Source organism: Triticum aestivum, chromosome 2D (genome assembly GCF_018294505.1).
Source record: "Triticum aestivum cultivar Chinese Spring chromosome 2D, IWGSC CS RefSeq v2.1, whole genome shotgun sequence".
NCBI lineage: Eukaryota > Viridiplantae > Streptophyta > Magnoliopsida > Poales > Poaceae > Triticum > Triticum aestivum.
Window position 1 is genome coordinate 129,287,187 of NC_057799.1, and position 70,464 is coordinate 129,357,650.

Below are 70,464 nucleotides of genomic sequence, written 5' to 3' on the forward strand. Positions count from 1 at the left end.
CTCCTCCTCCGCCGCCCGCCTCGCCTCGCCTCGTCACGACGCGCGCGCGCCGCGGGTTGCCGGAATGAGCCGAGACGTTGGACCGTGGGCTGTTCGCTGACTCGGTCGTGGGCCTGGCCCAGGCCCATCTACCTGAAGGCCTATATAAGAAGGCACTAGGGAGAACGGCAATAAGGTTTTTGGGGAGCGTCTCGACGCGACTGCTCCCGATCCGTCCCCGTCTCCGTCCGCCTCTGCTTCCACTACTTCCCAAAAGGTTCTTGGCGGCGGCCAATACGGTATGCTCACGACGCCGACGCCAAGAAGAAGGCCTCGGCCAATGCCGAGGCTGCCGCTACCGCCGCCGCGTTGGCCTAGCCAACCGGAGGGTCACATGCTTAGGTATCGGTATGAGATGCATACCGTATTTGCCATGCTTACTGGCTACTCGTGGATTAGATTAGTCGGAAAAGTGCTAATATTTCCAACAATCCAAAAACCTTATTTTAGGCACTTTTCGACTCATGGCTTTGCCGCTACTCTGAAACCGGAAAAGTTTACTGGAACGCATTTTAAGCGTTGGCAGACGATGACTACCTTGTGGCTCACAGTAATGAACGTGTTCTAGGTTGGTGGTGTGTCTCCCACGGTAACGATTGCTCCTGAACAGGAGAATGCATTTAGGGAGGCAACCACCATCTTTGTGGGAGCCGTTCTTACTGTGATCGGAGACAAGCTAGTCGACGCATATCTCCATATGCGTGTTGCCAAGAATTTGTGGGATGCGCTCGAAGCTAAGTTCGGCGCAACCGATGCTGGAAGCGAGTTGTATGCTATGGAGCAGTTCCATGATTACAAAATGGTTGATAATCGTTCTGTATTGGACCAGGCCCATGAGATACAATGCATCGCTAAGGAGTTGGAGCTCCTGAAGTGTGAGTTATCTGACAAGTTTGTCGCGGGTTGCATTATTGCAAAACTCCTTCCTGGATGGAGGAACTTTGCTACTTCTCTCAAGCACTTGAGACGTGAATTCTCTATTGAGGATGTCATCGGTCATCTAAGTGTTGAGCAGAACTCGAGAGCAAAGGACTCACACGTGAAAGGGGCAGAGGGTTCTTCTAGCGCCAATGTGGTGCAGAAGAACTTCCACAAGTTCAAGGGAAAGAACTCTGTCCAGCAAAATACTACCTTTAAGAAGAAGGGTAAGAAGAAAGATAAGAAGAGAGATGGCTCCTTCACTTGTGGTTCAGAGGAACATTGGGCAAACAAGTGCCCAAACAAGTATAAGAAGCCAGGACAGGACGCAAAATTTGTCAATGTCACTTTGAGCAACCATGATGGGGCATCTGGGTATGGTAATCTGTTTACCGTACTTTCAGTTTGTCAGTCCACCGATTGGTGGGTTGACACTGGGGCCTATATTCATGTGTGTGCTGATGTGTCCTTGTTTTCTTCTTACCAGATCACAGGAGATTGTTCCGTCCTGATGGGGAACTGCTCGCATGCTTCTGTTCATAGTGTTGGCACGGTAGATCTGAAGTTTACTTCGGGAAAGATCGTGCAACTGAAGAACGTGCAGCATGTCCCCGCCATCAAGAAGAATCTCGTTAGTGGATCCCTTCTATGTAAAGAAGGGTTTAATTTAGTATTTGAGTCCAACAAAGTAGTCATATCTCGGTATGGACTATTCGTTGGAAAAGGATATGATTGTGGTGATTTGTTCCGCCTTTCCCTGGAGGATTTCTGTTATAAAGTTGTGAACCAAATTCATTCTAATGTGAACGAATGTGAGGTTTGGCATTCACGTCTTTGTCACATAAATTCGGTTGTATGACGCGGCTAGCTAAGATGAATCTAATCCCGAGTTTCACTTTAGCCAAAGGCTCTAAGTGCCATGCGTGTGTGCAAGCAATGCAACCTCGTAAGCCTCACAAGCCTGCGAAGGAGAGACACCTGGCACCATTAGAGCTTATACATTCAGATCTATGTGAGATGAATGGTGTGTTGATTAAAGGTGGAAAGAAATACTTCATGACTCTAATTGATGATTCCACTAGATTCTGTTATGTGTATTTGTTAAATACAAAGGATGAGGCTCTACACTACTTTAAAATCTATAAGGCTGAAGTTGAGAACCAACTTGAGAATAAAACGAGTCCGGTCTGATTGTGGTGGAGAGTACTTTTCTAGTGAGTTTGATTTATTCTGTGCGGAACATGGTATTATTCATGAGAGGACGCCTCCCTATTCACCCCAGTCAAACGGGGTTGCCGAACGGAAAAACCGTACTCTAACAGATTTGGCTAATGCCATGTTAGATACATCGGGTTTATCCAAGGCATGGTGGGGGGAGGCTGTATTGACATCATGTCATGTCCTGAATAAAGTTTCCGCGAAGGATAATGAGACTACTCCCTATGAGCAATGGGAAAAGAAAAGAACTACACTCTCTTACTTGCGCACTTGGGGTTGTTTGGCGAAAGTCAATGTGCCGATCCCAAAAAAGCGTAAGCTTGGACCAAAGACCGTGGACTGCGTTAATTTGGGTTACGCTAAGAATAGCGTTGGCTATAGATTTCTAATAGTGAAATCTGAGGTACCTGACCAGAAGGTCGGTACAATCATAGAGTCTAAGGATGCTACATTCTTTGAGGATATTTTTCCCATGAGAGATATGCAAAGCACTTCTAGACTGGAATCTGATGAGACTCCTGAACCTGCCATTCCGATGGAATACTATGAACACAAAAGTGATGAAAGTTCCACGGAGGATGACGAGGAAGCTCCTGTTAGGAGCAAGAGACAAAGGACTGCAAAGTGTTTTGGTGATGATTTCCTCGTGTACCTCGTGGATGATGACACTCCCAGTTCCATTTCAGAAGCTTATGCATCTCCAGATGCTGACTACTGGAAGGATGCTGTCCGTAGCGAGATGGATTCCATCATGGCTAACGGGACATGGGAGATCACTGATTGTCCTTATGGTTGCCAACCATTGGGATGTAAGTGGGTGTTCATGAGGAAGCTAAGGCACGATGGTACTATTGAGAAGTACAAGGCTAGGCTTGTGGCCAAGGGTTATACCCAAAAGGAAGAAGAGGATTTCTTCGACACTTACTCACCTGTGGCTAGGCTGACAACCATTCGAGTGTTACTCGCTTTGGCTGCCTCGCATGGTCTTCTCGTTCATCAGATGAACGTTAAGACGGCTTTCCTTAATGGAGAGCTAGACGAGGAAATTTACATGCAACAGCCGGATGGCTTTGTTGTAAATGGTCAGGAAAGAAAGGTGTGTAAGCTAGTGAAATCTTTGTATGGCCTGAAACAAGCGCCTAAGCAATGGCATGAGAAGTTTAATACAACTTTGGCATCTGCTGGCTTTGTTGTTAATGAAGCTGACAAATGTGTATACTATCGCTATGGTGGGGGCGAAGGAGTTATACTGTGTCTGTATGTCGATGACATACTGATATTTGGGACCCACCTCAAGGTCATTGAGGAGGTCAAGGCTTTTCTATCTCATAACTTTGAGATGAAAGATCTGGGTGTGGCTGATATTATCTTGAACATCAAGCTACTGAGAAATACTGAGGGTGGAATTAGACTTTTGCAATCCCACTATGTTGAGAAGATTTTGAGCCATTTTGGATATTCGGACTGCAAACCTTCTGCAACACCATATGATCCTAGCGTGCGGATTCGAAAGTTCGAAGGCACGGCTGTAGATCAATTGAGATATTCTCAAGTGGTTGGTTCACTCATGTACCTAGCTTGTGCTACTCGCCCTGACATCTCATTTGCTGTGTGCAAACTGAGCCGGGTTGTTTCCAATCCGGGAGATGTGCATTGGCATGCTGTTGAGCGAGTGATGCGCTATTTGCAAGGTACTGTGAACTACGAGATTCACTATTCTGGGTACCCGACGGTACTCGAGGGGTATAGTGATTCTAACTGGATATCTGATGCTGATGAGATGAAAGCCACAAGTGGATATGTCTTCACACTTGGTGGTGGTGCTGTTTCCTGGAAGTCTTGCAAGCAGACGATCTTAACCAGATCGACTATGGAAGCAGAACTCATAGCATTAGACACATCATGCGTCGAAGCAGAATGGCTTCGAGAGCTTTTGATGGATTTGCCGGTAGTTGATAAACCTGTCCCGACTGTCCTTATGAACTGTGACAATCAAACAGTGATTGCCAAGGCTAAGAGTTCAAAGGACAACTTGAAATCTACAAAGCACATAAGAAGAAGATTAAAATATGTCAGAAAATCAAGAAACACCGGAGTAATAGCGTTGGATTATATCCAGACGACTAAGAATCTGGCAGACCCTTTTACAAAAGGGCTATCACGGGTTGTGATAGAAAATGCATCAAGGGAGATGGGTATGAGACCCACGTAAGTTGCCATGGGGGTAACCCAACCTATGTGATCGGAGTTCCCGTGAATTAGGACCTGGGAAAACAATCCAGCGGTCAACTGAGGAGAGTATCCTTAATTATCCCACTCCGTTGGAGATGCAATAATACTCTTAATTCTGTAAGGCAGGCTGACTTTTGTCTTAATGTGTTCCAAAGCTTATGTAAGCAAGATGCTAACCTACAGAGCATTCTTTAAAGGAACGCACCTATGTGAGCCCGACTGCTGGTCACAGTCTATGAGATTGGGTGATCTCTAGGAAGCTCATGAGAAGGTACGGAGTATGACTAATAAGCTCCACCCGTGGGGTTTAGTCTTCGGCAGCCACGTATCAGCTGACAATAGGCGAAACTTCTACACGCCAAACTGACAATACAAGGCATAGTCCATTGTTCAGTTGTGAAGAAGTCTAATCCTATTGCTCTAGGTGGAAGTTCAATTTAACAGTCTCCACTGAAAATTCTGGTATATCAAACATTGTTTGGAACAGTTGACAAACTTATGTGCCTCGAGATCTGGTGGGGGATTGATGGATTATGGATGGGCTTAGGCCCATATAAGACAATAATCCCTAGTTAATCTCTAAGGCCCATGCATGTGTACGGCAAGTGGTGGGAAGTATTGGAAGTTTAGTCCCATACTGCTACAGTAAGAAGAGTGAGACCTCTTTATAAGGGCTGCTCTACCACTTGCTATTGGGAGCTTGGGAATAGGAGCTGTACACGCGCGCTCCTCCTCCTCCGCCGCCCGCCTCGCCTCGCCTCGTCATGACGCGCGCGCCGCGGGTTGCGAGAATGAGCCGAGCCGAAGCTTATTTTTGCCGCTCAGGAATGGTTAATTAATTGTTAATTAATTAACGAGTCGCTTACGGAAGCGCCACTGTCCGAGACGTTGGACCGTGGGCTGTTCGCTGACTCGGTCGTGGGCCTGGCCCAGGCCCATCTACCTGACGGCCTATATAAGAAGGCACTGGCCAGTGGAGTGAACCCTAACTCAGTTCACTCACTCCCTCTCGTACAACCCTAGCCGTCATCTACTGTTCCTCTCCTTGTGCTGCTTCCGGCGATCCCATCCCGACGACCGCGTGCACGGTTGGTCGGGAGAGCAGGTGCCTCCGGAACCCTGTCGTTCGAGATCCTGCCCGGGAGAACGGCAATAAGGTTTTTGGGGAGCGTCTCGACGCGACTGCTCTCGATCCGTCCCCGTCTCCGTTCGCCTCTGCTTCCACTACTTCCCCTGCATCGACCCCATGGCTGACGACGCCGCCGCCAAGAAGAAGGCCTCGGCCGATCCCGAGGCTGCCCCTGCCGCCGCCGCGTTGGCCTGGCCAACCGGAGTGTATGACTCGTTCATCCCTTATTTGCTCGTTCATGTGCTAGCCGTATATATGCTGTTCATGGATGTTTCGGTTCTACGTACTGTACGTGCTCACATGCTTAGGTATTGGCATGAGATGCATACCGTATTTGCCATGCTTACTGTTTACTCATGGATTAGATTAGTCAGAAAAGTGCTAATATTTCCAACATGATTTTGTTGCACGGCGAGCAGGTTCGTGCGGTTCTTGGTCTTGCACAGATTTAGCTTGGTTTTTCCATTCTTGCACTCTCGATGATACCTAGTTAAGTTTGTGACAGTTTGTGACTACTTTAGAATTCAACAATACACACCGATATGCCTCCTCGATCCCAGCTTCACAATTTTCACTAAAGTTTCTACTAATAGGCTTAGGCCTTTTTTGATTTAGAGGAATCTTGTAGGAATTTCATAGGATAGGATTTTTATAGAAAAAAGTCCTTTATAATCCTTTGGTTTGTAGTAATGAAATCCTATTCCTATGGAGGAGTTCTTCCTATCCTCCATATTTCATAGGAAAATAAACATTAGTCTAAACTCAATGAAAAAAATCCTATGATGTGAATCAAAGAGCATCTCCTTTCCTATTCCTACTCATAGGATTTGAGATACATGTCATCTCATTTCCTACAACTTTTCTATTCCTACGTTTTTCCTACCCTATAAACCAAAGGAGGCCTTAACGCGGTAGCCGATTATGTTGACTTTCATATAAGAAAGCAATATACTCGATTGAGTAGTTATCCTAGAACCGTTCGTAACATGCACTAGAAGAACGTGAGTGGGGTAGTATTCAAGACCGACTTTCAAAAAACTTGTGATAAAGTCGTTGTAACAGCAGACCCTCAGGATGAAAGGTTTCTTGAGTAATGACGCGAATGGATCCAAAATTTTGTCACTGGTGCATGTCATAGGTCATTACTTTCAAAAAAAAAAGACTATGCCAGCGTGACCCTCTGTCTCCAATATAATTTAACATTGTTGCTGACATGTTGGCCATCCTAGTTAAATGTGCTAAATAGAACACTCAAATCATAGGAGTAGTGCAACACCTTGTGGATGTGGGTCTCTTTATCTTGCAATATGTCGATCATACGATTCTTTTTATAGAACGTGACTTGGACAAGGCGAGGAATCTGAAACTCTTGTTTTTAGCTTTCAAACAAATGTTAGATCTTAAAATTAACTTCCATAAAAGACAATTCTTATAGTTTAGAGAAGCCAAAGAGGTGGCCCAAGTGGCATGGGATATGGTGTGTCGGTCCAAGGAATTAGGTGGACTAGGGACTCAGGAGAGTAACTTAGACTAGTGTCATGCATATGACACCGGTCTTTGTTACTACCTTCATAGTATAAAGTAACATACAAGTAGTATCATAGATGATAGCATTTATTACATTAGTACAAAACTACAAATGCCCGTGCGTTGCACCAGGCGAAAAAAGAAGCACAACCCGCTTCCGACCGAAGCTGCGAAGGGCCGCCGAAGTTGGGTTGAAGCACCGCGTGCCGGTGTTGGTGCTGCAATGGCGCATGGCCGGAGCTGCGACGGTCTGTCGACGCTGCGTTGGAGCACCACCGCCGGTGTTGGCGCTGCCATTGCTGCCGAACGCCCAGCTCCGCCGACGAGGGATGCGGGATGCGGCTCCTGCTTGTGAAGCCGCGCGGCGCTGCAGAAGCAGCGACTCATCACTCATGTTGCTTCTTCAGTGCGAATCCAACGGCTGCGGGGAAGAATCTGACGGCTGCGCAGCCTGCTGATCCGTAGCAGTGCCAAATGTGGATTTGGTGAAGTGAAACTGATTTTTGATGAAGCAGAGCAGTTCCAAACAGACCCTTAATGATATGACGCGCAATTCTCTTGGGCGTTCCAGAAAAGAGATACATCAGTCGTTGAATTAGAATCTAAGGGCTCTCATTAAATCGACCGAAACATGAATCGTTTTCGTAGAAACATTACGTGCTTGGGACGCAAATATACGGCATGGGCCACACACACACGTTTTGAGAATGCTCAGGTGTGTTCGGACGTTGCAGCGTCGTGATCGGAGACCAGCCGCAACGGCCGGCCGCCGCTACTACTAGTTTCTACAAAATTCCATTTCCCGCAAAAGAAAGAATCCACGAGACAGGAACCAAACTGTTCCTACTCCCACTCCGGGCGCGGCCAGACCACCCACCACGTTGCTTGGCCGGAGAGGAACCAAACCGCAAGCAAACCCCGATCCAGCCGGCCAGCCAAAGGCGCACGCCACGTACGTACGTCGCGCTCGCGCACCGACCCGAGCCACCATACCCAACTCCGCGCGCGTCCCGCGCACAGGGGCGACATGGTGCCGCTCTGTCGAGTCACCAATCGCCAAAGATCAGAGCCCATGTGATGTGACCATCAGTTCAGCAGCGCGCGCACACATGCGCAGCGCCAGACCGATCGAGGTTGGTGGCGCTTTGCCATCGAGATCGCGCGGGCGCCGCCGGTGGCTGGCATGCCTTGGCTTGCCGCCGAATGCACCTCCTGCAAAAAGCCACCCGCCGCGCGCTAGCTAGCCCTGCTCCGGTGCTCCCTTTCTTTGCCTTAAAGCCCCCGGCATCGCACGCGCACCACAATATCTGCGCCTTCTGGTGAGAGTACGTGTGTTGGTTGTTCTTGCAGGCACTTGCACGCGTGGTCACCATGGAGCTGCCCCACGCCGCGCTCGCGCTGATCGTCGCCGCGGCCGCCACGCTCTCCGTCGCAGGTTCCTCCTGTTCCCTACGCTTGTGTTTTGGCGAATTCGATCATGGTTTGTTTGCTTCGTGGTGGTGCTGAGCAGCGTGTTTTGATCTCGTGCATTGCAGTGGCCTACGACCCGCTGGATCCCAACGGGAACATCACCATCAAATGGGACGTTCTCTCGTGGACGCCAGACGGATACGTCGTGAGTATCCTCTCCGTCTTGAATTCTTGATCGACCGTATCAGGAACAATGCGAACGAACTAACCGATCGATTGCATGCGTGCGTGCATGGCAGGCGACGGTGACGATCAACAACTTCCAGACGTACCGGCAGATCATGGCGCCGGGGTGGACGGTGGGGTGGACGTGGGCGAAGCGGGAGGTGATCTGGTCCATGGTGGGCGCGCAGGCCACGGAGCAGGGCGACTGCTCCAAGTTCAAGGCCAACCTCCCGCACTCGTGCAAGCGCACCCCCGCCGTCGTCGACCTGCTCCCGGGCGTGCCCTACAACCAGCAGATCGCCAACTGCTGCCGCGGCGGCGTCGTCTCCGCCTACGGCCAGGACCCGTCCGGCGCCGTGTCCTCCTTCCAGGTCAGCGTCGGCCAGGCCGGCACCACCAACCGCACCGTCAAGGTCCCCAAGAACTTCACCCTCCTCGGCCCCGGCCCAGGCTACACCTGCGGCCCCGCCAAGGTCGTCCCCTCCACCGTCTTCCTCACCGCCGACCACCGCCGCAAGACCCAGGCCCTCAGTACGTCACTACGTCCTCACCTTCTCTCTCCTTTTCTGTCCATGCATGCATGCATGAAATAGTTTTGTAAGTAATTAACGAGCTACCATGGATGGATGAATATAATGGCGCATGCAGTGACGTGGAACGTGACGTGCACCTACTCGCAGCACCTGGCGTCCAAGTACCCGACCTGCTGCGTCTCCTTCTCCTCCTTCTACAACGACACCATCGTGCCCTGCGCCAAGTGCGCGTGCGGCTGCGAGCACAAGACCTGCGCCCGCAGCGAGCGGGACTCGAAGCGGCTCATGTCGGCGTCGGGGAAGAGCAGCGCGCACGCGGTCACCGCGGTGCGCGGGCACGTGAACCGGCAGAGCGCGGCGCCGCTGCTGCAGTGCACGACCCACATGTGCCCCGTGCGCGTCCACTGGCACGTCAAGCTCAACTACCACGACTACTGGCGCGCCAAGGTGACCGTCACCAACTTCAACTACCGCACCAACTACACCGGCTGGACGCTCGTCGCCCAGCACCCCAACCTCGACAACATCACCGAGGTCTTCAGCTTCGACTACAAGCCCGTCGTCTCCTACGGCTCCATCAGTAAGCAAATCTATCCCCATGGACCATCAATTCTCTTCGTTTCATCTCACTGAGTTTGATCTTAATCTGCTTGGTCGGGTGCAGATGATACGGCGCTGTTCTACGGGATGAAGTTCTTCAACGACCAGCTCATGGAGGCGGGGCCGTACGGGAACGTGCAGTCGGAGGTGCTGATGCGCAAGGACGCCAGCACATTCACGTTCAGGCAGGGGTGGGCGTTCCCGCGGAAGATCTACTTCAACGGCGACGAGTGCCGGATGCCGCCGCCGGACTCCTACCCTTACCTGCCCAACTCCGCGCCGGCGTCGCTCGTGAGCTCCGCCTCCGTCGTCGTCGCCTTCTTGGTTCTACTCATGGCATGAGCGTCGGAGGCGGCCATGATGTTTTGCCTGTAGATCATAGGAGAACGTTTTGGGCTTCAAGGTTGAGATCGGTGGTGTTTTAATCTGGATATAATTAAACGCAAGTTTTTCCCCATTTCAAGTAGAGCACGCAGGACATGAGCAAAAATTCGGCAGATTGCGATCTCCCGTTTCTGACCCATAGCACTTTCTTCTGTTCATTGCTGTTTTTTCTTTCTTTCGAGAAAAAGTTTAAAACCCTGGCCTTTGCATCAATGCGATTGCGATGCACATATCCATCTTTATTGAAGCTGATGTAAATTAGAGATTTCAAATGAGTCTAAGATAGCATCTAGATGTGCAATCAAACATAAAAAGAAAAAGGAAAAGGAAAAGAAATATTCCGCACAAATCTTCATGTAAATCAATGACATAGGAGTTGGATGTGCAATACTTAGGGTACATCTGATGTGCTTTAGCAAAACCGATTTCAAATAACCTCAATTTGCATGGGCATATGCTTTTTTTTCTTCTTTCCGAGAGCATACATGAAGCATGAGCTCTACGTGTATATATTAAGATAGAAAGCAATGATTATATGAAGAGAAAAGTATGTTTTTCGTCTCTCAAATTCCCCAAAAGTATAGACTTGGTCCCTCAAAAAATTTTGGTACATATTTGGTCCTTCAAGTCTCAAAACCAGATAGGTTTGGCCCGAAACCAGATTTTAAGCACGCTGAACGGGTTGGACCATGTTTGACCGGGTTTGACCGCTTGACTAGGTTTGAATGACGAACAGTAAATTGAAAAGCATGTTGGTTTTCACAAGCATGTTGGTTGTCACAAAATTTCATATTTTTTTGAATTTACTATTCATCGGTCAAACCTGGTCAATGCCGTCAAACCCTGGTCAACATGCTCAAAATCTGGTTTTGGACCAAACTTATCCGGTTTTGAGACTTAAAGGACCAAATATATACCAAAAACTATTGAGGGACCAAGTCTATACTTTTGGGGAACTTGAGGGACCAAAAAACATACTTTTCTCTTATCTGAATGTGCTTTTCATATCCACAATGGGAATAGATGTTCTATACTTCTCTGTTTAGTGCACATGAAATATTTTAAAAGTCATATTTCCCAAACTTTGACTACATTTATAGAGGAAAATATCAATATCTATAATAATAAATAAATATCATTAGATACATCATTAAACATATACTTATAGTAGGACTAGTATTTATTTGGTATTATTTCTGTTGATATGTTTCTCACTAAACTTGGTCAAACTAAACAATGTTTGACTTCCAAAAAAATATGCACACTGCACTTAGGAATAGAGGGAGTACAGTCAATATCTATCTTTATTGTGTTTTTTTCTTTATTAACAATTTAAAATGTTTTGCGTTGAATTAAGTATCTATTTTGCCTTAGTTAGAATGCACAACAAGTATCCCCGCAAAAAAGAAAAAAGAAAGCACATCCAGTAGTAATTGTACAACCATCAGTCAGAGCTTCAAGATAGTTGTCATCTAAACCTTTGTTCGGCAGCCAATGATAGGTTGTTCAATAATCATGTGAAAACCTCTGTGCAATTCCATCTAATGTATTCATTCCTCCTTGGACCGACCTTCACTACACATGAACCAGAAAGAATGCCAATGCTGCCCAAACGGTTATGAATGGAATGGTAAGTGATGCCGACAGTCGATGAGAATCGTTCGGCAGCCATGGGTACGCATCTGGAGGCGGCATCACGCAGTTCTCGCCGTTGAAGTACACTCGCCTCGGAAACGCCCATCCTTTCTGGAAGGTGAAGGTTGCCGGGTCCTTCCGGAACAAAAGCTCAGACTGAACATTTCCATTATGCTGGGCAGTCATGAGCAGGTCATTGTAGTACTTGATGCCCCACATCATCCCGGTGTCGTCTGCGACAAGAGAGCAATAACTTGTCAGTAGCTGGAACATGAACATTTTTTTTTTCTAACTCTGCATCATCAGAATGATGCATGGAGACAAATATACATTGCATAATGTATAAGTTTTCAGGGGAAGATGATTGAAGCAAAGCCCTCACTTATTGTTCCATAAGGGTTCAGATCTTTGTATCTGAAGCTGAAGATAGTGGTCAGGTTGTTGAAGTTCGGGTGCTGCGCGACGAGGTTCCACTGCGAGTAGTTCATCAGGTAGTTGAGGTTTGTCGCCGTGATCTTCACCCTCCAGTATTCCTTGTAGTTAGCCTTGACGTGCCAGTGCACCCTTATTGGGCACATATGAGGAGAGCATTGCACGAGAGGTACCGGGATGTTGGTGCTATCCCCGGGCACGACAGAAGCCAGATAAGGTGAGTTGGGCCTGCCAAAGAGGACACCCCAACAGTCACATATATAACTGAACACAAAAGTTGTGACTCCTGTTCTTGTATCAGATGCAACTCAACTTACTTGATACAACTCACTGGGTTTGTGCTGTTATCTTGGCAGCCACATGAGCACTTATTGCAGTCGACGATGGTGCTGTTGTAAAACGATGAGAGCACAACGCAGCACGTCGGGGATCGTCCCGCGCCGAACTGCGAATATGTGCACGTCACATTCCATGTCTCTGCACAAAAGAAACACAAACTATCACCAAAATGCTAGTAAATGTTCTTGCCACGGCAGGAAGATCATGAATACCACGTCGAACAGTTCAAAAGCTTCGCCGGGGGTTTATCCTCCTTTTCGAAAAAAAAAGCTTCTTCTGAAATATACTACTACTGCTATGCATCAAATGGTGGTAGGGTAGATGATGAAAAATGAAGATCTTACTGATGGCCTGGGTCGTCCTCCTCCCATCCCCATCCTTGTCAATGAACTTGGTAGGCTCTACCTCCTTTGCAGGCCCGCAGGTGTACCCTGGCCCAGGGGCCTTGAGGGTGAAATTCGTGGGCGCCTTGACAGAGCTGTTGGAAGTCCCTGCCTGACCAACAGTGACATCAAATGTGGCAATGGCGTTGGCGGGGTCCTGTCCCCATGAGCTGAGGACTCCTCCTTTGCAGCAGTTTGGGGTCTGCTTGCTGTAGGCTGCCCCCGGAAGGAAGTCCACCACCTCCGGGTCCGTCCGGCAGCAGTGCGGCGGCGGCTCCTCTCTGAACCTGGAGCAATCGCCCTGCTCCGTGGTTTGGGCGCCGGACATTTTCCAGATTATTTCTTTCCCCGCCCACACCCAGCCGAGCTTCCATCCCGGCGCTTGGATGTGGCGATACTGCTGGTAGTTGTAGAGTGAGACAGTAGCCTGGAGGAAAAAGGAGTTTACAGCTTATTTGTCATCAGTTTGGAAAAGATTAGTGGACAGGATAAAAGATTTTGTATGGACTGTGGAGGTTGCCAGCTTATAAGTTGTGCAGCTACATCTGAAGAAACCCTAAATGCTGCAACAAATCGGTAAATCATCGTGTCATATGACTTCTGATTGTTATAAGATCAGCCAAATAGACCAATTTTCCTGTTGGAAAAAAAATATCAGGGAAGCCAAATGTTTTGTGTCATTTTCATTTTAGCATCTCCTTGGCCTGCAGCTCCATACAGTGTTGCAATATCAGTGCACCATCTATTATATTTTCCTATGGAAGATTCTTTCTCATGGAATTTGCTGACTTGTGTAAGAATGGAGAAAGCTGTTGTGGACTTGTGTAGCGATAGGGGCATTCACCGAATTGGTCTTAGCTTGGAACAGACTGAACTGGCTTACTTACCACGTAGCCATCATGGCTCCACTTCTTCACATCCCACTTGATCGTAATGTTCCCAACCGGATCAAGCGAATCGTACGCATCTGCAAAATGCCAAGGAAATTTGCTTGGAGCATGGTTCCACAAAAATGAAAGGATATCATGGTAGCAGACATTTATCAAGTTCAAACTGGACTGAATGTTTTTGAAAACAAAATATCACATGTTACCATAAATTGGACTGGATTTTTTTGAACAAGGGCCATAATAAATTAAACTGAATGAACACTAACTGGAGCTGTCATTTACAGTATCAAGTTATCAAATCAGTGATTAAACTATACCCATTTTACTCCCACTAACTGTCGTCTACATACTAAGTGGAGGTCACAATTTTATCATGATGCCATCCATAAGGCGGGTTTTTCGCTGACTTGAAACAGAATAGTGTGCACCCACTCAGTCTTCCTGTTAAGTGCACTTGGTCATAATACAGACCAAACCTAGTACTACATGGCTTACATGGACTTGAAAAGGGATAAACCTAAATCAGTGAAACCAATTCGATTTCATAAAATAAAATAACGCGAAGAGTGAAGGGTGTGAGAAGCCTAGAAGTGTTGTAATCTCAAACTTTTTTGGGGAGACAGTGAAATGTGGGATGGGGAACAGGAGATCCCTCCGGTTACAGTCAGGCTCTCAGGCTACGTGAAGGAACACTGTAATTGACGTGAAAACAGATCATTCAATTCAATGGTTGCAAGAAATATTAAAGATCGGCGATATCATGTGATTAATTGAGGGGCATGCCCCCGATTTCATTTCATTTCATGAAAGGAAACCAATAAAACAAAGTCGTCCCAAAAATACATTCCCAGATGAAAATCGCGTCTTGATCATGACCATCACATTATGGCGGAAGGAGAAATCATCGCCGTTACCAAAATTAGCAGGGCGAACCAAATCCCACTGCCAGTTACCCAAATCCCCGTCCGTGGATCCCTAGAACTAGCCCACATCTCGCCCCCGAACGATCTTGCCCGAGCAGCGCATGAATCGACGAACAACTCGGAGAAATCAAGAGCCCTTACCCTTTTTTTGAGAGAGAGGAAATCAAGCGCCCTTACCCGACGACGGCACGAGCGCGGAGAGGGCGAGGGCGAGGAGGAGTAGCGCAATGGAGGCCCTGAGGGGCCGGAGCGGTGCCGCCGCCGCCATGGCTGATCGAGTACGAGGTCGCTCGAGTGAGTCTCAAGAACCAGCTGCACCCCCCTGATCACTCCACTCCCTCGAGTACGATGTGCTCTGCGCGGAAGGGGCTCGAGAAAAGCGGGCGGGGTCAGAGAGTGAGGGAGAGCGAGGTTTGTGCCTGTGGCCGTGTGGTGTGGCGTGGCGTGTGTGTGTGCGAGTCAGATTTGTTGTTGCGCGTAGCCGTGTCTGTCCGTGTCTATGAGCTATCATCGTGGGAAGCTTTCCTCTTTGCTGCCGTGGGACGACGGTGGGAGTGCAAGTGTGCAGCCAGCTACCGAAGGGCTTGTTTGTTTCTTGGAAGGAAATACCACTGGGTAATAGGACTGGTGGGAGTAGCTTGTTCCGGATGGATCACCATTACTGCCAGCCGTGTTTCTGGTTTCCTTCCCTCCATTTCCGTGGTTCCGGCGCTCTACCGATGACTGTCACGTTGCTTTTTCCCGGCCTTTGTTTGGTTCACTGATGATGAAAGTAGGATTTCTCGTCGCTTGGTTGACCGGGCAAGTAGTATCTGATGTTTGCTGAAGCCGGATGTCCTGATTAATGTGCGTGATGGATATCTTCATCAGTCCTCATGACTAGTGCTCGCTGATCCGAACCCAAGGTGCCTTTTCTTCTTCTAGACTGGTAATAAAGCTCAGCTTTTCGTGTCTTATGTGCGCAATCTTTCCCTGAATAAAGGCTAAAAGCAATTTCCCACTACTAGTAAGTAGTAGCGCCAACGGCCATCGGACGGCACGGCATATTAAACCAGAGTCTTGTGCTGCTGCAAACGTTTTCGTTTCCTTTGTTTTTTTTTGCGAATAAAACGTTTTCGTTTCCTTACGGGAGAAGAAGCTGCCTCGACGTCGACGTAGTATGTTGCCTATGTACAGACTTTGGAAATTAGTTGAGCCGCACCGTTTTTTGTTTTGCGACGAGCTCGGTTCAGTTTGAAATTTGTCACGGCGCGTCTAGAATTCCCACCTGCGGACGTCCTCGGAAGGTTGCGGACGAAACGCGCGTGCGTCGGCGTCGCGTATCCATCCATGCAGGTCTCATGAACGTACTCCCTCCGTCCGGAAATATTTGTCATCAAAATAGATAAAAAGAGATGCACCTAGAACTAAAATATGTCTAGATACACCCCCTTTTATCCATTTTGATGACAAGTATTTCCGGACGGAGGGAGTACTAGCTAGGTACGACAACCAACATCCAGCTGGACAGCGAGCACCGACGCATGCAATGCAGGCGCTCAGCCGCCGCATGCTCCTCTTCCGATCACAGATGGAATCCCGTTCAAAGCGGAAGATGAGAATGACCCGGAGCACCTGCGCGGCGCAACCCATGCGCCCGTCCGCCTTGGCTGAGCCGCCGGTCTCGTTCGTGTCGTGTGGGCACGCTCCTCTCCCATTGTCCCGTCGAAAGCGTTCTAGGGCGTGGCTGGCGGAGGCAGAACTAAAGTCCAGGAGGGAAAAATTATGACCCCGCCTCAAGTCAATCAGGATTCTAATCTTGGGTACCAAAAGGTCTATAGCTGACCAAGCCACTCGGCCAGTCTGTCTGTCAAAACAAAAGTTAGTCGGTCATGCACTCAGGCTACTTCCACTTCTATGTGCTCGTGTTAGGATCTCACTCAGTTGACTAGGATTCAGAGATTACAACTCAACTCGACGAATATTTCAAGCACCTTGCTGTCAAAATATTGTCCATCTGCGAGGATGTAGTGCATTTATTTTAAAAGGCAGTGAGCTACTACGGAGTATGATATAAGCATTAACAATAGATTCATTATTCCCCGGACTACACAAAGTGAAGATGCATGCTCCATGTGTATTATTTCAAAACAATAATGATCATGCTCATTACCAATTCAACCATGCATGTTCATCAATCAATTTCCAGCACAATCATGTTCGTGTACGACCAGCACTCACATTTCACAAACAGTTAAGTCTTAAAGAACCATTCACAGGCATGCCATCGTCAACTTTACAAAGCTTGAAAACAAGCACTGGTTATCAAGAGGACCATTCAAAGGTCTGCACACAACACAAATTCTACCATACTTGGTGCAAAGAAACATCACTTTAGCTAGATTTCAGTCAGTTGACTTTTAGTTTTGTGGTCAGTCGATTTTCTGACCGTTGGATTGTCCTTTAAGATTTGTGTAGTTTTTCTTCTTTTTTCTGCCACGTTTTGCTGGTGTACTAGGCTGGGCTGTTTGGATTCGACTGACTCCTATTTTGGGTCAGTCAATTTCGTTCTTGGGCTGGATTTTGCTGTGTGCATGCTTTTCCTCATGATTTGCTTTTGTTTTCTGCACATGTACGCTTTTATTTTTCTATTTTTCAGTTGATTTTTGTTTTTTTTCTTTATGTGCATTTCTAGATGTTGAGTGTGTGTAAACGTATACATGTACAAATTATGTTAAAGTACAGAAACTTCACTCTTATATATTAATTCTACATATTATAAAATGTGCTAATTATGTGCAAAATTTTATTTTATTTTAATTTTCTTTATTCTTCAGGGTAATAAAAATGTTAATTGTTTTGTGCTAATTCAATAATTTTTTATATTATTATGTGTATGAATGCATGAAAGTACTATACAATATTTGTGTAAATTATACTCGACAGCTGAAGTTTTATTATTATATGTGTATTCACTGCATATTATAAAAAGTGCAATTTCACTGCAAAGTTGTGTGCAAGTTTTTTTTTTTATTTTCTTTCTTCTTAAGAGTAATACCAATGTTACTAATTTATTCTCTCTTACAAAATGTTATTTGTTTTATTATGTATAGTTTATAATTCATTTCCTGTTTTTAAGGATGATACCAATGCCACTAATTTGTTCCTTGTTTAAAAACTTTGTTTTTATGTAAAATTCACTATTATATGTTTATTCTTACATAACTTAAAAGGCGCAATTTATGTGTAAATTATGTGCAAATTGTATCATTATTATTTTTACTTTCTTTCCACTTAAAGGGTGGTACCAATGCCACTACACTTGATTTCTTCTTAGAGATTTTTTTTGTGTTCGTAAGTAAGTATGCACGCAAGTATGATATACCATGTGTGTAAATTATAGTAGAGAGCAAAAATTGCAATGTATATGCTTATTTTTTGCATACTAAAAAAGTGCAATTTCAGAGCATACTTGTGTGCAAGTTATTTTTTAATTATCTTTCTTCTTTAAGGGTTTCATTTTCCCCTAGAAAACTTCATTATTTTTATTACTTTTATTTTATATTTTCTTTCGTCTTAAAGGGTTCCATTCTTACATAGAAAACTTCATTATTTTGTTTTAGTTTTAGTTTTTGTATTTTTCTTTTTTAAAGGGTTTCATCATTCCATAAAAAACGTCATTATTTTGTTTTTTTTGTTTTTTTTATTTTCTCTCTTCTTAAAGGGCTTCATTCTTCCTTAGAAAACTTCATTATTTTGTTTTAATTTTAGTTTTTTATTTTCGTTCTACTTAAAGGGTTCCATTCTTCCCTAGAAAACTTCATTATTTTGTTTTTCTTTTTGTTTCTTATACACTTTCTTCTTACAGGGTTTCATTCTTCCCTAGAAAATTTCATTATTTTTTTAGTTCTAGTATTTGTATTTTCTTTCTTCTTAAAGGGTTTCATTATTGCATAGAAAACTTCATTATTTTGTTTTAGTTTTAGTTTTTTATTTTCTTTCTTCTTAAAGGGTTTCATTCTTCCCTAGAAAACTTCATTATTTGGGGTTTTTTTGTTTTTCTATTTTCTATCTTCTTAGAGGGTTTCAATCTCCCCTAGAAAATTTTATTATTTTGTTTTTTATTTTTATTTTCTTTCTTCTTAAAGGGTTTTATTCCTCCCTAGAAAAATTCATAATTTTATTTTCATTTTAATTTTCATTTTATTTCATTTTCTTTCTTTAACGGTAATTTCAATTTCGTTCCTCTATTATATGGTTATCCTTTCGTATTATAAAAAGCACAATTTCTATGGAAAATGTGTGCAATTTTTTTCCGAAACACTTCTGTGTAAATTGTGTGTAAGTTTTGTCAATATTTGATTTATTTTTTATTTTTTCATTTCTTTTTAATGATAAGACCGATTCCACTAATTATTCCTTATTAGGATACTTATTTTTTGCAAAACTTTCATGATTATATACTTATTCTTGCATATTATTAAAAAAATGCAATTTTTGGATAAATTATATGCAAATTCTGCCATTATTTTATTTTTATATTATGTATATATTCATTTTTTTTCTCTAGAAAACTTCATTGTTTATATTTTGTTGCGATTTTTATTTCATTACGTTTTTTCCTTAAGGGAATACTGATGCCACTAATTCATTTCTTACTAGGAATCTTTTTTTTTGCGAAAAATCCATTATTACATGCTTATTCTTGCGTATTATAAAAGCATAATTTGTGTATAAATTGTTTGCAATTTTTCAATTTTTTCCTTCTCTTTTAAGGGCAATACCAATGACACTAATTCATTTCATCTTACAAATCTTTTTTGCGAAAGTTGCACTTTTACATGCCTATTTTTGCATATTATAAAAAGACACAAATTCTATGTAAATTATGTGCAAATTTGGTTATTATTTCTTTGAGTTTCCTTTTCATTTTCTTCTTCTTGGAGGGTAATACCAATGCCACTAATTCATCCTTACTTAGGAATCTTCATTATTTTGATTTTGTTTGAGTTTTTATTTCATTTGCTTTCTTCACTATGGGTAATACCAATGCTAGTAATTCTTTACTTGTCTGGAGTATATGCTTATTCTTCTGTATTATAAAAGAGTGTAGTTTTCTGTCCAAATTGTGTGTAAAATCTGTCATTATTTTTTTGATTGATTTCATTTCCTTTTTTCTTTAAGGATGATACCAATGATACCTTCCAAAAAACCGTTCCAAAAAATGTAGTACCAATGGCACTTATTCATTTCATTTTAAAAACTTTTATTTGCAAAAAATCCACTATTATATACTTATTTTTGCATTTATAAAAATGCAAAATTTCGGTGTAAATAGTGTGCAATTTTTTGTCATTATTTGTTTTAGTTTTCTCTTTTTTCATCTTTATTAAGGTTAGTACCAATGCCGTTAATTCATTCTTAGAAAAGCCTTTTTTCCCAAAATTCCACTAGTACATAATTTTTCCTGCATATTTTTTTAAAGTGCATTTTCTGAGTAAATTGTTTGCAAAGCTTGTCATTATTATTTTTGTCTTCTTAAAGTGTAATACTGAAGACATGAATGTATTCTTTTATAAATACTTCTTTATGGGTAATACTAATGGAACCAATGTTGGGGAACGTAGTAATTTTAAAAAAATTCCTACGCACACGCAAGATCATGGTGATGCATAGCAACGAGAGGGGAGAGTGTTGTCCACGTACCCTCGTAGATCGACAGCGGAAGCGTTATCACAACGCGGTTGATGTAGTCATATGTCTTCACGATCCGACCGATCAAGTACCGAATGTACGACACCTCCGAGTTCTACACACGTTCAGCTCGATGACGTCCCTCGAACTCCGATCCAGCCGAGTGTTGAGGGAGAGTTTCGTCAGCACGACGGCGTGGTGACGATGATGATGTTCCACCGATGCAGGGCTTCGCCTAAGCTCCGCAACGGTATTATCGAGGTGTAATATGGTGGAGGGGGGCACCGCACACGGCTAAGAGATCTCAAGGATCAATTGTTGTGTCCCTGGGGTGCCCCCCTGCCCCCGTATATGAAGGAGCAAGGGGGAGGCAGCCGGCCAAGGGGAGAGACGCGCCATAGGGGGGAGTCCTACTCCTTTCCTTGTGGGAGTAGGAGAAGGGAAGGGGGAAGGAGAAAGAAGGAAGGGTGCGCCCCCCTTCCCTAGTCCAATTCGGACCAGACCATGGGGAGGGGTGCGGCCACCTTTTGAGGCCTTTCTCTCCTTTCCCGTATGGCCCATTAAGGCCCAATACGAATTCCCGTAACTCTCCGGTACTCCGAAAAATACCCGAATCACTCGGAACCTTTCCGAAGTCCGAATATAGTCGTCCAATATATCGATCTTTACGTCTCGACCATTTCGAGACTCCTCGTCATATCCCCGATCTCATCCGGGACTCCGAACTCCTTCGGTACATCAAAAATCAATAAAACTGTCATCGTAACGTTAAGCGTGCGGACCCTACGGGTTCGAGAACTATGTAGACATGACCGAGACACGTCTCCAATCAATAACCAATAGCGGGACCTAGATGCCCATATTGGCTCCCACATATTCTACGAAGATCTTTATCGGTCAGACCGCATAACAACATACATTGTTCCCTTTGTCACCGGTATGTTAGTTGCCCGAGATTTGATCGTCGGTATCTCGATACCTAGTTCAATCTCGTTACCGGCAAGTCTCTTTACTCGTTCCGTAACACATCATCCCGCAACTAACTCATTAGTCACAATGCTTGCAAGGCTTATAGTGATGTGCATTACCGAGTGGGCCCAGAGATACCTCTCCGACAATTGGAGTGACAAATCCTAATATCGAAATACGCCAACCCAACAAGTACCTTTGGAGACACCTGTAGAGCACCTTTATAATCACCCATTTACGTTGTGACGTTTGGTAGCACACAAAGTGTTCCTCCGGTAAACGGGAGTTGCATAATCTCATAGTCATAGGAACATGTATAAGTCATGAAGAAAGCAATAGCAACATACTAAACGATCGAGTGCTAAGCTAACGGAATGGGTCAAGTCAATCACGTCATTCTCCTAATGAGGTGATCTCGTTAATCAAATGACAACTTATGTCTATGGCTAGGAAACATAACCATCTTTGATTAACGAGCTAGTCAAGTAGAGGCATACTAGTGACACTATGTTTGTCTATGTATTCACACATATATTATGTTTCCGGTTAATACAATTCTAGCATGAATAATAAACATTTATCATGATATAAGGAAATATATAATACTTTATTATTGCCTCTAGGGCATATTTCCTTCAACCAATTCATTCCATCTTAGAGAACTTTCATTTTGCAAAATACTCCTCTATTATATGCTTATTCTTACATATTGTAAACAATCGTACTAGCAATCTTCCTTTTTTTTCTAACCATGTCTTATCCAGTCGGGCTCAGCTCATCTCATCTTACACACGCATAGGACAACTCATCATAGCCTATGTCGGAAAAGACAGTGCCTAGGAGGTGCTTAGACACGCTTAGGTGCTAGGCGATGGCCATACACCTTGCCTAGGGCATAAATGGATGTCTAGGCAGGGAAAGCAAGAAATTGTCTATCCAAGTAAGAAATAATGCCATATTGCACTAATATTGCCAAACGGGCCATATATCAATGGCAGTAGCTGGCAGTTCACTTATTTATCAGACCTAAATTAAAGTTGATACACATATAATAACCACAAATACACCCTGATAGTGAAAATTATATTACTGTTTAGGCCGCGCCTAGGATGCTTAAGCGCCGTCTAGGCACTATGCGAAGGCCAACCGCCTCGCTTACGCCTATCGCTTTTTCCAACCTTAGCACCGCTTGCTTATGAAATGGTATGAGTTAAAGAATTTAGCGACTAGGCTTTACTATTAGTTGGTGAAAGGACATGCATGCACACTGGCCGGTCCACTACCACCCAGGGGAAGCCTCGCCAGTACATAGATCGACTGAAACAAAATGTGGTCAGCCGACTGACCCAAATATTGTTTTCAGTCGACTGTCATCTAGCCGCTCTCAAGAAACATACCTCCTCCCTTGCCTCTGCGTCCCCTTCCCCTTCCATATGGTGGTAGCGTCGATGGTCGTGCTTCACGTATTGAGCCTCTGTTGCCACGGCCTCGGCCATGGCCATGCCCACTGCCCTCCTCTACCAAGTTGCTCTCGCCGCCAATGCCACCGTCCATCTCCACCTATTGCCCAACACCAACGCTCTTCACTGGATCCACCCCCTCCCTCTGATCCATATGTCGACGACACCACATCATTCGGATGCGTTCCAGGTCACCGGAGACAACACCAATGACCACGAGGTCGAGCTCCCTCCGACCGCAAGTCGATGGAGCAGCGCCTCGCCCCCTGCCGGCCATGACAAGAAGAGAGAGCGTCGGGTTGTCGGAGACTTCACCAATGCGCACGCGGTCAAGCTTCATCCGGGCGCTGGTCGATGGAGGGGCGCCTCGCCCCCTCCTGCACATCCCTGAAAGGATGCAGCGTTTGCGCTGCCGCCTCGCTCGAATCACGTCGCCGCCAGCGGCCGAGAGAGAGGAGAAGAAAGAGAGTGGCGCGGGATTGTGGCCTAGGGTTAAGTGGACGTGAGGTTACTTATGTGTTTTTTGTGTGTGTGGGCTTGAGGTTGCTTATGTGTGTTCTGCGGACGGGCTTGACCAGATCCCAAATTCAAATGCAGGCCGAATCTTTAGGGCGGTCGGTATTCTGAATAGCGACCGGAAAGGCCGGACACAGGACCGACTTCGAAGTTCGAACTCTATTTCGGCAATAAAACCTTGGTCACAGATCGCCGCTACCACCGCCGCCGCCGCCTCGCCGCTCAAAACCCTAGTCCTAGTTCCCGAACCCCGGCTAGCGTCCATGGAGAACCCCAGGCCCCTACCCCCTGCCATCACCCCTCCCATGGCTCCCCTCCCCGTCCACCCACCCATCGCCCCCGTCCCCGTCCCCGTGCCACCCCGCGCCCCCGCCTCCACATCCGCCGCTGCCGGAGGCGGAGACGATGACGAGGTCGACTACGAGGTCTCCGACGACCACCGCGCCGCGCGGGAGCGCCACGAGCGCGCCGTACAGGAGCTCCTGCAGCGCCGGCGCGCCTACGCCATGGCCGTGCCCACCAATGACTCCGCCGTGCGCGCGCGCCTCCGCCGTCTCGGCGAGCCCATCACGCTCTTCGGCGAGGGCGCGATGGAGCGCCGCGACCGCCTGCGCGCGCTCATGGCCCGCCTCGAGGCCGAGGGCCAGTTCGACCGCCTCCTCCGCGCGCAGGAGGACGAACGGGGAGCCTCGGGCGACGACGACGACGAGGGCACGGAGCAGATCAAGTACCCGTTCTTCACCGAGGGGACCAACCAACTGCTCCAGGCGCGCATTGACATCGCCATGTACTCACTGCCCCGCGCCAAGGCCAGGGTCGAGAGGGCCAAGCGACGCCTCGCCGACCTCGACGAGGACCCCGAGGCAGAGGCCGCCCTTGTTGTGAAGCAGGCGGCGGACTTCGCGCTTGAGCGCAGCGAGATTGGAGACGACCGCCCGCTCACCGGCTGCTCCTTCTCCCGGGATGCCTCGATGCTCGCCACAAGTTCCTGGAGTGGGATCGTCAAAGTGTGGAGCATGCCACAGATAGCCAAGATTGCAACCCTGAAAGGCCATACAGAACGTGCAACTGATGTTGCCTTCTCCCCAGTCGACAACTGCTTAGCGACAGCCTCAGCTGATAAAACTGCCAAATTGTGGAACAGCGATGGCTCACTTCTGATGTCTTTTGATGGTCACCTGGATCGTCTTGCTCGCCTTGCTTTTCATCCATCTGGAAAGTACCTTGGTACAGCTAGCTTTGACAAGACCTGGAGATTGTGGGACATCAACACTGGAACTGAACTTCTACTCCAGGAGGGACATAGCAGAAGTGTATATGGTGTCAGCTTTCACCCAGACGGTTCTTTAGCTGCATCTTGTGGGTTTGATGCGAGTGCTCGAGTTTGGGATTTAAGGTCAGGAAGATTGTACTGTACCCTCATTGGAAATGTGAAACCTGTCCTAGGAGTCGGCTTCTCCCCTAATGGTCATCTGGTTGCAACCACAAGTGAAGACAATTTCTGTCGAATATGGGATTTGAGGACCAGACAAATGTTATATTCTATACCAGCACATAAGAGTCTCATCTCGCATGTGAAATTCGAACCCCAGGAGGGTTATTATTTAGCAACATCTTCCTATGACACTAAAGCAGCGCTATGGTCAACTCGGGATTACAAACCAATTAAAAGCTTGTCAGGCCATGAGTCAAACGTTACTAGTCTGGATATTAGTGGAGATGGACAACAGATTGTGACTGTTTCACTTGATAGAACGATAAAGATCTGGTCATGCAGAGGCAGTGCGCGGGATAATGAGATGGAGTTGGATTAAGCATTGATTCCACCGTTGCTGGAAACAGGTTGTGCTAGTCTGTCCTTTTGCTGATCTGTCCTTCCAAGCTCTTTACATTTTGATGATGCTATTTTATTGTGTCTATATAACCCTTGGCCTTTGAAATACTAGATTACCCGTTGCGCCAAAATATTTGTATTTGTTAGTAACTTTAGGTTTAGGGTACGAATTGTAATCCTTTTATATGAAAAATTAAGAAAGACTTATATTTCAAAATATATATTTGAGCATGCATAATTAGTTATGTTATTCGGGTAACATGCAGCGCCAAATGGCGCAAGGTCCCATTTAAAACCCAGAGTGCTTTGAAAAGGATGGTCTTTCTTTGTAACATTAGGTTTTAGCAACCACCTAGGGCATCAATTGAAACCCTTGGATGAAAAATTAATGAGGATTTCTCTTTGAAAAATATATACTTGAGCGTGCGCAATTTGGAATCGAACACATTTGGAAACATGGGGTTGAAATAGATGTTAACATAGTTAATACCTTGCATAAGATAGCATATGATAAGATAGAATCAACGGTACCCTTCTTCCATAAGGATTCAGTAAACTTCATTACATGGAAACATAGAGCCAACAAAATATTTCTTGACCAGGAAGTGTCTTTGATTTGCTCTTCATTTGCTATTGAAGCGGCTGGAACAATGCTCTCCTTGCAGCTCTTTGCCCAGACATCTTTGGTATTGGAAAATGAAGTGGACATTACTTCAGCTGGTGGTATGTTCAGCCTTTTTCTGTTAAATGGAAGAGCTGCCTCTGACGATGCCACTAATTGTTCATTGGGTTCTTGAAGAGAAAAGTTCTCTCAACAAAGCATCCGACAGAAATAACCATAAGAGAAACACAAGCAGTCCATAAGCCAAATTAGAAACAAATGGCCCATCCCACTATAAATAGCACAATGTGCACAACTTATTGATGCTTTCAGGCTAACACATGTTCTTCACGGCTAACTTGGCAGCACGTATAAACACAGAGTTGCAGACTGGGAGAACTGCAGATCGAAAAGTATATCTGATAGGTATGTTTGCCAGGCATGTCATACATTTTCTATAGTACCTTAGTGGAAATTCTTCCAAAAATCATTGGAAAAGATTGCAAGTTTTCAATTAACATTATATCGGTACAGAAGATGTAAGTATTTAGACAAGCATAATTGAATGAGCAGCAGTGCACACTGATCTTTAGACGTAACCTCGTACAGAGAAGCTGGATTGATTCATGTAGCAGAAGTTATGTATCAGCTGGAAACAGAAGGGTGGAAATACATGCTCCCTCTGTCCGAAAAAGCTTGTCCCTCAAATGGATGTATCTAAGCACCAAGTTAGTACTAGATGCATCCATTTGAGGAACAAGTTTGGGACAAGTTTTTTCGGACGGAGGGAGTAGTAATTACCGGAATGGTATAATTTTGATACATCCCACTGTCTCACGTATCATCCTAGCATAGTTGCCAGTCTAGGAATACGTCCTGATCTTGTGTATGTGTTTCTCTAATCGCATGCCTGTAGACATGCCTATCCACCACCTCTTAAATGTTGACAGGGGTTGTATTCATAATCTCATCATCCACAACGTTTTTCCTGAAGGACAAATTAAGTGCAGTCATGTTCGTTTTTTGCTCAGAAAAGGTATTAATATATTCGACTGCAAGTTACCACCACCTGGCCTTTATTTTGGCTGCTATTATTCTCATGTGACAGCAATATAGAACAGCATCAGAATCTTGACAGTATATATCTTGATTTAATAGATGTACTCCCTCTGATTCATATTAGTTGACACACACTTGGTACAACTTTGTAAGTATTAAAGTTGTACTAAGTGTGTGTCAATTAATTTGGATCAGAGGGAGTATGACTCTTTCAAACCAAAGATTCCTAGCTGCTTTTCCAAAATATGCTCACTTTCAGTGTAAGTGTTCAATAGGGAATTTACTAATGGTGTTGGACCGTCAAACAAAGGAAACCTTAATTACCATGGTATCTCTCTGTCTGTATTTGCTTAGAAAATAATTCCCTTGGAAAAAGTGGGGAATCCATAAACAAACAGGAATTCACTTCTAGATTCTTAATTAACCAATGAACTAAAAACAAAGAGGGGTTGATTGGCTGTACCCGTGCACTAAATTGGCAGCCTGTACGCATGTGTTTCTCTAAATTTTGTTCCTATCTTCTGAATACGAAAACAGTTTTGGATTTAGCTATGATTGTAAAAAACTTGATGGCGAGAACTAAGTAGCAACCTTGCAGATCCTATATCCTAATGGTAACCATGGTAAACAGTAACCTAGGCGATAAACAAAGGAGTAGCACCAAGCAGAATGTACCTCAAGTATGCCCCTTCAGACACTGAAATGACTGAGGATAAGCTGTTGCCATTGCCATGGAGAAAATAGCTCCTCTTGAACCTGTGGTTGAATGACCTCCTGATCCTCCCGCTGGGGCATGGGCCGCATGGCCCAATGGCCACCTTCATTCCATCCATCATCATCTGGAGTGTCATTGTTTAACTGGTTGTCATCTGGTTCAAATCCTTGAAGGTTATCAGCATTTTCAGGCAGAGGATGGGGGTCTACACCAGGTGGAGGGAACGGGTCCTCATCAGCTGGCCCTCCCCCAAGCATGTTCTCAAGAAGCACTTCCACAGAGCATTAACTAAAACCCCTCCTCTCGTAGTTTCATCCTTCTCCCACATCATCAACCTACCAAACTTGCTGATCGCATGCGTCAGATCTTCAGTGGTCCAAAAATCAAAAGGGACTCCAGTCAGCAGCAGCCAAACATCTCTGTTAAAATAGGTGCATCTCCAGTTTCTCCCCTCATTGTGTTTGACAAAAGTAAGGAATATATCTCCAAATGCACCTCCAGTCAAGGAAGCTGCCTCTTTTAGCGAGCTAATTGAGGGATTGTTTTCCTTGTTGGACAGCCTTTGATGTTTGTAATGAATGAGACAAGACTGTATGTTTGCAGTAATTTTGGGCTCTCTTTATCCAATGTTTATTCAAGCAAGATGTGGCTCTTGTTTAATGGCAGTTTTTTTTACCATATGTGATTAAATGAGTAGAAACAGAAGTTGGAATATTCTGAATTGGAATATTAGAGGTATTATAATGCTCAGGGAAAGTGGATGCTCTCAAACAAAAAATTGAGGAAAGCTCGGCCTCTATTTTCTGTTTGCAAGAAACCAAGAGAGAACTTTTTGACCAAACCTATCTGAGATATTTCTGCCCTGCTAGACTCAACAAGTTTGCTTTTTTACCTTCGGTTGGAGCATCTGGGGGGCTCATTGTTATCTGGAATGGTTCACTTTTTGAGGGAGAAGTTATTTTCCAAAACAGGTTTTCATTATCCATCCAATTCACCAGTAATATATCTAATCAAAGTTGGGTTCTGACCAATATTTATGGTCCTTGTGTGCATGAAGTAGACTGGATGATCATGGGAGATTTCAACTTCATTAGAAGCCCATCTGATAGAAACAGAGCTGGGGGAGATGTCAATGAGATGCTTCTTTTTAATGAGGCCATTAGCAAAGTAGGTTTGGTTGAGTTGCCCCTAAAAGGCAGACAATTTAGCTGGTCTAATATGCAACTCAGCCCTCTTTTGGAAAAGTTTGACTGGTTCTTCGCCTCTGCAGCTTGGCTTACCTCTTATCCCGACTCTGGTGCTACCCCTTGCTAGACCAATTTCTGATCACCTGCCTTCTATGATCAAAATAGGGACTTCCATTCCTAAATCAAACATTTTCAGGTTTGAAATCTTTTGGCTTCACCACAACACTTTCAAAGAGATGGTGGCCAATGCTTGGCACATACATGTGGGTTACACTGACCCTGCTAATAAAATTATTGCTAAATTTAAGAATTTGAGAAGAGCTATTAAGTTATGGGCAAAGCAATTGTCAGATCTTAAAAAGCAAATTGCCACCTTGAATGACTGGATTGGATTATTTGATACTTTTGAGGAGTTCAGAGAGTTAAGTCTTTGGGAATGGAATTGCAGATCTATTCTTAAAGAAGAATTACTTGTGGTCCTTAAGGACCAAAGGATTTATTGGAAGCAAAGAGGGAAAATCAAAGGGGTTAAATTTGGAGATGAGAACACAAAAAAAATTCACACAAAAGCAACCATAAACCATAGGCACAATCACATTGCTATTCTTCAGAATGATGACCAGGTGGAGATTACTGATCATGATGGAAAAGCAGCTATTTTGTGGAATGCTTTCAAAGCAAAGATTGGGCACGACCGAAGAAACTACTATGCATTTTGATCTCCAGGATATTTTACATCAACTACATGACCCTGCCCTCCTTGAAAGTTTGGAAACTCCTTTTACTGACCAGGAGATAAATGATGTAGTTAAGGAACTACCCAATGACAAATCTCCTGGTCCTGATGGTTTCAATAATTGAGTTCTACAAAGCTTGTTGGGATATCATTGGTCCAGACATCAGGCAACTAGTTCATGATTTCCATGCAGGGAACATCAATTTGGAAAGCATCAATGCCTCATACATCACTCTCATTCCAAAGGTGGATTGCCCCATACCACGAAATGACTTCAGACCTATATCCTTGCTAAATAGTTGCCTCAAAATCATCACCAACCTATTGGCTAACAGGTTACAAAAAATCATCTTGAAGATTGTGCACATTAATCAATATGGGTTTCTCAAGGACAGAGCAATCCAAGATTGCTTGGGTTGGGCATATGAATACTTGCACCAGTCTAAAGAGCAAGTGGTTGTATTCAAATTGGATTTTGAAAAGGCTTTTGACAAAATTGAATACCAAGCAATTTTGGAAATTCTCAAGGCTAAAGGTTTTGGTAGTAAATGGATTCACTGGATGAAAATGCTATTTAATTCGGCCTCATCTTCTGTGATACTCAATGGAGTGCCAGGAAAGAAATTTTATTGTAAGAGAGGGGTCAGGCAAGGTGATCCCCTCTCCCCTCCACTGTTTGTCCTTGCTGCAGACCTACTTCAATCCATCCTAAACAAAGCAATGAGCAGAAACTTAGTTACACCCCCTTTAAATGTGGGTAGCTGTCTGATCATTATGAAGACAGACCCAGTTCATTTGTTCAATCTCAAGGCTCTGCTCAATACTTTTGCTACTGCTACAGGTCTCAAGGTAAATTATCACAAATCAAATTTGATTCACATCAACTTATCTGAAGACAGATCTGACATCATGATTAACACCTTGGGATGCAAAAGAGGTTATTTTCCATTCACATATCTTGGATTGCCACTTGGAGTGGTTAAACCCACTGTAGAGCAATGCCTTCCTCTGGTGCAGAGAATTGCAAAAAAACTAACGTGACTGGCAACATTCATGACACAAGCTGGTAGACTGTTACTGGTCAAATCTATTCTGGCATCTTTACCAATCTTTTTTCATGTGTTGCTTGGATATACCACAGACCATCAAAAACAAATTGCAAAATATCTTAAACACTGTCTCTGGAGAGGATCAGACATGGAAGATCACAGGCCAGCAATGGTTGCTTGGAGTGTGGTGTGTAGACCTAAAAATCAAGGAGGCCGGGGAATTTGCAACTTAAGTGTGCACAACAATGTTCTTCTGCTGAAAAACTTGCACAAACTCCTTAACAAACACAACATTCCATGGGTAAATTTGATTTGGGAAACTTATTACAGTAATGGCATGTTGCCTGGTCAAAACATGGTTGGATCTTTTTGGTGGAAGATAAATTTGAAACTGCTTGACTTATTCAAATCCATGGCCATATGCAATATTGGTGATTGGAAGTCTGCTCTATTCTGGACTGATCAATGGCACTCTACATGTCCATTTCAATGCCTGCCTCACTTATTCTCTTTTACAAAGAATACTCTATTATCAGTTTAGGAAGCTATCAACTTGGAATATTTGGAAGACCTGTTTCACCTCCCCCTGTCTACACAAGCTTATGAGGAATTCCAGCAACTTGGGATCATCTGTGAGGAGGTTAGATCATCTGAATACAGGGAGGATTGTAATGACACCTGGAGCTATTTATGGGGGTCTGCTAATTTCTCTTCTTCAAAAGCATATACCTGCATGATTGGAGTTAAAATTCTACCACCTCACTTCCAGTGGGTTTGGAACACATCATGTCAACCCAAGCACAAAGTTTTTTTTGGATGGTGCTTCATGATAGAGTAAACACAAGAAACCTACTTAGAAGAAAAACATTTCATTTGGACACATACAACTGTGCTGTGATGGATTGTCAACAGGAAGAAACCTTATTTCACCTACTCTGGGGATGCCCTTTTGCTGCTTTTTGTTGGAACTTTGTTTGCCCCAACAGAAATGTAGCTCTGTCAGTCTTACAGACCGTTGAAGATATGAAGCAGACTTTGGCCTTGCCTTTTGCTATGGACATTTATTATTTTGGCTTCTTGGGCCATCTGGATAACTAGAAACAACTGGATATTCCAACAAATCCCCCCTTCATTTCAAAGTTGGAAAGACACCTACTTCATGGAGCTCAATTTGTTAAAATTCAGAATGAAGAAGAAGTACTCCACTTTGTATCAATCATGGCTGGACTCTGTATTGTAATTTTCTCGGTTTTTTCTTTTCTTTTCTTTTACTTCTCTCTGTTTGGCCTTTTTAGATAGCTTTTATTTTATTTTATTTTAGGTTCTTTTTTTGTTCCGTTGGCTTACCTCAAGCCTGTAAGACCTGCCCTTTGGGCCTTTTATTTATTTTATAAAAATTGCAGTGGGGATTTTCCCTACTGTGTACAGTCAAAAAAAAGAATGTACCTCAACCGCAGCAGAGGCTGATGAACAGAGAGAACAACAACCACACAGGTACATGTTATTTCCTTGTTTATAGTTGCTACATCACCTGCAAGATAACCATTAAAAGCTGCAACCACAGTAAAACACCTTGCAGGTTCAGTATTTCACAATTCGTCAGAACTATCAAAGTTTTAAATACAATCTCTCCTTGACCCATTGCATGGCTACTGCTAGTGCCAAACTATCAAAGTGCCTTTTTCAGCTCCGCAGCATAAAGAAATTCATTTACCCCAAGCACCTAGATTCACAATACAGCAACACCAATGGGTCAACGTAACCTACACTCCAAAAAGTAAAATCTGATGCCTCCAGCTAGATTGCTGAACAAACAAACTACTTGATTCTAATGAATAATGACTGGGTGCATCCTAAGCTCATACAGCATGATTTATGAACATAGTTTTTTTTTCCAAGGCATATATATGAAATAAATTAACTAACTAATTTGACCAACCGCTGTCGCCATCTTCTGAACTTAATCACAGGAAATGGCTGCATTGAGCAAAAATCCAAATCACATCAGCAAAGAAAAGCTATTTCTATGAGGCACAGTAGAAGTGGTTAGGAGTGGAAGCTGCAGTAGCCTCATCCCTTGTTGCCTGAGAATAATAGAAGATCAATTATATATATAGAAACTCTATTAGTGACCCAGTTATTCTTCACTCTGATCGATCGACGGGATGAGGGTCTGGCTCAACCAAGCCTCCACAGATGTTATGTTAGTTAATTGCTATTGAATATTCCTATTTGGTTGGACAGGATACTGCAGACTGGCTTCTGCAAACATCCAGAGTTAGTCCATATAATTCTTTAAATTTATTACATAAGTAGTCGTTTCTGTCAACCAAGTGCCAACAAAATATGGCATCCATTTTTTTTTTGCATGATTTGTAACCGCACTTGGTCGGTCTGCTATGTGTTATCATTGTTGTGAAACCAGCTAGTAATGAAAATATCGCTTGCCTATTTTGTTAGATTGACCCAGCCAATTGTAAGAGCATCACTTCTGGATTTGGTAACTTTTCCTGAAAGAGCAAAGGGGCAAAGGGTTTCTTCAGTATTGCACAGGACTTTGATCTATCTGACTGGTTCTGCTTCAGCTGAGGCTATCTCCGATGTTGCCCTCTGCTCTATGGAGCCATGGAGGTTGTGAAGGTCCGTGTTCAAACACAACTTGCCTTTGCAAGAGGTTTATCTGATGGGCTCCGTAAGTTTGTGAAGGCTGAAGGATATGCTGGGTAAGTTGAGGCAAGTGACTGAAATATTGTAATCTATCGTTCTCTGTAACTGTAATCTCGCTCTTCGTAAACAACTCTCGGTATGCAGCTTGTACGAGCCAATTGTTCCGCTCTAGGGCCGACAAATTACTGTTGCTTAACTTGTAGCACGAGGGATAGAGTGTTGCTTCGGTGTACTGAGTTCAAACCTGTACGATGAACACCAAGTTCAAACCTGTACGATGGCAGTGAAGTTGCGCCTTTTGCATCCTGATGTAATTAGTTCGTTAGTATTCAATTCTGTAGCAGTAATTATTTCTGAATTTCTCCTGCTGCTGGTTACCGAGTTCCAAGTGACATTCAGTGTTCTCTAAAGGAATTTTTTTTGTACTACTAGCAAAAATGATTTTTATTACATGAGATATTTTCCAGAACCATCAGTTACTCTTCAACGTGGAATCTATTTATTATATGGATTTGTTATTCCTGGGCCATGTCGTTGATTATATGATTTTATGTTTTTCCACTATTGGGAAACTGCAATCGCGAGTGTAGTGGGTGGCGGTGGCAGTTATGTTTTGCCAGTATTGGGGAATTGTAAGCGTGAGTGTTGGTGTTATGTGGATACTTTCATTGAATTATTATTATATTCTTAACATGCAGATCATTGGCCCATTGTATTATTGGTATTGGATGAACATGCAAAATAATACTCCTATAAACATATATAATGGTTTTAGATCATTAGGTAGTGATCTAAAATGTCGTTTCTAAATATAGGTCTTTTTAGAGCCGCATGTAGTGCATATTGAAATCTCTAAAAAGAAAAAAACTTATTTAGGAAAGGAGGGAGTATTTGCTTATAGAGGGAGTAGCTGATAAGGAGGAGGGGGAACACTTCGGGTGTGAGCCAGATTCTTTTTTAGTGGCACGATTCATGTTAAAGTAATATTTGAGGGCTAAACTGGAAATATGTCAAAGTGATAAAGCAAAGTTACGAATGGAATAATGTTCTTATGTTAATGGAGAACCCCTCCGCGTGTGGAGGCCGAAACAGGCTTGCGCCCCGTTATATTAATATAGCAACTGGGGTACCAACAACACAACCGCGCCCAAAAGAAAAAAGAGAGAAAACATAAAAGGAAACAACTCGCAACTAGGGTTCCTAGCGCCGCCGCCGGCTCCCCCAGCCAGCACGTAGCCGCCGCTGCCGCCGCGGTCGGAGTCCGCAGTCGCCGTCAGCCCCCTACCCCCTTCCCGACCCCTTCCTCCCCCTCCCTGCGCCGCAAGCGGCGACCAAGGCGACGCTGCTCGCCCGTGCCCCTAGCGCCCATCCTCCCCCACCCCTCCCTGCCGCCGCCCGGGCGGTGTCGGCGGCGCCGGGATCTCCCTTCCCCACGTGTCCTGGCCTCCCACTGGAGGGTGAGTCTGGATGGCGGTGCTACTCGGACGGCAGGCGGTCCAGCGATCCCCGGGTGGCTTGTCCGCGGTGGTGCTGCCCCTTGGCGGCGAGGTAGTGGCCGCCGGTGAGCTGGTCCGACGCGTCGCCCCCGGCCCAGATTTGGGCCCTTGGGCCCCATCTGGGTTATAGGCGGGCCGCTTTGGTAGTGGCCGCCGGTGAGCTGGTCCGACCCGTCGTCCCCGGCCCAGATCCGGGCCCTTGGGCCCATCTGGGTTATAGGCAGGCCGGTTCGGTAGTGGCCGCCGGTGAGCTGTTCCGACACGTCGCCCCCGGCCCAGATCTAGGCCCTTGGGCCCCATCTGGGTTATAGGCGGGCCGGTTCGGTAGTGGCCGCCGGTGAGCTGGTCCGACACGTCGCCCCCGGCCCAGATCTGGGCCCTTGGGCCCATCTGGGTTATAGGCGGGCCAGTGAGCTGGTCCAAAGCATCGCCTCTGGCCCAGATCTAGGCCCTTGGGCCCCATCTGGGTTATAGGCGGGCCGGTTCGGTCCTCCTGCATCGCGGTGGCGGGGGCTTCACAGGCCCCTCCGAGGCTTGGTCAGACCTGCAGGCCCGCGGGACTGGTATGCTTCTGCTGCTTCGTCCGGTCGGCTACTGCCTCGGTGGTGGAGGTCGGTCCCTCCCGCGTGTCTACTGTGCTGCTGCTCCTGGTTTCCAGCAAAGGTGCGTCCCTTTTTTTCAAGCATCGCGTATTAGCTTCGGTGGGACGGCGTTGACGCACTACCAGAAACCATACTTTTCCCCACGATAAAAAACCCACAGGAAAATGGCGATTACCGACAGGAATAAAATGACAGGGAAATGGACAAATGCCTGATTGTAAACCGACATGAATTATTTTCCTGTCGGCCACGCCCAAGAAAAACTTAGATCCGTCAAGTTTAGAAATCAGCTTATTATGATGGTTCCCGTCAGGAAAAGGACACCAGGAAAACAATATTTCATTTATTGCGATTAACCATGCATTTAATCAGTATAATTTCTGGTAAATAGATACTAGGAAAATTGTCCATATCATATATCAATGGCAGCCAAGCATCCAAAAAAACAATCTATAGACGTCACATAAAGTTGAGTCCATATATAGACTTGACCAAGAGTTGCATACAACAGTGCTACATACATACTGGCCACCAACACTCTAATTATCATATCCATCACAGTGCACAAAACACTGCAGTGATATCAAACTACATGGATAGAAAGCCTCCTAGGTTAATGATCTGGGACATCACTTTAGAAAAGTGAAAGCAACAAAAGGATAAGCTGCTAAGTTTGGCCCGGAGCATATGGTACTACTACACACATATCCAAAATACCATAAAGACCATTAATCATCAATTGCCATGCAAGTGACTAGTGAGATCCTCCTCGGGAGACACCATCAGGATTGAAGCCACAATTGTTATCTTTACCACCAATGTTCTCCTCATCATTGCCGCTTTCATTGTTGCAATGGCCGACATCATGGTCGATAGGGCCATCCTCTGAACTAACATGAGATGAATCCGTGTTTACCTACAAAGTCATACACAACATTAATGAGAACAGGCACATAAGAATACATGATTTGAAGCTATTTCAGTAATCTCCAACCATTTTATAACAGGTTTATGAAGCTATCAGGTCTTGCTTCCAAAGTAACCAGATTTGCAATATTACAATTAATTTCAATAGTAGCAAGCCGCACTTAGTTCTGTTTACATCTCTGCCTTCTGTTGTGCTCCAGGTTTCATAAATCATTATCTAAAATTCGTAAGATCTCATAATCGCGTACACCAACAAACATAGTAAGATATACAAGGTGTACTATCAGCAGAAAAGAAACATGGTCAAGCTTGCTGAAAAACCACTAAATTAAAAGGATAACTTACAGCAAAAGAATTACAAATTCCTAACCATGATATAAAAAGGAAAAACAGATCTGCAACTTACTTAGCACGCTGATACATGTTCATACAAAAGAAACAACTAGAAATACTTCTAGCTTGAACCAACAAGACAAGCTCTAGCTAATCAAAACTTAAAGAAAGGATGCTATAAATGATAGTCACATCTAACTTGCCTAAGTACCAAAGGGACGAGCAAAAGGTTACAGTAGAATATTGTGTGGACAGATGCAAGGTTCCTATTTTATAGGGCAATTCACAAGCAAGAGGTTTTACTAGCAATAAGTTTCACTAGAAGTAGGCATTCAACAAAAGTAAAGTTTCACTAGCAACCAGAGAATCAGCAAGCATAGGATGTACAAGCTAACACAAAAAAGGGGAAAGAGACGGAACATACAAGGCGCTTTTGTGCTTTCTGGCTACTGATTGCACCATTATTGCCACTTTCGTCGAGGTCTTTCATACCCGATTTCATCACAGCTATGTGTTTATTATGGTGGCCTTCTCAGGTCCAAAGTATATTCCTACAAGTGCAAACAGATAGTTATAAGTGAAAGCATGTTGCAGCCACTAAAGATAAATTGTAGTGAGATCCTCAAAAAGCATCTGCCAAGAATGCATTTTATCATGGATTATATAGCAAAATATATTTATTTGAATTTACGCATGGATTATACTTATAGTAAAGCATATTTATCATTACCATGAACATTTGGTACTTTGGGAGATGATACCATTACCAATTGAGTTACCATCAGCCTTGCAATGGAATCTGGTGTAGTGAAGTGAGGCGGTCATCCTGCATGATTATGTTTGGATATTAGATCCGATGTGCCAATAGTATATACAAATAACTTCTGACTGTAAACATAATAGGATTAACATCAAACACCATCAGGACATTAAACTGTAATTCAATCATGAAGTCATGATCAAATGCACATACCCAACACTGAGAAAATATCCAGACCTCATCACCAGTGAACCGAGAAAAATTGCCGGCTATTCATTGATGCAATAGGAGAAAGAACACAGAAAAAGCAAGTGACCAAGCTACATGTTGTAGCGTAAGCCTGGGTCAAATACAATACACTATCAAGCCAATATAAACACTAGCACTGACATTTGTATGCGAGAAATCAGTTCAGAAAGCATGTACCTTTCTTTTCTTCACTTGGATCTTAAGGTTTCTCTCACTATGGACAAGCTGTACGGTAGAGAAGAGGTGCAGAGTTCCGAGCGACCAAGAGAGTTTCTTAATTCTCAGAGAGTTCCTGAAAGCACATAGCAAGTAACGGAACAAATTATATGGAGAAGAACCTTTTCAGTTTTTCAATGACATCAACAAATGGAAGTGCTAATAGCACACCTAAAAGTAGCTCCTAAAATTTTCTAGATAGGAGAAAGAACAAAGCTCTTTATTGAAAATGAAAACTAAATAAATCAACACACTACAAACAAATGCAAATGGCGCTTATTTGTCACTCAAATAGCAAATCTGTTGGTCACTTAACCAAGAAAAAAGAAAATCGAGATCCTGTTGTCCCGAGACCATTATTCTTATACATAATTTGTATGAACAACTTCAGATTTTTTTTTTCGTGGGTGAACAACTCAAGATCCTAGTTGAGACTTACCACGGTCTTGGAGAAAAGGAGGAGGAGGAGACTGCTGCTGTCACATCGGAAGAGGAGGCGCCGGTTTGCTGGATTTGCGACCAGACTCCCCAGGTCTGCAGTAGGAAGCACGAGGCGCCGGCAACGCGTAGCGGACGACCCTATTTGAGTGCGGTGGAGGGTGTGAGCCGAGGGAGGTGGGATGCGGCGGCGGACGCTAGTGAAGGCAGAACGGCGGTAGAGGATGTCAGGACGGGATACGGGAGACGGATGGGCGTGGCGGACGCATGTGGACGAGATGAGATATGGGCGGTAGTGGAGGTCGGAGGCGGGCGGCGCTAGAACGAGTTATTTGTGGAGGAGGGCGGCGGATCTGGCCAGGAAGATGGAGTGCGGCTGGGGTGGAGGCGGCGGCCATGGAGGTAGAGAGACGAGACGAGGAGAGGAGAAGCTGGGCTGCTTCCCTGTAGGCCCATATCACACAGGAAAATAGAAATTGGCGCGGAAGTTTCGTTTGAGGGGGAAAAATCGGGCGAGCTGGCGCCAATGAGCTATTTCGCTGTTGCGTAATGGTGGGCTGGGCCTAAAACATTTTCCCGTGGGCTGTACAACTCACAGGAAAGCATATTTTCCTGAGAGGAGGCAAATTTTCGTGAGGGTCAAATTTTGCCCGCCAGGAATATTCGAATTCCTGTGGGGAGCTTCGGGCCTCACAGGAAAATTAAGCCACTCACAGGAAAGGTCAAGTTTCTGGTAGTGACGATGACAAGGCCATGGTGGCGCATGCTGGTTGATGGTGTGTGGGGGGAAGGGCTTCGAAGCGTCTGAGGGCGGGATGAGGGTAGGGAGAAATCCGTGTGAGGTTCGACGCCGACGCGGGGACGCCTTCGGGCGCCATCATCCCTTACTGAAGGGTGTCGGTTTTTACGCCCACCCAACTCCCTCGTCGTATCGGGGGAAACCCCAGGACTTGACTGGGCAGCAGCATTGTCGCTATCGCTTCCTTTCCTGAGGGTGTTGCTTGTTTCGCGGCGGTTCGAAGCACTAGGAGCATGGTGAGACAACTTCGCTGGGCACAGCAGTTGCGTGTCTTCTTCATCTTGCTGATTCGCCGTTGTCGGCGTTATTTTCTTTTCCGCGTGTGGAGTCAGCCATTGGCCACCGCCGGGATGCGTCGCGCGCTGGGGTTGCCGCGCCAGGGCCGGGAGATGAGGAGCTGCAACCCCGCCCTGTGCCTCTCGTGGCGCCGCCTTAATTTGTTCCGAGCCCGATAGTCGTGGTCGCGCCAGGAGCATCATCGGTCCGAGGGCTGCCGCGTGACGCAGTGGCCACGCCATCGCCTCGCCGTGTGCATTGTGTGGCGCCTCCGTGGGCGCCGGGGAACAGCGCCACGGTGGAGGACGCAGCGACGGACTACGAATTTGTCATCAGGCAGCTGGTCAAGATCCGCACTATAGGAGTCTCAGAGAGCACCGACTGCCCCAAGTTTGATCTCATCCTCCTCAGCATGGCCTCCGACGGACATGTGGCCTCATTGTTCCCTAACCACCAAGCCCTCGAGCTGAAAGACGACTGGGTCACCTACATCACGGACTCCCCGCAGCCTCCACCCGAGAGAATCACCTTCACCCTCCCTGTAACAAACTCGGCATCAAACATAGCGATCCTAGCGACGGGCGTCGGCAAGGCAAACGCCGTGCATTTGGCCGTGTCTGACAGCAGCGACGGTCCAGACGCCCCCGTGTCCCTGCGTGCCACGATGGTCCAGCCAACGCACGGGAAGCCGGTGTGGTTTCTGGACAAGGCAGCAACCTCATCACTCGAGGCGCTGTCTGACGGTGCTTACGAGCAGCAGCATCGTGCGTACTAAGCTAACTGAGAACAAAGCGGAGATTCCTTTGCTGTGAGAAATGAAGGCGTGTAGGTACTTAGGTGGGTGGATCATATGATGGGAGAAGGTTTGCTTCGTTCGACGCCTTTAGTCCTCTTCGTGTTAGTCCGACGCATGGTTTGTTCCATGAAATCGGAAGCGCCGTCAGTTTTGGCAGACGGCGTAGATGGTTTCGTGCGGCATTGATGTTTATGCGCGCGTCGTGGCCTCGGAGATGAGAACATTGAGACCTGAATTGTGGCCAGTTTGTATGGTACTGTGAACCCCATTCTATCTAGCTAAGGTTAGATTCTTCTGCAGGCAGGTTTTTCTTTGTATGTAGCTGATCCTGTGCGTTGTTTGGAGCACCACCTAGAACCAGAGCCATAGATTCGTCTGGTTTTACTTGATGTGGGTTATTTGTTTTTCTGTCGGGATATTTCTCGTGATTTCTTCTGTTTGCCAGATGGAGTTTGGTTCGATGTAATTTTGGTGAATTGCTGCCCAAAAGGTTCTGGAATTTCATTCTTGAAATAGGTGGCTGTACAAGCATGTGAATTGCCATTATCCGCATCGTTTTTTTTATCATGCATACTTGTCCCAGGTCAGCCTGGTTGAGATAATATAGGCAAAAAAGATGCATGTTGATTGGTTGCCTGCATACTCTTAAACACTGTGATGCAGCTATTTTTGTAGCCTGCCATTTGTCCATCGCATGCTTCTCATAAAATGCAAATCCTCGAAACTCTCCCTCAGAACACTACATACCACTTGTCCTAATATGGCAGAAGAGCAAACAATTCTAGCAGCAAGCAATGGAGCACACTAGACATGAAATATAAGTAAGCATGCATGATCATACAACACAACAAGTTCATCCTACCACTACTATGGTGTCATCCTACCATCAAATCCAAAAGATGGTGTCATCCTACTACCGCCAATTCGTCATCGGCGTGATGGTTACTATACTACCTCATAGAAAATATACAGGCCAACATTAAGAGTTTATCAATCCCTAGCTACCTAAAATGTACGAAAGCTTCTAAAAGCTTCACAAAACCATGGTTGAAATATTTTCATAAAAAATAAAACCTGCATGGGCCATCCCATTTGCTACGCAGTGCCGAAGAGGGTTGTGCGCTATGTAGCAAATAGGCGGTGACGACGTGCATGATCCTCGACAGCGATGGCGATGACGATGTACATTTTATGGTAGTTAGGGATTGATAAACTTTAGATGTTGGCCTGTATATTTTCTATGAGGTAGTATAATAACCCTCACGCCGATGACCAATTAGCGATAGTAGGATAACACCGTCTTTTGGATTTGATGGTAGGATGGCACCTTGGTAGTGGTAGGATGAACTTGTTGTGCTGTATGATCATGCATGCTTACTTATATTTCATGTCTAGTGTGCTCCATTGCTTGCTGCTTGAATTATTTGCTCTTCTGCCATATTAGGACAAGTGGTATGTGATGTTCCGAGGGAGAGTTCCGAGGGTTTACATTTTATGGGAAGCATGTGATGGACAAGTGGCGGCTACAAAAATAGCTGCATCAAAGTGTTTAAGAGTATGCAGGCAACCAATCAACATGTTGATGTTGGTTTTTTGCCTGTATTATCTCAACCAGGCTGACATGAGACAAGTATGCAAAGTGGCAAAAAACGGTGCGGATGATGGCAATGCACATGCTTGTACAGCCACCTATTTCAAGAATGAAATTTCAGAACCTTTTGGGAAGCAATTCAGCAAAATTACGTCGAACCAAATTCCATCTCGCAAACACAAGAAATCACAAGAAATATCACGGCAGAAAAACACTGAACCCACATCAGGTAAAACCAGACGAATCTATAGCTCTGGGTTCCAGGCAGCGCTTCAAACAACAGACAGGATCAGCTACGCACAAGAAAACACATGCCGGCAAAATAATCTAATCTTAGCTAGACAGAATGGAGTTCACAATACCATAAAAACTGGCCACAATTCAGGTCTTAAATGTTCTCAACTCTGAGGCCACAACGCCCGCATAAACATCAACGCCGCACAAAACCATCTCCGTCGTCTGCCAAAACTGACGGCGCTTCCGATTTTCCCGGAACGAACCATCCATCGGACTAACACGAAGAGGACTAAAGGCGTCGAACCAAGCAAACATTGTTCCATCATATGATCCACCCACCTAAGTACTTACACAACTTCATTTTACACAGCAAAGGAATCTACGCTTTGCTCTCAGCTAGCTAGTACTCACGATGCTGCTGCTGGTAGGCATCGTCGCACAGCGCCTCGAGTGATGAGGCGGCCGCCTTGTCCAGAAACCACACCAGCTTCCCGTCCGTTGGCTGGACCATCCTAGCGGGCAGGGATGCAGGGGCGTCTGGGCCGTCGCTGCTGTCAGAAACGGCTGAATGCACCGCGTTTGCCTTGTCGACGCCCATCGCCAGGATCGCGATGTTTGACGCCGAGTTTATCACAGGGAGGGTGAAGGTGATTCTCTCGGGTGGAGGCTGCGGGGAGTCCGTGATGTAGGTCACCCAGTCGTCCTTCAGCTCCAGGGCTTGGTGGTTAGGGAACAATGACGCCACATGTCCGTCAGAGCCCATGCTGAGGAGGATGAGATCAAACTTGGGGCAGTCGGTGCTCTCCGAGACTCCTATAGTGCGGATCTTGACCAGCTGCCTGATGACAAATTCGTAGTCCGTCGCCGCGTCCTCCACCGTGGCGCTGTCGTTTATGGAGTAGACATGGCCACTCATAATAGGTACCTAGAAAAAATTTAGATACAACAGATGGTTAACTTGGTGAAAACAAGCGATTTTTTGCTTGTTGGTGCAAGATAATAAACCAAATAAAGTGAAATCATGGAATCTATGTAACATGAAATGGCAAGGGCACTGGTATGCAGGGGAAAAGGATATCCAGACTTTGCCTTAAACTCCTTCAACTACATAAATCATGTGGTTGGTGCAACTTAAGACAGGTGTGCCAGAGGCAATCATCATGTTCCAATCAAGAGTACTCATTTGGATAAGCTCTTAGTCCGACAATAATGGCTGGAGATGACCCTGAGAGAAGATAGGGAAGGGTGTGGTTGGTGGTGGGGGTTGCAAGAGTAGTTGGAAGTTGGAACTACTGAAGTAGCTGTTAGGAAGTCTTAATCTGGTTCCCATGGTTGCCAAATGATACCGAACAAACTGAACATAGCAGACTACCAGGAAATGGTATAGCAAAATGGCCTACCTGACTCACAAGCTACCAGAACAACCACCAGTATCTAATATGCAGAATCTACAGAAAGGTGACATTCTTAACTTACATAATAATAATATTGCATATTTGTGTCTTTCACCATGTTAAAATACCAGTATGAAAGCACAACGAACAGTATTCGGGCAAGTAAAATGTACTATATGCCAAATGAGAAAAAAGACATGAGACTGCAATACAACTCTGAGCCAAGGCGCGTTATATTTTCCAACTCTAAACCTGGTCATTCTTTAAACTTTTTTTATTGTAATAGGGAACATGAAATATTTGATTATCAATATATAATTGCAGCCCATCGGTTGGTCCTTACTACTGATTTATTTTTGCAAACACACTTTTGACTACTGAAATTAACTCCAAAAAGGCCAACAAGTTGGACACTCAAGCACCAAATACTCGGAACATTCGGCGAACAATAATAGTATGAAGCCATAGATCCATCGTATAAACAATTGGATTGGCAGGCAGGATAATCTATTAACAGTGGACAAAAACAGTGGGCACCAATAATGATACTCCATTGCATATAGCACTTGATTTGAGATATCTACAGTGTAACAGTTTCAAAATACCACTTCAGCTCTTTTCCCTCATAGCTGATACACAAATTGTAACCTAACACCATATATAGTACAGAAAAGGAAAAGGAAAACCTGAATGACCCAACTGCTACTGGCTATTTGACTTGATATACTGAAGAAAAGTATTATGTATGATGGACCTCATGCAAGGTATAAATATCATCTCGTAAGCATAATGTAGAATGAAACTCGAGCAACAAATATCCAGAAACTAATATATGCTCTAGGTTGCACTGCGAAATTTCTCCTAAAGTCCACATACCTTTGATAGAAATCCTTCTTTTGTTAACTTATAGTTACTGTCTGCATGGTTCTTTGCTACAGCACGTTCGTCAGACCAGAATATGTACCATTTAGACCAATCCAGGGTCTTGATGTATGGCGCTTCACAAAGTTTGCTTTTCATAAATAAATAAAAAAACTTCAGATGCAATAATCCGAACTGTATGAAATTTCTTGCGCAGAAACAAATATAGCATATTAGCTAACAAAGAATAGGAAAATTCATTACCTCAAAAAACTGACAAGGGGCCCTCCAGATAGGGCAATAGCGAAGTATCCCCTTTCTTTAACAGAGATTTCTGAAACTTGGGAGATATACTCAGCTAGATCTGTCAGTATCTCATCTGAACTCCCAAAAATCCTTATTTCACTGTGCAGTTTTGGCTCATATGAGGCAGCCATTTCCCTCTCCATTGTTTGCTTCAGCCTAGAACTCTATCGAGTTATTACTACACCAAATAATCCTGCACAAAAAACACCAATATATTATCAACAAAGAGGTCTAGCAGAAGTGATCCAACTCGTGCACAGAACATCAGAATTTAAGAAAACTGCAACATAGTGACATTATCTAGCTTTCAGCAAGGCACCAAAATGTTGAAAAGCAAAATAAAATCTATCCTGCAAAATATCATGTACAGAACATCAGAACTTAAGAAAACTTCAAAGTTCAATCATGGAAACAGTTCTCAAGTTCCTAATAGTTTCATGTTGAAAAAGAGAGATAATCTCTAATAGCTTCAGCCAGAAAGGTGCCAAAATGGTGAACAGAGGCATGTGATCAATCCTATACAATATCATCACCTAATCCCATACACCCTGTTATCCTATATAGTGCATATCACCATCATAGCATCGCTTTCCTTATTAACTGGGATGTCACAATTGACAATTGGCAGTGAAAGATAACCTCCATCAACCAATATTAAAACATGCATTAGCAGTGCTATTTTGTCACTTTTATATTAACTGACTATAGAATTAGAAATATCATGCATAACCTCAAATGTCTAAAATAACCCTGCAGTAGAATATTACAACATGGGGCTACCTTCTAGAACACAGAGGAGTGACAATCGAGGAAACTGGAAAAGCAAGTAGATAACATGTTCATTTTTTAATATGGCATCCTTCTACAAGCTATGTTTGGACTTTCAGATAGCATAACAGGACAAATTGCCAACTTGCAGGGGAAATGGTTAGAGAACTACTACTGTGTTTGTAGAGCTTGACCAGAAGGAAATAGTTTTAAAGAAAAGAGTTTGCACACAACATCAAAACACCTAAAAAAAATGAACATAAACGCCTTTCACGTCAACCTGAGGAAGCATAGATTTGCTGTATAATATGATGTGACAGAAAATCCAATTGAATTTGCTAATACGCATGACATGATAGATCTACCATTGCTTTAAATCATTCTACTTTGGCATTCCTGGTAAATTTTGCAAGAAGGGATTTCCACCATTGCGCGTTAATAGCTGGAACTCACTTTCAACCCACGGTCGAGTAAAACATACTGCTGCACATGAACATCTCACCAAAACGACAAATCCAAAATTCAGATGCAAATAATCTCTTGTGAACTAATAATACACGTGGCCCAAGGTTCCCAAACTAATTACCAAAACTGAACTTCCAACGATATTAATCTGAAAAAAGAAAAGGCATAGCAGCATGAGTAATCTCAGCATTACACACAAGAGTATCACACAGTTAGTAACGCTGGTCTAGAGAGCATAGATACTGGAGTACCTCCGTTCCGAGTTATAAGATGTTTTGAATATTTTAATCTGGACTACCAACCGACTAAAATGAGTGAACAAACACACTAAAACACGTCTATATACATCCGATTCAGAAAAAAAAAGTTAGAACAACTTATAGTTCCAAACGAGGAAGCAGGTCATTAAAAGAAAATACGCTGGCTTCTACTGGTGCTAAGCTTAACTCAACTCTGTAAACAGCATTGGGGAAGTAAAATTAGCAAGGGGAGCTGCAACTGCAAGGTTTAGCGGACACCATTTGAGCCGAGACCAGCTCAAAGATTCCAAAGCATTCTTGCTGTGGAGTGGCAACAAAAGCACACCAGTGAAAGAAAAGAGAAGGAAAAGGCAGGAACGCTGCAGTGAAACCCGCTCTAGATGCCAGACTGAAAAAGGCGCCGCTTCCTTTGGCCCGTTCCGTCCTTATCCCGCTGGGAAAAAGAAACCCGGAGGAACTCGGATGACGCCACGCCATTGCCCGTCAGATGGAAGAAAGCAGCCAGATCAAGAACTGACCCCCCACCCGTAATTCAACAGTTCGTCTCCAAATCGAGCTTCCGGCTCCACAACTGCACTGCACCCCTTCTAAAACCCCGCTGCGGCGGAGCGAGCCAATCGGCCCTAGTTTCTCCGCGCGGCGACGTTCTAAGGGCTGCTCGAGAATTTCGAGCACGATCCGTTCAAGAAGAGCAGGGAGAATTGCGGTCCATGGCCGCTGGCTGGCGCTGCTCTGAGCCATCTCCGCCGAAAATCAAGAACCAGCGCAACACCCAGGAGAAGGAGGAGGAGGAAGAGGAACCCTAGCGCCCGGATCCAAACGACTCACCAGCGCTGCGCATTTGCTTGGCCCTCCTACTCCTGCTGCTGCTCTCTTCTTGTCCTCCCACCCAAAGCCGCAGCGAAACAGAGGAGGGGTATAAAAGGAGAGGGCGGGGCGAACCTACTGTACGCACATACGCATGGAGCAGACGAAGAAGATGGCCTTTTTTTTCTTTCTTTCTCTCTCGGCGCATATAAAATTATTATACTCCCCCGTAAAGAAATACTACAAGAGCGTCTAGATCACTGAAATATCAGATAAGAAAAAGAGGCCTACGACGTCTGCGTCAGAGAGGGGAGAGGGATGGAAACCTTCGCTTTGATCTGAATTCTCTGCGGATGGAATACGCCGTGCTTCCCCTCCCTCCTCGCTCTTCTTTCCTTTGCTTCTGCTCCTCCGCTCTGCTCTGCTCTGTGGCGCCTCTGCTCTACGAGTGGCTTTATCACACTCTCCTGTTTGTTGGCATGGATGCTTCCATTAAATTTCAGTTGGGTCCATCTGTCGAGCCGCAGGGCACGTGCGGCTGCCCTCATCCTTATCTCCCACCCTCGCTTGTCGTCTACCTCGGCGAGCTGATTACCGCTCACGCTCACGCTTCCGCCCAAAACCCATTACTTTTTTTAAGCGTGTACTCCATCCATCCGTTTCTAAATACAAGTCTTTTTAAAAAATTTAATACAAATCACATGCGGATGTATCTAGATGTAGTTTAGAGTATAATTCACTCGTTTTATTCGTATGTGGTTCCGTCCAAAATCCGTTACTTTCTCTAAACGTGTACTCCATCCATCCGTTTTTAAACATAAGTTTTTTTAAGATTTTTTAATATGAACAACGTGCGGATGTATGTAGACGTAGTTTATAGCGTAGATTCACTCATTTTTGTTTGTAAAGACTTTATTTAAAAACGGAGCGAGTATTTTCAAAACGCGACGTTATTACAAAGAGCCATAGATAGCTCTACTGCGTCACGGGGGCTAGAGCCGGGCCAAGTGAAAGGGCATCACGACACCCGACGCTGAACGTCACCGAGGAACTGGTTTTGCAAATCGATGTGCCACGGACATAGTTTTTTTTTCTTTTTTTGAGTAGTAACGTTGTGATTGTGTGCACATTATCCTGTTTCTTTTTGTCTCGCCTTTTATGTGTTCCATTTCATTTTTTGGGTCAAGTATCTGTAGTTTTTCTTTTTCTTTTTTTTGCGGTTGCCATGTTGTTGATGCAAGTTGAAGGGAACTTGCTGTCCTGCTCATCTTTTTGGGGAAAACGATGCAACCCCTGTCTACATCTGCAACTGATTGAGGATGCTTGGTTAAACGGGCTCCCAGCTTATGAATTAGACATCTAAGACCAACTCCAACACCATCACATATTTCATCCGCGCGCATCTGTTTGGGTCATCACGAGTAGAAAAGTTGGCCCAACACGTCGACCCAAACGGACGAGCGTCTGATTATCGTCTGCCTGCCGACCCATTTGTGACCCAAATTTGGGCCTCATTTGCGTCGCGCGGACACGAAGCGGACTCGGGCCGACGCGCGCCTACTCCTCTCCTCGGCCCGCCAGTCGGTGGCACATTGACCATTCTCTTCCATCCCTATCGACAGCAAGCCCTCGCCCGCTCCACCCTGTCACCGCCGTCGCCCATTTCCGGCGTCCCTGCCTATTGGAAATATGCCCTAGGGGCAATAATAAAGTGGTTATTATTATATTTCCTTAATAATGATAAAATTTATTATTCAAGCTATAATTGTATTGAACGGAAACTTAAATACATATGTGAATACATAAAAAAATATCAAGTCCCTAGTAAACCTCTACTAGACTAGCTCGTTGATCAAAAGATGGTTAAGGTTTCCTGACCATAGACATGAGTTGTCATTTGATAACGGGATCACGTCATTAGGAGAATGATGTGATGGACCAGACCCATCCGTTAGCATAGCATATGATCTTTCAGTTTATTGCTACTACTTTCTTAATGTCAAATACATGTTCCTTCGACCATGAGATCATGCAACTCCCGGACTCCGGAGGAATGCCTTGTGTGTATCAAACGTTGCTACTTCTTGAGCTTGCGCTGATTTTTTCTTTGAAGAGGAAAGGATGATGCCGCAAAGTAGAGATAAGTATTTCCCAGTTAAGAACCAAGGTATCAATCCAGTAGGAGGCACAAGCAAGTCCCCAATATATGCACCTGCACAAACTAACAAACACTTGCACAAAACGCGAAAACGGGTTGTCAATCCCTTCACGGTCACTTGCAAGAGTGAGATCTAATAGAGATAGATATAAAAGATAAGTAAATAACAAAATAAAATAAATATAAATAAATTGCAGCAAGGTATTTTTGGATTGTTAGTTTTGTAGATCTGAAAATAATATGATGGAAAATAGATCCGGGAGCCATAGGTTTCACTAAAGGCTTCTCTCTCGAAGAAAGCATACGGTGGGTAAACAAATTACTGTTGAGCAATTGATAGAAAAGCGGATAGTTATGACGATATCTAAGGCAATGATCATTAATATAGGCATCACGTCCGTGACAAGTAGACCGACTCCTGCCTGCATCTACTACTATTACTCCACACATCGACCGACTCCTGCCTACATCTAGAGTATTAAGTTCATAAGAACAGAGTAATGCCGTAAGCAAGATGACATGATGTAGAGGGATAATGATGTAGGGTGGAGCCCTATATGTCTGATCTTTCACGAAAGGAGCGGATCCCAACTAAGAACACGAGGGGAAACACAAGAGGAACTCTCAAACCAACAAGATATAGTCACACATATGCTAGATCCAAGTACACATAGAGATCACACGGGTCCAAAACCAACAAGGGACGATACATAGGGTAACCGGTTCTTCCCCGTGAGGAGGTCTTGACGGGCCACCCAAAAGGGGTCTTGAATCCAACATGGATCTTCTCCGTAGAGGGGCCGCGGTCTCTCTCAAGGAGTAGATCCGTATGGATGAGCAAAGCTCTATCTCACATATGAGCTAAACCAGTGCTAACCCTAGCTAGGAGGAGGGAGAGGTCTATTTATAGTCTTAGTGCAAAAGAGGGGCGAAGTGAAGGGGTACATGGGCCTCAACCCGCAACTGGACACAGCCAGGGTCGGACGTCCGTAAGGCGTCGGTCGTCCGGAGGCTCACAGAGGTCCGGACGTCCGTAGATCTTCGGACTTCCGTAAATTAGGCTCTGTGAAGGATGGGCCGGTCGTCCGGAGATCCTCGGATTTCCGTAGATTCGGTTCTGTTGGGGAAGTGTCGGTCGTCCGGAGGGGTCGGTCATCCGGAGCCTGGGAGAAGTTGGACGTCCGGCCGCTGTAGCGTTTGCTGGCCTGAGTCCCTCGGGCTGTTGTGACCTCCATGGGTCGAACTTCCGGGCTGGGCCGGTCGTCCGGTGCCTGTAGCTTCCGTGGCAGATCTTCTTCTTGTCCTTCGCGCTTGGTGTCCTCGCCCTCTTGTCCGTTGTATGTAGATGTTCCGTGGCTTTCCTCCGAGTATCTGATCACACATAGTGTTTTCGCTTGAGGTAGCAGCCATGTCTCATGCATAGAAAGTGGTAGTTCGGAAAGGAGCGAGTTCACCTTATCTTCGATAGCCTTCACTCTAGCTCTTGTCATTGGTTCAAGTGGTGTCGTTGGAGGTGTAGATGCGTCCATGGGGATGATCGTGGGATGCTTCGCATCATCTCCCCTCCCTTGGGAAAGATCTGACCTCGTATTGAAATCTTCATCACCATGGTAGGGCGAAAGATCCTTGATGTTGAAGATGTCGCTCACGTTGTACTTGTTGCGCGGGAGGTCGATCTTGTAAGCGTTGTTGTTGTTGTAGCGTGCTAGCACCTTGAAGGGTCCATCGGCTCATGATAGAAGTTTGGACTTGCGTTCGTTGGGGAAGCGGTCCCTGCGAAGGTGTAGCCACACAAGGTCTCCAATGTTGAATATCATGGGTTGCTTGTTGACGTTGAGCTTGGTCGCGAGTTGTTGTACTTGGCGCTCGATGGTGTGCCTTGTATCTTCATGCATCTTCTTGAGGTAGTTCACTCGGACACTCGCGTCCATGTTGATGTGCTCTTGTAGTGGTAGAGGAAGAATGCCCAATGGGGACAACGGGTTGAAGCCATAGACGACCTCGAAAGGGGACTTGCCAGTAGTCGAATGTCTTGCACGATTGTAGGCGTACTCGGCGATAGGTAAGCACTCCTCCCACTCCTTGATGTTCTTATTTATCAACATGCGTAGTAGAGTGGAGAGTGTATGGTTCGTCACCTCCGTTTGGCCGTCGGTTTGTGGATGGTAGGCCGTGGAGAATAGTAGCTTGATTCCGAGCTTGGCGCATAAAGTTTTCCAAAAGTAACTCAAGAACTTGACGTTGCGGTCCGAGACAATCGTCTTTGGTACTCCATGAAGTCGCAAGATTTTCCTACAAAAAAGATTGGCAACATGTGAAGCATCGTCTATCTTGTTGCAAGGAATGAAATGAGCCATTTTGGAGAATCGGTCCACAACAACAAAAACGGAATCCTTGCCATTTCTAGTTCTAGGCAAACCAAGCACAAAATCCATGCTAATATCTTCCCATGGTTGGTACGGAATTGGAAGAGGCATATATAAGCCATGAGATTGAGCTTTAGACTTAGCTTTGCGACATGTAGAGCATCGGTTGGTGAAGCGGTTGACGTCGCAGAACATCTTGGGCCAAAAATAGTTCTTGGAGAGCGTAGCAAGTGTCTTGTCGCGTCCAAAGTGTCCCATTAGGCCTCCTCCATGAGATTCTTGCAAAAGCAACAAACGAAGAGAAGACTCGGGGACGCAAAGTTTGTTAGCTCTCATAAGATAACCATCTTTGATGTAATAGCGTTCCCAAGATGGATGCGTCAAGCACTTTGCATAAGGAATAGCAAAAGTAGGGTCATGTGCATACAAGTCTTTTATGTGCTCAAAGCCAATGACATTCAATTCAAGTTGAGTAACAAGCATGCATATACGGGAAAGTGCACCCGCCACAACATTTTCCTTACCTTTAATATACTTGATGACATAAGGAAATGACTCTATAAATTCACTCCACTTAGCATGACGCTTGTTCAACTTAGTTTGACCCTTAAGGTATTTAAGCATTTCATGATAGGTATGGATGATAAATTCATGAGGGCGGAGATAATGTTCCCATTCACGCAAAACTCGCACTAAAGCATATAACTCTTTGTCATAGATGGGGTAATTGAGTTGCGCTCCGGAAAGTTTCTCACTAAAGTATGCTATGGGGCACTTATCTTGCGTTAAGACACCTCCTATGCCATTACCGCTAGCGTCGCAATGAATTTCAAAAGGTTTGTCAAAGTTGGGCAATGCAAGCATGGGAGCATGGGTAAGCAAATTCTTAAGCTCATTGAATGCGCTATCTTGCGATGGTCCCCAAACAAAGGGTGCATTCTTCTTGCTCAAAGCATGTAAAGGAGACGCGATAGTGCTAAAATCCTTCACAAATCTACGGTAGAAACCGGCTAAACCAAGGAAACTACGCACTTGTTGCAAATTGGTTGGTTGGGGCCAAGTTTTAATAGCATTGATCTTAGATTCATCAACATGAACACCCTTAGAAGATACTACAAAACCCAAGAAAACAAGCTTATCAACACCGAAGAGGCATTTTTCCATATTAGCATAGAGTCGCTCTTTTCGAAGATTTTGTAGCACGGTGCGAAGGTGGGTGACATGCTCTTTGAGAGATTTTCTAAACACAAGAATATCGTCGAAGTAAACAACAACAAATTCACCAATATAAGGGCGAAACACATAATGCATAAAACGCATGAAAGTACCGGGTGCTCCGATAAACCCATAGACATGACTAACCACTCATACAAACCAAACTTTGTTTTGAAAGCGGTTTTCCATTCATCACCCTCTTGTATGCGTATTTGATAGTAACCACTTTTAAGGTCAATTTTGGAAAAAAAATAGTGGCACTGCTAAGTTCATCTAGCATATCATCAAGGCGTGGAATGGGGTACCTATAGCGAACGACGATAGCATTGATAGGTCTACATCAAAACACATGTGAAAGCTACCGTCTCTTTTTGGCACAAGAATGACCGGTATGGCACAAGGACTCAAACTTTCACGCAGATGTCCATGATCTATGAGATGTTGTACTTGCCTTTGTATTTCTTTGGTTTCTTCGGGGTTGGCATGGTATGGAGCCTTGTTTGGAAGAGGTGCTCCGGGGATGAGGTTGATGCGGTGCTCGATGCCTCGTAGTGGAGGTAGACCCAGAGGTAGCTCCTCGGGGAAAACATCTTGGAATTCCTGCAATAGAGAAGATAACACCAAAGGTAGATTGTGAGAGGTGTTAGTTTTTGGTGCCTCGTCCTTGCACAATAGGACATAGTGTAGGACACTTGATGGGTTCTCACACACTTCTCTCATCTCACGTTTGGTGGCAAATAGAACTAAGTTTTTCTTGTCGCTCATCGTGGAGGCACTCAATGTTGGCTTGTGGCGCTCACTCTCTTTTTGGTGGTTCGCTCGCTCACTATTCTCTCCATGATGGGTGGCTTGCTTCGGCGATCACATGGCTTGGAGACATTGGTCGTAGCACATACTCCTTCCCTTTCATCTTGAAGCTATAGTGGTTTGTACGCCCGTTGTGGATGACACCTCGGTCAAATTGCCATGGCTGTCCAAGAAGGAGGTGGCAAACGGTCATCGAAAGGACATCACACTCCAAAGTGTCTTTGTAAGCTCCGATCTTGAAAGAAACTTGTACCCTATGCTCGACTTGGATGGTGCCATTGTCACTTAGCCATTGAACTTTGTAAGGGTGCGGGTGCTTCATCTTGACCAAAGTGAGCTTGGAGCATAGTTCTTCACTCGCTAAGTTATGGCAACTCCCTCCATCGATGATGACCTTGAAGGACCTTCCATTGATGCCGGCCTTGGTGTGGAAGATATGGCATCTTTGGTCATCTTCTTGTTGATGTTGAAGAGTCAAAACCTTGGAGACAACAAGAGCGGGGCTTGAATCTTCGTCACAAAAGACTTGATCATCTTCGTCTTCGTTCACGTGCCGGTGCATGGCCACTTGGTCAAGGGCTTCCATTTCTCCTTCACTCATGGAGTCATAGGTTCCATCGTCATTGAGGATCATGGTGCGCTTGTTTGTACACTCGAAGGACTTATGGCCTCGGCCGCCACATGTGAAGCATTTGAAGGAACTTGTCTTGATGGTCTCATCGGTCGGTGTAGATGATGATGAAGCTCTCGGCTTGAAGTTGCTTGTAGTAGGAGGACGACTTGAGGTTGTCGAAGTTTTCTTGTAACTTGACTTGCCGCCGTTGCTTGTAGATGGCTTGGTTGAGGTAGAAGTTGTTGGAGTCATTGACGCTTGAGAGTTGGAGAAGCCATTGGACTTGGATGAGAACTTGGCATATTTGAAGTCATCTTGCACTTGACGTTCCGCCTTGGTAGCTTGATGCACTAGCTCGATGAGGTTCGAGTATGGTTGGAAGTCGGCGATCTTCTTGATGGGATGATTGAGTCCATTCAAGAAATGTGCCATAGTTTGCTCATCATCTTCCGTGACATTGGCTCATATCATGGCGATCTCCATTTCCTTGTAGTACTCTTCAACGCTCTTGGTTCCTTGCTTGAGGAGTTGGAGTTTCTTGAAGAGGTCGCGGTTGTAGTAGGTTGGCACAAAACATGCTCTCATGACATCCTTCATTTGCGCCCAAGTTGTGATGGGTGGTTCACCTTTTGCCTCTCGACGCTCAATGACTTGCTCCCACCAGATGAGGACGTAGTCTTGGAACTCAAGGGATGCCATCGCGATCTTCTTCTTCTTCATAGTTGTGCAAGCGGAAGATTTTGTCAACCTTCAATGCCCATGATATGTACTCTTCGGGGTCATTGCTTCCGATGAACTTGGGCATGGTGAACTTGAGCTTGCCGTAGCGTTGTTCTTCATTGTGTTGGGGTCGAGGATGATGATGCCCATGTCGTTGAGGATTGACAAACTCATGTTGCTCTTGGCGAGGAGGGTTGTCGACCTCATGTTGCTCTTGTCTTGGAGGATTTCCATTGTCTTCATTCTCTCGATGAACTTGATGTTCTTGTCTAGCTTGAGGAGGCGCTTGTCGGTCTTTACGAGGAACTTGACGATGCACACGTGGTTGATAAATCCTTTCTTGAACTTCGTCGCAAAGCGCTTCTTGGTGCTCACGAGCTTGGCGGCCTCGATCGACTACGGCTCGACTTGAATCTCAGAGGGCACGTTGCGCCTCAAGTGCTTGGGCTTCACGAAGTTGTTGTTCTTGGCGTTGTGCCTCGGCATCTTGTGCATCTTGGTGTTGACGCGCTCGCTCCTCTTGTTCTTGTTGTCGTTGGTGTTGCCGTTCTTGTGCTTGCGCGAATGTAGCTTGGTTTTGACGATGTTGATGCTCTTGAGAGTCGGAGTCATGTAGAGGATTGAGGTTTGCTTGACGGTATCGGCACGCGGCTCGTCTAAGAGTGTTCGATGTCGGGGTAGTTGAGCCGGAGATGGTGTCATCGGAGTGTCGACTTGAGCGGCTCCTTCTTGAGTAGGACGAAGTTGTAGAAGAGCGGTTGACCAACAATGCGCGAATCTCGTCCATCCTTGCGTCATTCTCGTGCTTGTGTTCGTAGAGTTTGTTGTCGAAGTAGTCTCTTGTACGTTTCTCGGAGAGTCGCAAGTCAGTGGCGAGGTTGTCGATGTGGTCACTCATTGCTTGTTGTTCTTCATGCAAAGCTCGTTGTGTACCAAATAGATGTAGCTTGGTGATGTAATTGTTCGGGTCATCGTCTTGCTCGAGGAAGAGTGGGTTGGTTGAAGTACTTGGCCTATCCATCATTCCAAACAAATATGTGAGTGGGAGAAAGAGAAGAACTTATACCAAATGTACCTTGACCGATGTTGAAGATGAATCAATGATCACTCAATGTGTAACAAGGAAATAACACGATTGGTACCAATTCTTGTCGGTTTCTCACACCTACACAAGTAAAAGCTTATGGTGGAGCTTGGTTAGGATGGTGGCACAAAATTTGATGCAATTGTTAGTGAGCTTCAATAATGTTGGAAAAGATTCACAAATTTGCAAATGCAACAAGTAGACATAGCAAGGTATGGTAAACAGAAACACACACGCAAATAGATAAGTGGGGTCGTGCAACCAAGGAATAAGCCAAAATGTGGAATCCACGAAAATGCTCTTGTTGCACAACACTAGAGAGACGCTAGCACGATTGCACAATAGGCAGATACGAACTTGTGCACAACCTACTAAGCAAAAATGCAACGACTTCTATCCCAAGTATGCTATATGTATGGTATTCCGATGATATGATCCAAGATGATCGAGTATGACAACCTTAATGTTGTATGATGCTATGGTTCTTGCTTATAAGCTCTTTGTTTATCTTTCCCTTTTGCTTAAAAGCTTGTTTGGCTCTTTGTGTGGGAGCTCTTTTCTCATGCAATGTTTGACGAACCAAGATAACAATTGAGTATATGCGATGACAACTTTGTGACACAAGAGATGATACCAAGATATTCACCACGAAGATATGGTATGTATGCTATGGGAAGTATGATCACTAATGTGCACAAGTCGTTGCCAGCAATACTCAAAGGCTAGTCTCGATGGGTAAGCTACGCAAAATGGGTTATGGGGTTGTCAATGCAATTGCAAGAATGTATGAAAATATCACGATACCGAGATGAGCTTACCGATGATGATGAGTCCGTGGCGAAGATGAGCGGAGGTGATGTCGATGTCGAACCGTACCTAGATAGCCGAAACACAAAAGGACACGGTTACCACAACTCAAATTCTCCAAGACCAAAACGTGTCAAAATCGTCGGAGTTGGGTAGCGGAAAAGCGATGGAGGTGGTATGTGGAAGGTGTATGCGGAAGTGGGGCAGTGGCTGAGAATTTTCGGGGGAAAACTTCAGTTTTGTCAGGGTATTACGGACGTCCGGGGTTTTACGGTCGTCCGGTCGTCGGACGTCCGGAGGCTGTTGGACGTCCGGTGCCTGTGCGAAATCGGGCACGGGATGAACTGCTAGGGTTCGTGGTGGAGATGGGGGAATTGGTCAAATCCGTGCGATTTTGTGGATGGAAATGGTGGAGAAGATGGGGGGGAAGCTAGATCCACTCGTGGCAAAGCAAATCAATGGATCAAATCCAACAAACTTTCATTACACCAACAAATCACAAAAAAAAAATTTGGGGCTATTTTTCTGGGGAATTTTCTAATTAGGGAAGAACACAACAAAATCAAGCTAGAAAACACAACGGGGGGCTCCGAAATCGTGATCAACGTGGCTCATGATACCAAGATGATGTAGGGTGGAACCATATACGGCTGATCTTTCATGAAAGGAGCGGATCCCAACTAAGAAAACGAAGAACGCGAGGGGAAACACGAGGGAAAACACAAGAGGAACTCTCAAACCAACAAGATATAGTCACACATATGCTAGAGCCAAGTACACATAGAGATCACACGGGTCCAAAACCAACAAGGGAAGATACATAGGGTAACCGGTTCTTCTCCGTGAGGAGGTCTTGATGGGGCCACCCAAAAGGGGGTCTTGAATCCAACGTGGATCTTCTCCGTAGAGGGGCCGCGGTCTCTCTCAAGGAGTAGATCCGTATGGATGAGCAAAGCTCTATCTCACATATGAGCTAAACCAATGCTAACCCTAGCTAGGAGGAGGGAGAGGTCTATTTATAGTCTTAGTGCAAAAGAGGGGCGAAGTGAAGGGGTACATGGGCCTCAGCCCGCAACTGGACACAGCCAGGGTCGGACGTCCGTAAGGCGTCGGTCGTCCGTAGATCTTCGGACTTCCGTAAATTAGGCTCTGTGAAGGATGGGCCGGTCGTCCGGAGATCCTCGGATTTTCATAGATTCGGTTCTGTTGGGGAAGTGTCGGTCGTCCAGAGGGGTCGGTCGTCCGGAGCCTGGGAGATGCCAGACGTCCGGTCCTGGTTGGACGTCCGGCCGCTGTAGCGTTTGCTGGCCTGAGTCCCTCGGGCTATTGTGACCTCCAGGGGTCGGACGTCCGGGCTGGGCCGGTCGTCCGGTGCCTGTAGCTTTCGTGCAGATCTTCTTCTTTCCTTCGTGCTTGGTGTCCTCGCCCTCTTGTCCGTTGTATGTAGATGTTCCGTGACTTTCCTCCGAGTACCTGATCACACATAGTGTTTCCGCTTGAGGTAGCAGCCATGTCTCATGCATAGAAAGTGGTAGTTCGGAAAGGAGCGAGTTCACCTTAGCTTCGATAGCCTTCGCTCTAGTTCTTGTCATTGGTCCAAGTGGTGTCGTTGGAGGTGTAGATGCATCCATGGGGATGATCGTGGGATGCTCCGCATTAGAGAAACTCAAGCAATATGATATAAACCCCATCTTTTTATCTTTAATGGGGACAATACTACAATACGTGCCTCGCTGCCCCTTCTGTCACTGGGAGAGGACACTACAAGATTGAACCCATCACAAAGCACTTCTCCCATTGCAAGAAAAACCAAACTAGTTGGCCAAACCAAATCGATAGATAGAAGAGAATTACTAAGCTATCTCAATCATGCATAAAAGAGTTCAGGAAATACTCAAATAATATTCATAGATAATCTGGTCATAAATCCACAATTCATCGGATCTCAACAAACGCACCGCAAAAGAAGATTACACCGAATAGATCTCCAAGAACATCAAGGAGAAATTTGTATTGAAGAACAAAGAGAGAGAAGAAGCCATCTAGCTATGGACCCTTAGGTCTGTGGTAAACTACTCACACATCATTGGAAGGGTAGCAAGATTGATGTAGAGGCCCTCCGTGATCGAATCCCCCACCGATGGAGTGCCGGAAAAGGCCCCAAGATGGGATCTCACAGGAACAGAATCTTGCGGCAGTGGAAAAGTATTTTTGGTGTGCCCTCTGGTATAGGGGGATATCTGAGGATTTGTAGTGCAAAGATTAGGCTGGAAGGGCTGCGAGGGGCCCACAAGCCAGGGGGCGCACCCCCATGGCTTGTGGCCGCCTCGTAGGTCTTCTGGCCTCCTCTCGAAGTCTCGTGGGTTTCTTCTGGCCCAAGAAAAATCACCGTAAAATTTTATTCTGTTTGGACTCCGTTTGATATGCCTTTTTCTGTAAAGTCAAAAACAAGGAAAAAACAGAAACTAGCACTGGGCTCTAGGTTAATAGGTTAGTCCCAAAAATAATATAAAATAGCATATTAATGCATGTAAAACATCCAAAATAGATAATATAATAGCACGGACCAATAAAAATTATAGATATGTTGGATACGTATCAAACTTCACTTCATAACTGGGTGATCATAAAGGTGCTCTACAGGTATCTCCGAAGTTGTCTATTGAGTTGGCATGGATCGAGATTGGGATTTGTCATTCCGTATGGTTAAAAGGTATCTCTGGGCCTTCTCGATAATACAACATCACAAGAAGCTTGCTAGTAAAGTGACTAAGGAGTTAGTTATAAGTTGATGTATTACAGGATGAGTAAAGAGACTTGCCGGTAACGAGATTGAACTTGGTATGGAGATACCAATGATCGAATCTCGGGCAAGTAACATAACGACGGACAAAAGGAACTACGTATGTTGTCATAATTAAAGGTTCGACCAACAAAGATCTTCATAGAATATGTAGGAACCAATATGGGCATCCAGGTCCCGCTATTGGTTATTGACTGGAGAAGCGTCTCGGTCATGTCTACGTCATTCTCGAACCCGTAGGATCCGCACGCTTAAACGTTCGTTGAAGATATAGTACTACATGAGTTATGTATGTTGGTGACCGAATGTTGTTTGGAGTCCCGGATGAGATCACGGACATGACGAGAAGCTCCGGAATGGTCCGGAGGTAAAGATTGATACTATATAGGATGATAGTATTTGGTCTCCGGAAGGGTTCCAGAATACACCGGATAATTTTTGGATCACCGGAAGGGGTTCCGGAAGGCCACGGGGAGTTGTTGGGCCTAACAGGCCAAAAGGAGGGGAGCACACCAGCCCACAAGGGGGCTGGCACGCCCCACCTCCTGGCCGTCGACCCTAGGAAGGAAGGAGGAGGGGCTGGCCCTACTGCCTTTCTCCACTCAAGGAAGAAGGAATGGCAGGCACCCTAGGGCAGCCGCCGACCCCCCTTGGGGCATGCCCTAGGCTGCCTCCCCTTCCCCTCCACCTATATTATGTGAGGAGGGGAACGGGCCCCACACACCACGATTCACCAAGCCGTGTGTCGGCGCCCCCTCTACCTCTAGTTCATCCTCCGCTCTAAATCCGTTGTGCTTGGCGAATCCCTACGGAAATAGTTTCACCACCACCATCACCACGCCGTCGTGCTGCCGGAACTCATCTACTACTTCGCCCCTCTTGCTGGATCAAGAAGGCGAGGACGTCATCGAGTTGAACTTGTGCTGAACACGGAGGTGCCGTACGTTCGGTGCTTGATCGAAACAGATCGCGGAGGTGTATGACTACATCAACCGCGTTGATAAACGCTTCCGCTTAGCAATCTACAAGGGTATGTAGATGCTCACCCCCCTCTCGTAGCTATGCATCTCCATGGACAGATCTTATGTGTGCGTAATTTTTTTGTTTTCCATGCAACGTTTCCCAACACTGCCAGCAGTCCGCACCCACACACCTCCCCCACACCCCGCCACCTCCCATGTCGCCACCACCACCACCTCGCTGTCGGGCCACCGCGGCTTCCCACCCCCACCCCGACATCGCCGCGAGCACGAAATCGCCCCCCGTGGCCCCGGCCAGCTGATAACCCACAAGTATAGGGGATCGCAACAGTTTTCGAGGGTAGAGTATTCAACCCAAATTTATTGATTCGACACAAGGGGAGCCAAAGAATATTCTCAAGTATTAGCAATTGAGTTGTCAATTCAAGCACACCTGGATAACTTAGTATCTGCAGCAAAGTATTTAGTAGCAAAGTAATATGGAAGTAACGGTAACGATAGCAAAAGTAATATTTTTGGGTTTTGTAGTGATTGTAACAGTAGCAACGGAAAAGTAAATAAGCGAAGAACAATATGTGAAAAGCTCGTAGGCATTGGATCGGTGATGGAGAATTATGCCGGATGCGGTTCATCATGTGACAAGCATTAAGCATAGCAAAGTCATAGCAACATCAATCTCAGAACATAGTGGATACTAGGGATCAAACCCTAACAAAACTAACTCGATTACATGATAAATCTCATCCAACCCATCACCGTCCAGCAAGCCTACGATGGAATTACTCACGCGCGGCGGTGAGCATCATGAACTTGGTGATGGAGGATGGTTGATGATGACGATGGCGACGGATTCCCCTCTCCGGAGCCCCGAACGGACTCCAAATCAGCCCTCCCGAGAGGTTTTAGGGCTTGGCGGCGGCTCCGTATCGTAAAACGCGACGAATCCTTCTCTCTGATTTTTTTCTCCCCGAACACGAATATATGGAGTTGGAGTTGAGGTCGGTGGAGCGTCAGGGGGCCCATGAGGCAGGGGGCAGGCGCGCCCCCCACCCTCGTGGACAGGTGGAGGACCCCCTGCGTGGATTTTTCTTCCAGTATTTTTAATATTTTCCAAAAATAAGTTCCGTGGAGTTTCAGGTCATTCCGAGAACTTTTGTTTCTGCACATAAATAACACCATGGCAATTCTGCTGAAAACAGCGTCAGTCCGGGTTAGTTCCATTCAAATCATGCAAGTTAGAGTCCAAAACAAGGGCAAAAGTGTTTGGAAAAGTAGATACGACGGAGACGTATCAACTCCCCCAAGCTTAAACCTTTGCTTGTCCTCAAGCAATTCAGTTGATAAACTGAAAGTGATAAAGAAAAACTTTTACAAACTCTGTTTGTTCTTGTTGTTGTAAATATGTAAAGCCAGCATTCAAGTTTTTAGCAAAGATTATAACTAACCACATTCACAATAACTCTTAGGTCTCATGTTTACTCATGTCAGTGGCATAATCAACTAGCGAGCAGTAATAATAAATCTCGAATGACAACACTTTCTCAAAACAATCATGATATGATATAACAAGATGGTATCTCGATAGCCCTTTCTGAGACCGCAAAACATAAATGCAGAGCACCTTTAAAGATCAAGGACTGACTAGACATTGTAATTAATGGTAAAAGAGATCTAGTCATAGTCATACCCAATATAAATTAATAGTAATGGATGCAAATGACAGCAGTGCTCTCCAGCTTAGTGCTTTTTAATGAGAGGGTGATGAATCAACATAAAAGTAAATAGATAGGCCCTTCGCAGAGGGAAGCAGGGATTTGTAGAGGTGCCAGAGCTCGATTTTAAAATAGAGATAAATAATATTTTGAGCGGCATACTTTCATTGTCAACATAACAACCAAGAGATGGCGATATATTCCATGCTACACACATTATAGGCGGTTCCCAGACAGAATGGTAAAGTTTATACTCCCCCTCCAACAAGCATCAATCCATGGCTTGCTCGAAACAACGAGTGCCTCCAACTAACAACAGTCACAGGGGGAGTTTTGTTTGCAATTATTTTGATTTGATTTGCATAAAGCATGGGACTGGGCATCCCGGTGACCAGCCATTTTCTCGTGAGTGAGGAGCGGAGTCCACTCCTCTTGAGAATAACCCGCCTAGCATGGAAGACACGGACAACCCTAGTTGATACATGAGCTATTCGAGCATACAAAACAGAATTTCATTTGAAGGTTTAGAGTTTGGCACATACAAATTTACTTGGAACAACAGGTAGATACCGCATATAGGAAGGTATAGTGGACTCATATGGCATAACTTTGGGGTTTAAGGAATTTGATGCACAAGCAGTATTCCCGCTTAGTACAAGTGAAGGCTAGAAAAAGACTGGGAAGCGACCAACTAGAGAGCGACAACAGTCATGAACATGCATTAAAATTAATGAACATTGAGTGCAAGCATGAGTAGGATATAATCCACCATGAACATAAATATCGTGAAGGCTATGTTGATTTGTTTCAACTACATGTGTGAACATGTGCCAAGTCAAGTCACTTAAATCATTCAAAGGAGGATACCACCCCATCATACCACATCACAAACATTTTAATAGCATGTTGGCACGCAAGGTAAACCATTATAACTCATAACTAATCAAGCATGGCACAAGCAACTATAATATCTAATTGTCATTGCAAACATGTTCATTCGTAATAGGCTGAATCAGGAACGATGAACTAATCATATTTACAAAAACAAGAGAGGTCGAGTTCATACCAGTTTCTCTCATCTCAATCAGTCCATCATATATCATCATTATTGCCTTTCACTTGCACGACCGAACGATGTGAAAATAATAAGAGTGCACGTGCATTGGATTAAGCTGGAATCTGCGAGCATTCAATAAACAGGAGAAGACAAGGCAATTTGGGCTCTTGGTTAAATCAACAATAATGCATAATAGAGCCACTTCAACAATTTAATCATGGTCTTCTCCTATCGACCCCAAAGAAAAGAAAGGAAATAAAACTATTTACACGGGAAAGCTCCAAACAAGCAAAAGAAGAACATGAAATCTTTTTGGGTTTTATTTTTAATTATTACCACTACAACAAGAAAGGTAAACTAACTAAAAGCTACACTAATTTTTTTGTTTTTCTTAAGATTTATTAAACACACAAGAAGAAAGCGTAAAAAGAAAATAAACTAGAATGGATATTACAGTGAAAAAGTATGAGCACCGACATCTAGCAATGAGTGTGTGAACATAAATGTAATGTCGGTGGGAAATACGTACTCCCCCAAGCTTAGGCATTTGTCCTAAGTTGGTTTATTGCCACGGATGGCCTGGCGGATATCCAAAGTTATAGCTGGGGTCGTACTGAGATGCAGCGGCTATTGCATCGTGGGCTGCAGCTTGGAGGCGAGCTGCCCTCGTCCTCCTTTCGTACTCATCTGCCTCCTCCCTGGTTATAAAATGTCTTCCTTTTGCCTGAAAGTCAAAGAGAGCAGGAGCAGGGAGAACAATATTGACAGGGCGACGCCTGTCAAAGATTAGTCGGTACTGGAGAGGTGGTTCATTCCTCTCGACAAACTGGTGGTGAACCATAGCATTAAAGTCTAGATAAGTAGGGGCAATTCAATATCATCATCACTTATGGTTACACCAAGAAAATCAGCTAAGCGGGTTGCATAAATTCCACCAAAGAAATCTCCATTAAATCTATTATGATGCAACCTACGTGCAACAATGGCTCCCAAATTATAAGATTTGTCTCCTAACACAGCACTCCTAAGAATACTGAGGTCAGGGACACACATATGACATGCTTCATCTTTACCATTTATGCACCTACCTATGAAGAGAGCAAAATAATGTATAGCAGGAAAATGAATGCTCCCTATGGTAGCTTGTGCTATATCTCTAGATTCCCCCACAGTTATACTAGCAAGAAATTCTCTAAATTCAGATTTGCGAGGTTCACTAGCACTACCCCATTGTGGAAGTTTGCAAGCAGTGGTAAAATCCTCTAAGTCCATCGTATAAGATTTTTCATAAAGATCAAACATGGCAGTTTGAGAATTGCGCGAAGATGAAAATTCAAACCTCCTCACAAAGGAACTAGTGAGATAGTGGTACTGGCGGCACTTTTCCTCCTCGAAGCTCACAAGATCAGCGTTACGCAAATATGCGTTAAATTCTCCCTTGATTCCCGCTCGATCCATAAAGTCCTCTGAAGCCATTCACAAGGCCGCACTGGAGCGTTCCTTGGTGGTTCATCGTCAGCATCACGCATTGCAAGCCTGGGTCCTTTCTTCCTTGAAGAACCACCTTGGTACATTTTCCTAAGCATATTTCTTCCTCTGAAAAATTTCTGAAATTTTTAGTAACTTCAAATAAAAGTGAACCAAGCTCAACAAAATTGATAGCAACTACTCCTACAAGTGCCTAGAGACTATATCATGCATTAGAACTACTTGGAACCATATAAATTTGACATGCAAGCTCAAGAACATGGTCACCTAGGCAGCACAAATTTGCAATGAATAAAGCACTAGAACAAAAACTAATTGGACCAATGGAGGGGTCACATACCAAGGAACAATCCCCCAAGCAGTTTTGTGAGAGGTGCTTTGAGCAAGGAGATCGAAAATCGCAGCAAAATGAGTTAGAACTCGTGCTTCAGCTGGATGGTGATTTTTTTGGGAGGAAGAAGAAGTGTGTGGGTGCAGGAATAAGTGGAGGGGAGCCACCATGGGCCCACGAGGCAGGGGGCGCGCCCTGGACCCTCGTGGCCAGGTGCTTGCTCCCCCTGCTATGTTCTCAGTGCCAGATATTCTCAAATATTCTAGAAAAAATCATATTTCAATTTCGGGGCATTTGGAGAACTTTTATTTTCAGGGTATTTTTATATTGCACGGATAATTCAGAAAACAGACAGAAAAATACTATTTTTACTTTATTTCAACTAAATAACAGAAAGTAGAAAGAGGGTATAGAAGGTTGTGCCTTCTAGTTTCATCCATCTCATGCTCATCAAAAGGAATCCACTAACAAGGTTGATCAAGTCTTGTTAACAAACTCATTCCGAATAACATGGAACCGGAGAAATTTCGAATAACACTATGTTACCTCAACGGGGATATGCACATCCCCAATAATAAGAATATCATATCTCTTTTTGACAGTAGGAAGAGGAAATTCAAAACCTCCAAAAATAATTGATGGGATTTTTCCAATAGAGTTGATACTATGAACTTGAGGTTGTTTCCTCGGAAAGTGTACCGTATGCTCATTACCATTAACATGAAAAGTGACATTGCCTTTGTTGCAATCAATAACAGCTCCTGCGGTATTAAAAAGGGTCTTCCAAGAATAATAGACATACTATCGTCCTCGGGAATATCAAGAATAACAAAGTCCGTTAAAATAGTAACATTTGCAACCACAACAGGCACATCCTCACAAATACCGACAGGTATAGCAGTTGATTTATCAGCCATTTGCAAAGATATTTCAGTAGGTGTCAACTTATTCAAATCAAGTCTACGATATAAAGAGAGAGGCATAACACTAACACCGGCTCCAAGATCACATAAAGCAGTTTTAACATAGTTTCTTTTAATGGAGCATGGTATAGTGGGTACTCCTGGATCTCCAAGTTTCTTTGGTATTCCACCCTTAAAGGTATAATTAGCAAGCATGGTGGAAATTTCAGCTTCCGGTATCTTTCTTTTATTAGTAACAATTTCTTTCATATACTTAGCATAAGGATTCATTTTGAGCATATCAGTTAATCGCATACGCAAAAAGATAGGTCTAATCATTTCAGCAAAGCGCTCAAAATCCTCATCATCCTTTTTCTTGGATGGCTTAGGAGGAAAAGGCATGGGTTTCTGAACCCATGGTTCTCTTTCTTTACCGTGTTTCCTAGCAACAAAGTCTCTTTTATCATAACGTTGATTCTTTGATTGTGGGTTATCAAGATCAACAGCAGGTTCAATTTCTACATCATTATCATTGCTAGGTTGAGCATCATCATGAACATCATCATTAACATTATCACTAGGTTCATGTTCATTACCAGATTGTGTTTCAGCATCAGAAGTAGAAATATCATTAGGATTCTCAGGTGGTTCAGCAATAGGTTCACTAGAAGCACGCAAAGTCCTATCATTTTTCTTTTTCTTCCTTTTAGAAGGACTAGGTGCATCTAAATTATTTCTCTGAGAATCTTGCTCAATTCTCTTAGGGTGGCCTTCAGGATACAAAGGTTCCTGAGTCATTTTACCAGTTCTAGTAGCCACTCTAACAGCATAATCATTATTCTTACTATTCAATTCATTGAGCAAATCATTCTGAGCCTTAAGTACTTGTTCTACTTGAGTGGTAACCATAGAAGCATGTTTACTAATGAGTTTAAGTTCACCTTTAACTCTAGACATATAATCACCCAAGCGTTCAATCATATAAGCATTTTGTTTCAATTGTCTACCAAAATAAGCATTGAAGTCTTCTTGCTTAACCATAAAGTTATCAAACTCATCCAAGCATTGGCTAGCAAACTTAGTAGGAGGGATTTCAGCTTTAACATATCTATAGAGAGAATTTACCTTTACTACATGTGTCGGGTTATCAAGACCATGAGCTTCTTCAATAGGTAATGAATTAAGATCATATGTTTCTTCAACAGGCGGTAAATTAAGACCATGTATTTCTTCAATAGGTGGTAAATTCTTAACATCTTCAGCTTTAATACCTTTTTCTTTCATAGATTTCTTTGCCTCTTGCATATCTTCAGGACTGAGAAATAGAACACCCCTCTTCTTCGGAGTTGGTTTAGGAATAGGCTCAGGAATTGGCTCAGGAGCTGGCTCAGGAAGTGTCCAATTATTTTCATTTGTCCATATTATTCAATAGAATTTCAGCTTCATCTGGTGTTCTTTCCCTGAAAAGAGAACCAGCACAACTATCCAGGTAATCTCTGGAAGCATCGATTAATCCATTATAAAAGATATCAAGTATTTCATTTTTCTTGAGAGGATGATCAGGCAAAGAATTAAGTAATTGTAGAAGCCTCCCCCAAGCTTGTGGGAGACTCTCTTCTTCAATTTGCACAAAATTATATATTTCCCTTAAAGCAGCTTGTTTCTTATGAGCGGGAAATATTTAGCAGAGAAGTAATAAATCATATCCTGGGGACTACGCACACAACCAGGATCAAGAGAATTAAACCATATCTTAGCATCACCCTTTAATGAGAACAGAAATATTTTAAGGATATAAAGCTAGCGAGATTTCTCATCATTAGTGAACAGGGTGGCTATGTCATTTAATTTAGTAAGATGTGCCACAATAGTTTCAGATTCATAGCCATAAAAAGGATCAGATTCAACCAAAGTAATTATATTAGGATCAACAGAGAATTCATAATCCTTATCAGTAACAAAGATAGGTGAAGTAGCATAAGCAGGATCATATTTCATTCTAGCATTTAGAGTTTTTTGTTTAAGCTTAGCTAACAATTTCTTAAGATCACTTCTATCATTGCAAGCAAGAAAGTCTCTTTTAGTTTCTTCATCCGTAACATAGCCCTCAGGCACAACAGGCAATTCATATTTATTAGGGGGAGAGTCTTCATCATCACTATCTTCAATATTATAAGTTTCAATAATTTCATTCTCTCTAGCCCTAGCAAGTTGTTCATCAAGAAATTCACCAAGTGGCACAGTATTATCAAGCATAGAAGTATTTTCATCATAAGTATCAGGCATAGCAGAAGTGGCATCATCAATAACATGCGACATATCAGAACTAATAGCAGAAGCAGGTTTAGGTGTCGCAAGCTTACTCAAAACAGAAGGTGAATCAAGTGCGGAGCTAGATGGCAGTTCCTTACCTCCCCTCGCAGTTGAGGGATAAATTGTTGTTTTCGCGTCTTTCAAGTTCTTCATAGTGACCAGCAGATACAAATCCCAAGTGACTCAAAGAATAGAGCTATGCTCCCCGGCAACGGCGCCAGAAAATAGTCTTGATAACCCACAAGTATAGGGGATCGCAACAGTTTTCGAGGGTAGAGTATTCAACCCAAATTTATTGATTCAACACAAGGGGAGCCAAAGAATATTCTCAAGTATTAGCAGTTGAGTTGTCAATTCAACCACACCTGGATAACTTAGTATCTGCAGCAAAGTATTTAGTAGCAAAGTAATATGGAAGTAACGGTAACGATAGCAAAAGTAATATTTTTGGGTTTTGTAGTGATTGTAATAGTATCGACGGAAAAGTAAATAAGCGAAGAACAATATGTGAAAAGCTCGTAGGCATTGGATCGGTGATGGAGAATTATGCTGGATGCGGTTCATCATGTAATAGTCATATCATAGGGTGACACAGAACTAGCTCCAATTCATCAATGTAATGTAGGCATGTATTCTGAATATAGTCATACGTGCTTATGGAAAAGAACTTGCATGACATCTTTTGTCCTACCCTCCCGTGGCAGCGGGGTCCTAATGGAAACTAAGGGATATTAAGGCCTCCTTTTAATAGAGTACCGGAACAAAGCATTAACACATAGTGAATACATGAACTCCTCAAACTATGGTCATCACCGGGAGTGGTCCCGATTATTGTCACTTCGGGGTTGCCGGATCATAACACATAGTAGGTGACTATAGACTTGCAAGATAGGATCAAAAACTCACATATATTCATGAAAACATAATAGGTTCATATCTGAAATCATGGCACTCGGGCCCTAGTGACAAGCATTAAGCATAGCAAAGTCATAGCAACATGAATCTCAGAACATAGTGGATACTAGGGATCAAACCCTAACAAAACTAACTCGATTACATGATAAATCTCATCCAACCCATCACCGTCCAGCAAGCCTATGATGGAATTACTCACGCACGGCGGTGAGCATCATGAAATTGGTGATGGAGGATGGTTGATGATGACGATGGCGACGGATTCCCCTCTCCGGAGCCCCGAACGGACTCCAGATCAGCCCTCCCGAGAGGTTTTAGGGCTTGGCGGCGGCTCCGTATCGTAAAACGCGATGAATCCTTCTCTCTAATTTTTTTCTCCCCGAACATGAATATATGGAGTTGGAGTTGAGGTCGGTGGAGCGTCAGGAGGCCCACGAGGCAGGGGGCGCGCCCCCACCCTCGTGGACAGGTGGAGGACCCCCTGACGTGGATTCTTCTTCCAGTATTTTTAATATTTTCCAAAAATAAGTTCCGTGGAGTTTCAGGTCATTCCGAGAACTTTTGTTTCTGCACATAAATAACACAATGGCAATTCTGCTGAAAACAGCGTTAGTCCAGGTTAGTTCCATTCAAATCATGCAAGTTAGAGTCCAAAACAAGGGCAAAAGTGTTTGGAAAAGTAGATACGATAGAGACGTATCACCAGCTCCTTCGTCCGACGCCACCATGCTCGTCGGACACCGCCAGGCCAGCTACTTGGTCCAGGGGAGGCGCGTGTCTCTTCGCCGGCCAGCTTCTTCGACGACGCCTGCAAGCTGCTCGACAGTTTGCCCCAGGTACAAATGGACTCCGTCTACGAGTTCTTTTTCCACAATTTTATCTGCGACTCCGACGATTCCTCATCCAATGATGAGGAGATGGTGGTTGTTGTGTTGGTCCATGAACACCTTAATAGGCAGCGGCCGTTGTTCCGGGGCTTGATCCCGGGGCACGCCTCGGCATTGAATCGCAACCGAGAGAGCTTCCATTTCCTTCTTTGGAAGGACTACTTTGAGACAGCCATCCGACTGTTCAAACATCACCAATTTCGATGGCGTTTCCGTATGTCTAGGTATGTTTTCAACCGTATTCGAGAGGGGGTGGTCAGATACGATAAGTATTTCGTGTGCAAGGAGGATGCCCTTGGAAAGATTGGCTTCTCATCTTATAATAAATGCACCGTAGTTATTCGGATGCCTGTGTACGGAGTGTCCAGTGATCTCATTGATGAGTACATCCGTATGAGTGATTTTTATCAAGATTGGGCTTCCCTGCGGCCGAAGGACACCT

The 70,464-nt window shown here is 44.6% G+C and overlaps 5 protein-coding genes and 1 long non-coding RNA gene across 10 annotated transcripts; 3 read left to right on the top strand and 3 right to left on the bottom strand.

The window, feature by feature from the left end:
* The first annotated feature begins 8,066 nt into the window (after positions 1-8,066).
* On the top strand, positions 8,067-10,462 carry LOC123052145 (COBRA-like protein 6). The gene is made up of 5 exons (XM_044475251.1): positions 8,067-8,498; positions 8,599-8,678; positions 8,773-9,229; positions 9,347-9,811; positions 9,896-10,462. The coding sequence occupies exons 1-5, from the start codon at positions 8,435-8,437 to the stop codon at positions 10,171-10,173; spliced, it is 1,344 nt and encodes a 447-aa protein (XP_044331186.1). The 5' UTR covers positions 8,067-8,434; the 3' UTR covers positions 10,174-10,462.
* A 1,204-nt stretch (positions 10,463-11,666) lies between these two features.
* On the bottom strand, positions 11,667-15,284 carry LOC123052146 (COBRA-like protein 1). Its single transcript, XM_044475252.1, has 6 exons — positions 14,995-15,284; positions 13,892-13,971; positions 12,966-13,431; positions 12,600-12,759; positions 12,233-12,510; positions 11,667-12,083 (listed from the first exon to the last, which is right to left on the bottom strand). Exons 1-6 carry the CDS (start codon positions 15,083-15,085, stop codon positions 11,791-11,793), a joined length of 1,368 nt encoding a protein of 455 aa, XP_044331187.1. The 5' UTR covers positions 15,086-15,284; the 3' UTR covers positions 11,667-11,790.
* Positions 15,285-23,586: 8,302 nt separating this feature from the next.
* Positions 23,587-25,486, top strand: LOC123052147 (U4/U6 small nuclear ribonucleoprotein PRP4-like protein). The gene has a single exon (XM_044475253.1). It carries the CDS (start codon positions 23,699-23,701, stop codon positions 25,247-25,249), a length of 1,551 nt encoding a protein of 516 aa, XP_044331188.1. The 5' UTR covers positions 23,587-23,698; the 3' UTR covers positions 25,250-25,486.
* Positions 25,487-35,840: 10,354 nt separating this feature from the next.
* On the bottom strand, positions 35,841-38,756 carry LOC123052148 (uncharacterized). Of its 4 annotated transcripts, none has more exons than XR_006424498.1 (6): positions 38,306-38,756; positions 37,828-37,942; positions 37,615-37,721; positions 37,372-37,467; positions 37,066-37,192; positions 35,841-36,297 (listed from the first exon to the last, which is right to left on the bottom strand). It is a non-coding gene; the product is annotated as an uncharacterized lncRNA (long non-coding RNA). The 4 variants fall into 4 exon arrangements; XR_006424497.1 differs by having other exon boundaries at positions 37,615-37,741; XR_006424496.1 differs by having other exon boundaries at positions 37,615-37,942.
* Positions 38,757-39,453: 697 nt separating this feature from the next.
* On the top strand, positions 39,454-40,154 carry LOC123055711 (probable 6-phosphogluconolactonase 2). The gene is made up of 2 exons (XM_044479610.1): positions 39,454-39,515; positions 39,671-40,154. Exons 1-2 carry the CDS (start codon positions 39,454-39,456, stop codon positions 40,152-40,154), a joined length of 546 nt encoding a protein of 181 aa, XP_044335545.1.
* Positions 40,155-42,118: 1,964 nt separating this feature from the next.
* Positions 42,119-47,390, bottom strand: LOC123052150 (probable 6-phosphogluconolactonase 2). Of its 2 annotated transcripts, none has more exons than XM_044475254.1 (4): positions 47,191-47,390; positions 44,523-44,757; positions 44,274-44,409; positions 42,119-42,928 (listed from the first exon to the last, which is right to left on the bottom strand). In XM_044475254.1, exons 2-4 carry the CDS (start codon positions 44,705-44,707, stop codon positions 42,404-42,406), a joined length of 846 nt encoding a protein of 281 aa, XP_044331189.1. In that variant the 5' UTR covers positions 44,708-44,757; positions 47,191-47,390; the 3' UTR covers positions 42,119-42,403. The 2 variants fall into 2 exon arrangements, with proteins under 2 accessions (XP_044331189.1, XP_044331190.1); XM_044475255.1 differs by lacking the exon at positions 47,191-47,390 and adding an exon at positions 46,886-47,118.
* Positions 47,391-70,464: the final 23,074 nt, after the last annotated feature.

What these genes read in the sequence shown, in the direction of transcription:
- LOC123052145 (XM_044475251.1), top strand. Translation starts at nt 8,435, where the DNA reads ATGGAGCTGCCCCACGCCGCGCTCGCGCTGATCGTCGCCGCGGCCGCC. An exon ending in CGCCACGCTCTCCGTCGCAG is followed by an intron (nt 8,499 to 8,598) that starts GTTCCTCCTGTT and finishes CGTGCATTGCAG; the next exon opens with TGGCCTACGACCCGCTGGAT. An exon ending in CGTCTCCTACGGCTCCATCA is followed by an intron (nt 9,812 to 9,895) that starts GTAAGCAAATCT and finishes GGTCGGGTGCAG; the next exon opens with ATGATACGGCGCTGTTCTAC.
- LOC123052146 (XM_044475252.1), bottom strand. Translation starts at nt 15,085, where the DNA reads ATGGCGGCGGCGGCACCGCTCCGGCCCCTCAGGGCCTCCATTGCGCTA. An exon ending in AACCCAGTGAGTTGTATCAA is followed by an intron (nt 12,511 to 12,599) that starts GTAAGTTGAGTT and finishes CCTCTTTGGCAG; the next exon opens with GCCCAACTCACCTTATCTGG. An exon ending in GAACCCTTATGGAACAATAA is followed by an intron (nt 12,084 to 12,232) that starts GTGAGGGCTTTG and finishes CTCTTGTCGCAG; the next exon opens with ACGACACCGGGATGATGTGG.
- LOC123052147 (XM_044475253.1), top strand. Translation starts at nt 23,699, where the DNA reads ATGGAGAACCCCAGGCCCCTACCCCCTGCCATCACCCCTCCCATGGCT.
- LOC123055711 (XM_044479610.1), top strand. Translation starts at nt 39,454, where the DNA reads ATGCGTCGCGCGCTGGGGTTGCCGCGCCAGGGCCGGGAGATGAGGAGC. An exon ending in AGGAGCTGCAACCCCGCCCT is followed by an intron (nt 39,516 to 39,670) that starts GTGCCTCTCGTG and finishes GCCGGGGAACAG; the next exon opens with CGCCACGGTGGAGGACGCAG.
- LOC123052150 (XM_044475254.1), bottom strand. Translation starts at nt 44,707, where the DNA reads ATGGAGAGGGAAATGGCTGCCTCATATGAGCCAAAACTGCACAGTGAA. An exon ending in CCCCTTGTCAGTTTTTTGAG is followed by an intron (nt 44,410 to 44,522) that starts GTAATGAATTTT and finishes ATTTATGAAAAG; the next exon opens with CAAACTTTGTGAAGCGCCAT. An exon ending in AAGAAGGATTTCTATCAAAG is followed by an intron (nt 42,929 to 44,273) that starts GTATGTGGACTT and finishes AATTTTTTCTAG; the next exon opens with GTACCTATTATGAGTGGCCA.